This window comes from Triticum aestivum, chromosome 2A (assembly GCF_018294505.1).
Source record: "Triticum aestivum cultivar Chinese Spring chromosome 2A, IWGSC CS RefSeq v2.1, whole genome shotgun sequence".
In the NCBI taxonomy this organism is placed as follows: Eukaryota; Viridiplantae; Streptophyta; class Magnoliopsida; order Poales; family Poaceae; genus Triticum; species Triticum aestivum.
The window spans coordinates 13126890-13198978 of record NC_057797.1 but is presented as its reverse complement, the minus strand read 5'-3'; the positions used below and the strand labels follow the sequence as shown (position 1 = coordinate 13198978).

At 47.2% G+C, this 72089-nt stretch overlaps 1 protein-coding gene across 1 annotated transcript; it reads left to right on the top strand.

The window, feature by feature from the left end:
* Positions 1-22280: 22280 nt before the first annotated feature.
* On the top strand, positions 22281-24682 carry LOC123191322 (alpha-terpineol synthase, chloroplastic-like). Its single transcript, XM_044604109.1, has 7 exons — positions 22281-22457; positions 22571-22829; positions 23042-23393; positions 23494-23712; positions 23803-23941; positions 24026-24280; positions 24380-24682. The coding sequence occupies exons 1-7, from the start codon at positions 22281-22283 to the stop codon at positions 24680-24682; spliced, it is 1704 nt and encodes a 567-aa protein (XP_044460044.1).
* Positions 24683-72089: the final 47407 nt, after the last annotated feature.

Sequence of the window (72089 nt, the reverse complement as noted above, 5' to 3'; positions counted from 1 at the left end):
TGGCAGATGCGAGTATTGTTAATTAATGGTTAACTTAAAGTGGCAACTTCAATACACATCTGGGTGGATTGAGGCACCTGGGGATCCCAGTGTTGCCTGTATTTTTGAAAATCTTGGGGTACTGTGTGATTCTCCTATGGACTGCCACCCAGGCTCAAAGGGATCATAAGATTATTCATGCTAAAAACATCCGTGTGCAGCCACATGCCATTATGGGCTCTGGCATAGTTGAGTAGATTGTGGGAAAACTTTCCATGATGGGCTAGCAGATGTAGGAGATTGTAGGTGTACAGGCCTATCTATTGGTTAAGGGGACCTCTTCGGAAAGACTATGTCTCGGTCATCCACTTCTCAAACATTATGTAGTGCGAGAAATCCAACGGAGGAGATTGAGTCTTGTGGGGAAAAGTGCACAAACCTGTGCAGAGTGTACAAACTAATCATTGTTAGCCGTGTCCCCGGTTATGGACATCTTGAGTATCTAGTTCTTGGATTATCATGTGGATCTCATCACTCTTAATATAATTTGATTCGGTTTATAGATGATGTTTAATTGGGATTGAGTTGGGTGAACCTTCTCAATGTTTAACAACCACCATGATAGTTAAAAAAAATATTCCTTTGTTGCAGGGAGAAATTGGCTTTCCGCAAAACATATTAACCATACAGCCTCCACCAGCCATATATGCATGTAGTGATAGCATTATTCTGTTCATTACTCTCTTGTGTTACATTGCCAGCATATTCCATGTGCTGACCCATTTCGGGCTGCAACGTATCATGTTGCAGACTTTTCAGACGACGAGTAAGGAGCGATAGGTCGTTGTCTTTCACTCAGTGATGCCGTTGGAGTTGATGGACTCACTTTATCTTCCAAGCCTTCCGATGTTATCGCATTATATGGCCTTAAGCCATATTTATTTGTAATAAGTTCTCTTTTGAGACATTCGATGTAATAAGTGTGTGATTGCTACTCTGTTATAAATCTTCAAGTACTGTGCGTGTCAGCATTACCGATCTAGGGATGACACTGATGCACAGAGATCAGACTGTCTAAAGTCTGGTCGCTACAGCTAGCTCATTGTGCACATTCAGATAAGTAGAAGAATATATTTTTTAAATTATTTTTAAGTACATCATTGTGCACATTCAGTTAAGAGAAGAGCAGGCAATAAATTCAGTTAACTACAACAAAATGCATTAAAATTTAGTTAATTAGCTCATTGAGCACATTCAGTTAACTAGAACAACAGGCAAGTTTAGTTAAGTTAACTAGCTCATTGAGCACATTCAGGCATTAACTAGTTGGTTACACTCATAGTGCAAGTTTAGTTAAGTTACAAAAGGGCAATGAATGCCACTGTTTTGCCACCAAAAAAGGCAAATATTGCCACTTGATGCCACTGTTTGGCATATGATGACGCACAAGTATAGGGGATCTATCGTAGCCTTTTCGATAAGTAAGAGTGTCAAACCCAACGAGGAGCAGAAGGAAATGATAAGCAGTTTTCAGTAAGGTATTCTCTACAAGCACTGAAATTATCGGTAACAGATAGTTTTGTGATAAGGTAATTTGTAACGATTAGCAAGTAATAAAAGTAAATAAGGTGCAGCAAGATGGCCCAATCCTTTTTGTAGCAAAGGACAAGCCTGGACAAACTCTTATATGAAGGAAAGCGCTCCCGAGGACACATGAGAATTATCATCAAGCTAGTTTTCATCACGATCATATGATTCGCGTTCGGTACTTCGATAATCTGATATGTGGGTGGACCGGTGCTTGGATGTTGTCCTTACATGGACAAGCATACCACTTATGATTAACCCCTATTGCAAGCATCCGCAACTACAACATAAGTATTAAGGTAAACCTAACCATAGCATGAAACATATGGATCCAAATCAGCCCCTTACGAAGCAACGCATAAACTAGGGTTTAAGCTTCTGTCGCTCTAGCATCCCATCATCTACTTATTACTTCCCAATGCCTCCCTCTAGGCCCAAACAATGGTGAAGTGTCATGTAGTCGACGTTCACATGACACCACTAGAGGGATGACAACATACATCTCATCAAACTATAGAACGAATACCAAATTCACATGACTACCAACAGCAAGACTTCTCCCATGTCCTCAGGAACAAACATAACTACTCACAAAGCATATTCATGTTCATAATCAGAGGAGTATTAATATGCATAATGGATCTGAACATATGATCTTCCACCAAGTAAACCAACTAGCATCAACTACAAGGAGTAATCAACACTACTAGCAACCCACAGGTACCAATCTGAGGTTTGGATACAAAGATTGGATACAAGAGATGAACTAGGATTTGAGATGAGATGGTGCTAGTGAAGATGTTGATGGAGATTGACCCCCTCCCAACGAGAGGATCATTGGTGATGATGATGGTGATGATTTCCCCCTCCTGGAGGGAAGTTTCCCCGACAGAACAGCTCCGCCAGAACCCTAGATTGATTCCGCCAAGGTTCCACCTCGTGGCAGCGGAGTCTCATCCCGAAAGCTTGATTATGATTTTTTTTCTCGGATGAAAGACCTCATATAGTAGAAGATGGGCATCAGAGGGCCACTAGGGGGCCCACGAGGCAGGGGGCGTGCCCAAGGGGGTAGGGCGCGCCCCCACCCTCGTGGCCAGGGTGTGGGCCCCCTCTGCTATTTTCTTTGCTCAGTATTTTTTATTATTTCCAAAAATAACTTCCGTGGAGTTGCAGGATTTTTGGAGTTGTGCAGAATAGGTCTGTAATATTTGCTCCTTTTCCAGCCCAAAATTCCAGCTGCCGGCATTCTCTCTCTTTATGTAAACCGTGTAAAATAAGAGAGAATATGCATAAGTATTGTGACATAATGTGTAATAACAGCCCATAATGCAATAAATATCGATATAAAAGCATGATGCAAAATGGATCTATCAACTCCCCTAAGCTTAGACCTCTCTTGTCCTCAAGCGAAAGCCGAAATCGAAAAATATGTCCACATGTTTAGAGATATAGGTGTCGATAAAAAATATGGACATGAGGGCATCATGATCATTCTTAGAACAGCAACATATATATATTTTGTCATATGATCTCTTATGCTAAAGTAACAATTCAATCACAATTTCAAGTATGAATGATAAACTTCGTTGAGAACCAACAAACTCTAATCTCAGTCATTGAGGCAATTGCAATTTATCATAACATAGGAAAGAGTCAATATAAGAGAGCTTTTCAGCAAGTCCACATACTCAACTATCATTTAGTCTTTCGCAATTTCTAACACTCACGCGATATTTATGGGTATGGAGTTTAAATCGGACACGGAGAAAGATAGGGGCTTATAGTTTTGCCTCCCAACGTTTTACCTCAAGGGTAATGTCAACCATAATAGTTCTTGAAAACTCACATCCAATTAGCTATATATATCTGGATCTTCCCAACACATTGTGCTTGCCAAAGGATAAAATGTAAAAGGAAAGATGAAGATCACCATGACTCTTATATAACGTAGAAGATAAAAGTAAAAGATAGGCCCTTCGCAGAGGGAAGCAGAGGTTGTCATGCGCTTTTATGGTTGGATGCACAAAATCTTAATGCAAAAGAACGTCACTTTATATTGCCACTTGTGATATGGACCTTTATTATGCAGTCCGTCGCTTTTATTTCTTCCACATCACAAGATTGTATAAAGCTTATTTTCTCCACATTAATAAGTCATACATATTTAGAGAGCAATTTTTTTGCTTGCACCGATCACAACTTACTTGAAGGATCTTACTCAATCCATAGGTAGGTGTGGTGGACTCTCGTGGCAAAAACGGGTTTAGGGATATTTGGAAGCACAAGTAGTATCTCTACTTGGTGCAAAGAAATTGGCTAGCATGAGAGGGAAAGGCAAGCTCAACATGTTGGATGATCCATGACAATATAATTTCTCTCAGATGTAAGAAAACATAACCCATTACATTGTCTTCCTTGTCCAACGTCAACTCTTAGCATGTCATACTTTAATGAGTGCTCACAATCATAAAATATGTCTAAGATAGTATATTTATATGTGAACCTCTACTTCTTTATTACTTCCTATTAATTGCAACGATGAACAAAACTATGTTTGTCAACTCTCAACAACTTTTAATCATCATACTCTTTATATGTGAAGTCATTACTCTCCGTAAGATCAATATGATCTCTTTATTTCTTTTTATTTCTTGTCATTAAACTCACATAGTTAGGGGAGGTGTTTTTTAGGGTTCTTAGAGCAACAAGTAAATTCATAAATTTCACAACGATTCCAAGCATAACACAACAATCTGTTTATTTGATCCCATAAGAGTCTCCCTTTTTCAGACAAACGGTGATGCACAAAATGAGCATGTTCATCTAAAGATTTCCCATCAACCAGGCTAGTTGGGGTTTCAGCATGAGCGCAAAGGGATCGAAGATGATCCAAGTAGAACACTTTAAGTGGATCCATATCAATAGAATTTTAGCAAGCAAAGATGCAAGTAAATGGAAGGCACATGGAAACACAAACAAAGATACATACGGGAAGAAGGTAAAGAAAAGGCAAAGGCAAAGGTGAAGTGGGGGAGAGAAAAATGAGAGGCAAATGGCAAATAATGTAATGCGAGGGATAAGAGTTTGTGATAGGTACTTGGTATGTCTTGACTTGTGCACAGATCTCCCCGACAACGGCGCCAGAAATGGCTAGTTGTCGGGAGATCAAATCTCGACTTGACTTGGTGAAAATCTCCCCGGCAACGGCGCTAGAAATCCTTCTTGCTACCTCTTGAGCACTGCGTTGGTTGTCCCTTGAAGAGGAAAGGGTGATGTAGCAAAGTAGCGTAAGTATTTCCCTCAGTTTTTGAGAACCAAGGTATCAATCCAGTAGGAGACTACACGCAAGTCCCTCGTACCTACACAAACAAATAAGAACCTCGCAACCAACGCGATAAAGGGGTTCTCAATCCCTTCACGGTCACTTACGAGAGTGAGATCTGATAGATATAATAATAATAAGATAAATATTTTTGGTATTTTTATGATATAGATTGAAAGTAAAGATTGCAAAATAAAATAGATTGGATACTTATATGATAAAAGATAGACTCGGGGGCCATAGGTTTCACTAGTGGCTTCTCTCAAGATAGCACAAGTATTAAGGTGGGTGAACAAATTACTGTCGAACAATTGATAGAAAAGTGCATAATTATAAGAATATCTAGGCATGATCATGTATATATGCATCACGTCCGCGACAAGTAGACCGAAATGATTCTGCATCTACTACTATTACTCCACACATCGACCGCTATCCAGCATGCATCTAGAGTATTAAGTTCATAAGAACAGAGTAACGCATTAGGCAAGATGACATGATGTAGAGGGATAAACTCAAGCAATATGATATAAACCCCACCTTTTTATCCTCGATGGCAACAATACAATACGTGCCTTGCTGCCCCTGCTGTCACTGGGAAAGGACACCACAAGATTAAACCCAAAGCTAAGCACTTCTCCCATTGCAAGAAAGATCAATCTAGTAGGACAAACCAAACTGATAATTCAAAGAGACTTGCAAAGATAACCAATCATACATAAAAGATTTCAGAGAAGAATCAAATATTGTTCGTAGATAAACTTGATCATAAACCCACAATTCATCGGATCTCGACAAACACACCGCAAAAAGAGTTACATCAAATAGATCTCCAAGAAGATCGAGGAGAACATTGTATTGAGATCCAAATAGAGAGAAGAAGCCATCTAGCTAATAACTATGGACCCGAAGGTCTATGGTAAACTACTCACACATCATCGGAGAGGCTATGGTGTTGATGCAGAAGCCCTCCGTGATCGATTCCACCTCCGACGGAGCTCTGGAAAAGGCCCAAAGATGGGATCTCTTGGGTACAGAAGGTTGCGGTGGTGGAAATAGGGTTTCATGGTGCTCCTGGATGTTTTCGGGGTATATGGATATATATAGGAGGAAGAAGTAGGTCGGTAGAGCTGTGAGGGGCCCACGAGGGTGGGGGCCACGCCTAGGGGGCAGGCGCGCCCTCCTGCCTCGTGGCCACGTCATTTCTTTATTGGCATCTACTCCAAGTCCCCTGGATCACGTTTGTTCCAAAAATAACTCTCCCGAAGGTTTCATTCCGTTTGGATTCTGTTTGATATTCCTTTTCTGCAAACACTGAAATAGGCAAAAAAACAGCAAGTTGCACTGGGCCTTGGGTTAGTAGGTTAGTCCCAAAAATAATATAAAAGTGTATAAATAAGCCCATTAACATCCAAAACAGATAATATAATAGCATGGAACAATAAAAAATTATAGATACGTTGGAGACGTATCACATGCAATTTTTAAAAAAAAATTCTATGTTGGTTATGGAACCAATTCCTATAATTATGAAACCCATGTGAGATACAGAGGAATAAGCTATTCTTTTTTTTAAATTTCGTTGACCAAGAGAAGTTGAAGCTGCATAGATTATTTGGATCGCTCCTATTATTACTAACCAGGGCGAAAATAGATAATGAGCATGAGGTAACAATTCCATGTTCTCACGCAAGATCTATGTAGGAGATGCATAGCAACGAGAGGGGGAGAGTGTGTCCAGGTACCCTCTTAGACCGAAAGCGGAAGCGTTTGACAATGTGGTTGATGTAGTCGAACTTCTTCTCATTCCGGCCGATCAAGTACCAAACGTACGACACCTCCGAGTTCTGCACACGTTTAGCTCGATGATGTCCATCGAACTCTTGATCCAGCAAAGTGTCGAGGGAGAGTTCTGTCACTACAATGGCATGGTGACGATGATGGTGAAGTGATCTGCACAGGGCTTTGCCTAAGCACTACGTGAATATGACCGGAGGCGTAAACTGTGGAGGGGGGCGCCGCACACGGCTAACAAGTTTTGTTGTGTGTTCTAGCGGTGCCCCCCTCCCCAAATATATATAGGTTGGAGGGGAGGAGAGGCAGACAAGGGGGTGCCCCAAGTAGGAGGAATCCTACTTGGGGTCCTCCCAATTCGGCCTCCCCCCTTCCCTATTCCTATTCGGAGTACGAAGGGAAGAGGGGGAAGGGGCAATCCTAGTCCCTTTTTCCTTCCCTTCTTCCCCTTTCCTTCTCTAATTTGGCCAGCCCATATGTGGGGGCGCACCAGCCCCTTAGTGGCTGGTGTGTTTCCCCTCTTGGCCCATTAGGCCCATATAGCTTCGCCGGGGGTTGCCCGGAACCCCTTTCGGTGACCCGATACGTACCCGGTACACCCAGAACACTTCTGTTGTCCAAATACTATCGTCGTATATATGAATCTTTACCTCTCACCATTTTGAGACTCCTGTTCATGTTCATGATCTCATCCAGGTTCTCCGAACAACATTCGGTCAGCAAATCACATAACTCAGATAATACAAAATCGTCATCGAACGTTAAGCGTGCGGACCCTACGGGTTCGAGAGCTATGTAGACATGACCGAGACACCTCTCCGGTCAATAACCAATAGCGGAACCTGGATGCTCATATTGGTTCCTACATATTCTACGAAGATCTTTATCAGTCAAACCGTAATGACAACATACGTCATCCCCTTTGTCATCGGTATGTTACTTGCCTGAGATTCGATCGTCGGTATCTCCATACCTAGTTCAATCTCATTACCGAAAAGTCTCTTTACTCGTTCCGTAATGCATCATCCCGCAACTAACTCATTAGTCACATTGCTTGCAAGCCTTATCATGATGTGCATCACCGAGAGGGCCTAGAGATACCTCTCCAATACTCCCAGTGACAAATCCTAATCTCGATCTATGCCAACCCAACAAACACCATCGGAGATACTTGTAGAGCACCTTTATAATCACCCAATTACGTTGTGACATGTGATAGCACACAAGGTATTCCTCCGGTATCCGGGAGTTGCATAATCTCATAGTCAAAGGAATATGTATAAGTCATGAAGAAAGCAATAGCAATAAAACTTAACAATCATTATGCTAAGCTAACGGATGGGTCATGGAAATCACATCATTCTCCTCATGATGTGAACCCGTTCATCAAATGACAACACATGTCTATGGTTAGAAAACTTAACCATCTTTGATTAACGACCTAGTATAGTAGAGGCTTACTAGGGACACTCTGTTTTGTCTATGTATCCACACGTGTATCAAGCTTCCAGTAAATAAAATTCTAGCATGAATAATAAACATTTATCATGATATAAGGAAATATAAAATAACAACTTTACTACTGCCTCTAGGGCATATTTCCTTTAGTCTCCCACTTGTACTAGAGTCAATAATTTAGTTCACATCGCCAAGTGATTTAACACCAATAGTTCACATCACCACGTGATTAACACCCATAGTTCACATCGCCATGTGACCAACACCCAAAGGGTTTACTAGAGTCAATAATCTAGTTCACATCTCCATGTGATTACCACCCAAAGAGTACTAAGGTGTGATCATGTTTATCTTGTGAGAGAAGTTTAGTCAATAGGTCTGCCACATTCAGATCTGTATGTATTTTGCAAATTTCAATGTCTATAATGCTCTGCATGGAGCTACTCTAGCTAATTGCTCTCACTTTCAATATGTATCCAGATTGAGACGCAAAGTCATCTAGATCGGTGTTAAATCTTGCATCGACATAACTCTTTACGATGAACTCTTTATCACCTCCATAACCGGGAAATATTTCCTTAGTCCTCTAAGGATAATTTTGACCGTTGTCTAGTGATCTACTCCTGTATCACTATTGTACCCCTTTTGCCAAACTCATGGGAAGGTACACAATAGGTCTGGTATATATCATTGCATACTTCATAGAACCTATGGCTGAGGCATAGGCAATGACTTCCATTCTCTCTCTATGTTCTGCTGTGGTCGGCTTTTGAGTCTTACAAAACTTCATACCATACAACTCAGGTAAGAACTCCTTCTTTGACTGATCCATTTTGAACTGCTTTAAAATCTTATCAAGGTATGTACTCATCAAATGTCTTATCAAGCGTCTTGATCTTTCTTTATAGATCTTGATTCCCAATATGTAAGTAGCTTCACCGAGGTCTTTCTTTGGAAAACTCCTTTCAAATACTCCTTTATGCTTTCCGGAAAATTCTACATCATTTCTGATCAACAATATGTCATTCACATATACTTACCAAAAAGGATGTACTGCTCCCACTCACTTTCTTGTAAATACAGGCTTCACCGCAAGTATGTATAAAACTATATGCTTTGATCAACTCATCAAAGCATATATCCCAACTCCGAGATGCTTGCACCGGTCCATAGATGGATCGTTGGAGCTTGCACACTTTGTTAGCACCTTTAGGATTGAGAAAACCTTCTGGTTGCATCATATACAACTTTTCTTTAATAAATCCATTAAGGAATGCAGTTTTTGACATCCATTTGCCAGATTTCATAAAATGCGGTAATTGCTAACATGATTCGGACAGACTTTAAGCATCGATAGGAGTGAGAAAATCTCATTGTAGCCAACACCTTGAACTTGTCGAAAACCTTTTGCGACAATTCGAGCTTTGTAGATAGTAACACTACTATCAGCATCCGTCTTCCTCTTGAAGACACATCGCCGATCATCGGGCAAGTCAATCAAAGTCCACACTTTGTTCTCATACATGGATCATATCTCAGATTTCATGGCCTCAAGCCATTTATCAGAATCTGGGCTCATCATTGCTTCCTCATAGTTCGTAGGTTTGTCATGGTCTAGTAACATGACTTCCAGAACAAGATTACCATACCACTCTGGTGCGGAACGTACTCTGGTTGACCTACGTGGTTCGGTAGTAACTTGATCTGAAGTTTCATGATCATCATACTTAGCTTCCTCACTAGTTGGTGTAGGCATCACGGGAACGATTTTCTGTGATGAGATACTTTCCAATTTGAGAGAAGGTACAATTACCTCATCAAGTTCTACTTTCCTCCCACTCACCTCTTTCGAGAGAAACTCCTTCTCTAGAAAGGATCCATTCTTAGCAACAAAGATCTTGCCTTCGGATCTGTGATAGGAGGTGTACACAACAGTTTCTTTTGGGTATCCTATTAAGACAGATTTCTCCGATTTGGGTTCGAGCTTATCAGGCTGAAGCTTTTTCACATAAGCATCACAACCCCAAACTTTAAGAAACGACAGCTTGGGTTTCTTGCCAAACCACAGTCCGTACGGTGTTGTCTCAACGGATTTAGATGGCGCCCTATTTAATGTGAATGCAGCTGTCTCTAATGCATATCCCCAAAATGATACTGGCAAATCGGTAAGAGACATCATAGATCACATCATATCTAATAAAGTACGGTTACGACATTCGGACACACCATTACGCTGTGGTGTTCCAGGTGGCGTGAGTTGTGAAACTATTCCACATTGTTTTAGATGAAGGCCAAACTCATAACTCACTCACCTCCGCTATTAGATTGTCGAAACTTTATTTTCTTGTTATGATGATTCTCCACTTCACTCTGAAATTCTTTGAACTTTTCAAATGTTTCAAACTTGTGTTTCATTAAGTAGATATACTCATATCTGCTCAAATCATCTGTGAAGGTTAGAAAATAATGATACCCGCCGCAAGCCTCAACACTCATCGGACCACATACATCGGTATGTATTATTTCCACTAAGTCAATGGTTCGCTCCGTTGTTCCGGAGAACGGAGTCTTAGTCATCTTGCCCATGAGGCATTGTTCGCAAGCATCAAACGGTTCATAGTCAAGTGAGTCCAAAAGTCCATCCGCATGGAGTTTCTTCATGCACTTTTACACCAATATGACTTAAGTGGCACTGCAACAAATATGTTGCACTATCATTATCAACTTTGCATCTTTTGGCATCAATATTATGAATATGTGTATCACTATGATCGAGATTCAATAAACCATTTATATTGAGTGTATGACCATAGAAGGTTTTATTCATGTAAACAGAATAACAATTATTCTTTGAGTTAAATGAGTAAGTGTATTGCAATAAACACGATCCAATAATATTCATGCTCAATGCAAACACCAAATAACATTTATTTTAGGTTCAACACTAATCCCTAAGGTAAAGCGAGTGTGTGATGGTGATCTTATCAACATTGGAATCACTTCCAACACACGTCATCACCTCGCCCTTAACTAGTATTTGTTCATTTTGCAACTCCTGTTTCGAGTTACAAATCGTAGCAACTAAACCGGTATCAAATACCTAGGGGCTACTATGAACAGTAGTAAAGTGCACATCAATGACATGTATATCAAATACACCTTTGCTCACTTTGCCATCCTTCTTATCCGCCAAGTATTTGGCGTAGTTCCACTTCCAGTGACCATTCCCTTTGTAGTAGAAGCACTCAGTTTCAGGTTTGGGTCTAGCTTTTGGCTTCTTCACGGGAGTGGCAACTTGCTTGCCATTCTACTTGATGTTCTCTTTCTTTCCCATGCTCTTTTTCTTGAAACTAGTGTTCTTGTTTAACCATCAGCACTTGATGCTATTTCTTTATTTCTACCTTCGCCGATTTTAGCATCATGAAGAGCTTTGGGAATCGTTTTCATTAACCCTTGCATATTATAGTTCATAACGAAGTTCTAGTAACTTGGTGATAGTGACTAGAGAACTCTGTAAATCACTATCTTATCTAGAAGATTAACTCCCACTTGATTCAAGCGATTGTGGTACCCAAACATTCTGAGCACATGCTCACTAGCCGAGCTATTCCCCTCCATCTTGTAGGCAAAGTCTTTGTCAGTGTTCTCATACCTCTTAACACGGGCATGAGTCTAAAATACAAATTTCAACTCTTGGAACTTCTCATATGCTCCGTGGCATTCAAAATGTTTTTGAAGTACCGGTTCTAAGCAGCTATCAAGTAGTTATCATACCGAGCTTGTCAAACGTTCATAACGATGGCATCTCCTCTTGCAATAGGTCTGTCACCTAGCGGTGTATCAAGGACATACTTCTTTTGTGCAGCTATGAGGATAATCCTTAGATCACGAACACAGTCCGCATTATTACTACTATCATCTTTCAACTTAGTTTTATCTACGAACATATCAAAAATAAAATAGGGAGCTAAACGCGAGCTATTGATCTACGACATAGATATGCAAGTACTATCAGGACTAAGTTCCTGATAAACTAAGTTCAATTAATCATATTACTTAAGAACTCCCACTTAGATAGACATCCTCGAGCCATCTAAATGATCACGTGATCCATATCAACTAAACCATGTCCGATCATCACGTGATATGGAGTAGTTTTCAATGGTGAACATCTCTATGTTGATCATATCTACTATGTGATTCACATTCGACCTTTCGGTCTCTAGTGTTCTGAGGCCATGTCTGTACATGCGGCTTGTCAAGTTTAACTTGAGTATTCCGCATGTGCAAAACTGTCTTGCACCCGTTGTATGTGAACATAGAGATTGTCACACCCAATCATCACGTGGTGTCCCGGCACGATGAACTGTCGCAACGGTGCATACTCAGGGACAACACTTATACCTTAAAATTTTAGTGAGGGGTCATCTTATAATGCTACCACCGTACCAAGCAAAATAAGAAGCATAAAAGATAAACATCACATGCAATCAAAATATGTGACATGATATGGCCATCATCATCTTGTGCCTTTGATCTCCATCTCCAAATCACCCTCATGATTTCCATCGTCGCCGGCTTGACACCTTGATCTCCATCGTAGCATTGTTGTCGTCTCACCAACTATTGCTTCTACAACTATCGCTAACGCATAGTGATAAATTAAAGCAATTACATGGTGAATGCATTTCCTTCAATAAAGCGACAACCATAAGGCTCCTGCCAGTTGCCGATAACTTTCACAAAACATGATCATCTCATACAACAACGTATATCCCATCATGTCTTGACCATATCACATCACAACATGCCCTGCAAAAACAAGTTAGACGTCCTCTACTTTGTTGTTGCAAGTTTTGCGTGGCCGCTACGGGCTTCTAGTAAGAGTCGTTCTTACCTATGCATCAAAACAACAATGATGTTTTGTCAAGTTTGTTGTTTTAACCTTCAACAAGGACCGGCCGTAGTCAAACTCGATTCAACTAAAGTTGGAGACACAGACACCCACCAGCCACCTTTATGCAAAACAAGTTGCATGTCTGTCGGTGGAACCGGTCTCATGAACGTGGTCATGTAAGGTTGGTTCGGGCCGCTTCATCCAACAATACCGCCGAATCAAAATAAGACATTGGTGGTAAGCAGTATGACTATCACCACCCACAACTCTTTGTGTTCTACTCGTGCAAATCATCTACGCATAGACCTGGCTCAGATGCCACTGTTGGGGAACATAGCATGCAATTTCAAAAAAACTCCTATGATCACTCAAGATCTATCTAGTAGATACATAACAACGAGAGGGGGAGAGTGTGTCCACGTACCCTCATAGACCAAAAGCGAAAGCATTTGACAATGTGGTTGATGTAGTCGAACTTCTTCTCATTCCGACCGATCAAGTACTGAACGTACGGCACCTCCGAGTCCTGCACACGTTCAACTCAATGAATTCCCTCGAACTCTTGATCCATCAAAGTTCGAGGGAGAGTTCCGTCAGCATGATGGCATGGTGACAACGATGGTGAAGTGATCCGCGCAGGGCTTCGCCTAAGCACTACGTGAATATGACCGGAGGCATAAACTATGGAGGGGGGCGCCGCACACGGCTAACAATGTTTGTTGTGTGTTCTAGCGGTGCCCCCCTACATATATATAGGTTGGAGGGGAGGAGAGGCAGCCAAGGGGGTGCACCAAGTAGGAGGAATCCTACTTGGGGTCCTCCCAATCGGCCTCCCCCCTTTCCTATTCCTATTCGGAGTATGAAGGGAAGAGGGGGAAGGGGGGATCCTATTCCCATTTTCCTTTCCTTCTTCCTATTTCCTTATCCAATTTGGCCAGCCCATATGGGGGGGCGCACCAGCCCCTTAGTGGCTGGTGTGTTTCCCCTCTTGGCCCATTAGGCCCATATAGCTTGCCGGGGGTTGCCCGGAACCCCTTCCGGTGACCCTTGTACCCGGTACCCCCAGAACACTTTCGGTGTCCGAATACTATTGTCCTATATATGAATATTTATCTCTCAACCATTTCGAGACTCCTCGTCATGTCCATGATCTAATCCGAGACTCCTAAAAACATTCGGTCACCAAATCACATAACTCATATAATACAAAATCATCATCGAACGTTAAGCGTGCGGACCCTACGGGTTCAAGAACTATGTAGACATGACCGAGACACCTCTCCGGTCAATAACCAATAGGGGAACCTAGATGCTCATATTGGTTCCTACATATTCTACAAAGATCTTTATCGTTCAAACTGTAATGACAACATACGTCATTCCCTTTGTCATCAGTATGTTACTTGCCCGAGATTCGATCGTCGGTATCTTCATAACTAATTCAATCTCGTTACCTACAAGTCTCTTTACTTGTTCCGTAATGCATCATCCCGCAACTAACTCATTAGTCACATTTCTTACAAGGCTTATCATGATGTGCATTACCAAGAGGGCCTAGAGATACCTCTCTAATTATCAGAGTGACAAATCCTAATCTCAATCTATGTCAACCCAACAAACACCTTCGAAGAAACCTGTAGAGCATCTTTATAATCACCCAGTTACGTTGCGACGTTTGGTAGCATCCAAGGTATTCCTACGGTATCTAGGAGTTGCATAATCTGATAGTCAAAGGAATATGTATAAGTCATGAAGAAAGCAATAGCAATAAAACTTAACGAACATTATGCTAAGCTAACAGATGGGTCTCATATCATTCTCCTATTGATGTGATCCCATTCATCTAATAACAACACATGTCTATGGTTAGGAAACTTAACCATCTTGGATTAACGAGCTAGTCTAGTAGAGGCTTACTAGGGACACTGTGTTTTGTCTATGTATCCACACATGTATCAAGTTTCCGGTAAATACAATTCTAGCATGAATAACAAACATTTATCATGATATAAGGAAATATAAAATAAAAACTTTATTATTGCTTCTAGCTAGGGCATATTTCCTTCAATAAGAGACAAGCTGGCTTACAGGAAATATTTAACTTTGTGCAAATTGAAGAAGAGAGTCTCCCATAAGCTTGGGGGAGGCTTATACAATTGCTTAATGCTTTTCCTGATCATCCTCTTAAGAAAAATGAAATACTTGATTTCTTCTATAATGGACTATCCGATGCTTCTAGGGATTTCCTAGATAGTTGTGTCGGTTGTGTTTTCAGGGAACGAACTATTGGACAAGCTAAAGAATTATTGAATAACATGTTGAAAGATTATGATGATTGGACTCTTCCTGAACCACCGCTTAAACCTTCTTTGAAGAAGAGGCGTATCTTATATCTCAGTCCTCAAGATATGCAAGAGACAAAGAAATCTATGAGAGAAAAAGGTATTGAAGCTGAGGATGTCAAAAATTTACCTCCTATTGAAGAAATACATGGGCTTGATACACCACCACCACCTAAGGTGGTAGAGGTAAATTCTCTAATGAAATTCAATGATAATGACAATCCTCACAATATGCACCCTAGCCATTTCCTTTATGAGTTTGAAAATTACATTAGAAAGCAAGATCACTTCAATGCAAATGTTATGAAACAACTGAAATATAATTCTGATATGATTGCTCGCTTGAGTGACTTGTTATTTAGAATCTCAAATGGTGTTAGAGGTGTTGGAAAGCATGCTTATATGGTTCAAAATCAGTAAGAACAAGTTGCTAAATCTCAAAGAGAGTTGCTTGATGAAATGAATAATCATATCAATGATCATCCTATTAGAGTAATGACTAGAGGAGGTAGAATGACACAGGAACCACTTTATCCTGAGGGACATCCAAAAAGAATTGAACAAGACTCTCAAAGGGTTAACACTGATACACATAGTCCGTCTAAAAAGAAAAAGAAGAAGAAACATGATAGGACTTTGCATGCCTCCAGTGAACCTAAAGTAGAAAAAACCTCTTGATAATGATAATCAAGTTTCTATCTGTGATGCTGAAACTCAATCTGGTAGTGAACGCTCACCTTCTGATAATGAAAAAGATAATGATGAGGTTCATGAAGATACTCAAACAAATAATAAAGAACCAGACAATGATGTTGAGATAGAATCAGCAGTTGATCTTGATAACCCACAACCTAAGAATAAAAGATATGATAAAAGAGACTTTGTTCCTAGAAAACATGGTAAGGGAAGAGAACCATGGGTTCAAAAACCTATGCCATTTCCACCTAAGATCATCTCCAGCCATTGGCCACACCAGGAGGCATAAAAATCGCCGCCTGGGGGCGAGTCGGCGCCGCCGTCCGCCGCGGCTGATGTCCCGCTCCGCCAAGCTCTCCCCTGCGGGTGCCTCGTAGTTGGACGGGATTTCCTCGGCCCCCTGAGTCCAACGGTGGGTCAGGCGCCGCCATAGGTGGCCGGAGTCGCCGGCAGGCCTCGCCGGTGCCGAACCCAGTCTAATGCTCTGCGGGCGGGCTCGGGCAGGAGATGAAGACAACGGCCTCTCCCCGTCAGCTGGGCGGTGGGACCCGTGCCCCCACCCGTCAGCGTCCCAGTGTTGACCCCGCGCCTCCGCAGACATGGATAAGTGGAGGCGTATTCCCGTGAATAGGTCTTCTGCACACGAAGGCGTACTCTGGTATTCTCAGGAAAACGTCTTTTCGGAGAAGGCGCTTTCTGTTTTTCCGGCTGAGGGCTTGTTTGTAATGATTTCTTTACAGATAGGTCCCTAGCAGAAAACCCTTCACAACTTTTCAACCGTAACTCCAAATGACGTAATTCCAAAGCCCACTTCTTCGTCTCCTCGAGCCCGTTCTGTTGATATCACTTTCATCATGTGTTAATATTCTGGAAATGACCTTTTTGCCCTTGCACGTAAACAGCCCCTCCGAGAGAGAACTGTTTCCGGCAAATCTTTCCGCGAGCTTCTCGCACTTTCTCTCGGTGATTTATTCCACCCCAGGAAAGCCACAACCACCATTTGCATGATAACCATGCAGTAGCATTGGTTTTTCAACTTGAATCTTTAATAATTGTATGATTGTTTTGCTACTGCTGTCGTTATTTCAATTATGCTTATGGATCAGTGGTTACCGTCATGATATGCTTTCTTGCACTTTGTTATCATGAGCTACTTGCTAGTATTACTTTCATATTGGTCCTGCTTGATCGTAGTACATGTTGGGTTGGTCATGTTCCTCGAGGCATGACTGTCGTCTATTACCGAGTACCTGTAATATGCATTGTTCCTTTGCTGTTAGTTGGTTAAGTGTTTACTCGGTAATGTTATTGATGAGTTCCTGCATGGTATTTATGGTTGTTGATAGTGGTCATGTTATCCTATGAGGAGTGTTGCACTAGTGATATTCATGCTCGTCATTATGGTATGCTCAGTTGGATATAATTCATTGTTGATATGGTGGATAGTTATGTTGCACCCCCATGCTTATGTTGATATCATGCTCATGCTTTGTAATTGCATCATGTTAAGTTTATCATGGCTCAGCATATTGCATTCATGTTTAACCGGATTAAATTGAACTTGAACAACTGTTGGCTGAGTCATGGTGCCACCATATCGAACTGACCAGTGCAACCACGCTTACCTTTATGGGAAGGTCCTAACTGGGTCTATTGTCGTGCCTCTCGCCGGTGCCTCCAATGAGGGTAGGTTATGGGTGCGCGCTACCCTGATCAGGTAGGCGGACATAAGCCTTGTGTGCCCGTTGTTGTTGTTAGGGATCCAGATCGCCGTTTGGGACCGTTTATGTTTGGCCACGACGGTGGTCGTTGGTGTCTTTTGGTAGACACGGGGCCACCCAGGACTAGCCCAATGGGGAGTGAGTCGGAGTGGCCGGGAGAGTGTCACGGAAGTAGATCGACTTTGTCGGAACACCGTTGGTCCACCTGAATGGGAGTGTGAGGCCATGGGTTTCGTGGTGTGGGTACAGTGTGCTAACGTCTGCAGAGTGTATATTAAACCTATCGATAGCCCGCTCGCGGATAAGGGCCCAGTTCGTAGTTGGTCACACTGTGAGTCAACAGTAATTAATAATAATGTGCTTAATAACAACCACGGTTCGATGATGAGATAAGTTGGTTGTGATCGCCGGAAGGATCACCGTTTAGTTACGAGGTAACCCGTTGAACCAAGAGTGGTTCCATTCATGATAATGAGATGATCACCGTGGTATCAAGAATACCGAGTTGTTTGATATTCGTGATGTTATGCGAGAATCATGGGTAAAGATCAAGCTCCTTGTGGTCATTGAATGATTACTACAGTATTGTTTATACCAAGCTTGATTTTGATCCTGAGATGATCGTGTGATGTCCGAGGTTGGTAAGTGTTGCATGTGATGGTTATGAGATAACCCGAGCAGAATAAGTGGTGCATATAGTGTCATCATGCTACATGCTAGTATCGTCAGATTTATATGTTCATGCCATGCTCATATTGTTCCAGTTGTACCATGTTCATGTTGTTCATGCCATGTTATCCTGATGATCTCATGATAAATTCATGCTTAATCTGTAATTCCCATGCTGTTGTTTGTCTTGAATGCTTCTGGCTATTGTGTGCTTGCAAGTACATTCAATGTACTGACCTGGCGTGTCATGCCAGTTTGTAGGTCATCCCATGATTGCTTGATTTCTTGTCGTGGTTTCCGTTCGTGCGAGCTAGGATAAACGTTCCAGCCAGAGTCCCTGCGGATTGGAGTTCACCACCGCCGTCGTTGTTCCGCTGCTAGAAGTTTTTTCGCTGCTCGAGTTGTTCTGCTGCTTGCATAGAGCAACTGAGGATCGCGTGGTGTCGCCGTGCCGATGTTATTCATTGTAATATCGGAGACCTTGTAATCATATTCTTGTAATAATAGAAAGCTAGTTTGTTCTATGCTAAGGAGTGTCATATTCCAGAAGACTTCTCCTCGATCTTTGGGCTGGAATACGGGGCGTTCCGGTTTCCCTGAGCCGGGGTGCCACATTTACCTCTGTTTTAAAATTTTGAGCTCTGGCACCGCTGCAAAGCACTGCTTCCCTCTGCGAAGGGACTATCTATTTACTTTTATATTGTATTATCACCTTCTCAAATAAGCGTCAGATCCTAAGAGCATTATTGTTATCCTCATGCATCGTTTGTAGCTAATGTTGGGTGCATCATGATTGAATCTTTTCTATCATGAATTATAATGTTTAGTCGCTGCTTGAACTTTGGAGGTGCTTTGCATTTATGTTTTGCGGTCTCGGAAAGGGCTAGCGAGATACCACTATTGTCATATTATATCATGATTGTTTTGACAAAGTGTTGTCATTTGAGATATCTTATTATTGCTAGCTAGTTGATTATGCCATTGATATGAATTAATATAATTCTTAAGAGTTACCGTCGACATGCTTAGTCATGAGCTTGGCTAAAAACCTGGGTGCTATTTAAGCTTTTGGCACTGCTAGTTGCAGCTTATCCGTGTGCGGTCGTAGCGGCCGGCTTTCTGGTTCCAGCCTAAAAGGAACTTATCAAAGCATTTGTGTTGCTGGATGCCATCCCTGTTTTCTGTAGTTCCAACAAAAAAAGGCATCATTCGTGCAATTAGCGTCGCTGGTTGCAACTCCATCGCGTCCCAGTTGCAGCACCCCGTGTAGAAGGTTGAGCATCGTAGCTTCACCAGGTTGAGGGTCGCAGTTCCGATGCGCGCCACGCGACCGGCCGAGGCGGAGGCCGTTCGACCCAAGGGGATCATTTTCCTTTCCATCAAGCTAAATAATTGTGCTAAGCGATGTAAAAGGGCTGGAGTGGCCACGCCCAAGCGGTGATCGGTACCACTAACTGCCAGCCTTAGCTTGTCAGCTAGCTAGCTCCTACCTATGCTCGGCCATGGCGGAAGCTCGCGGGAGTGGTGGGCTGGCAGGATCTGCTCGTTCTCGGATGAGTTCGGTTGTTATTAGGCGCGTGAGGGTGCTCGGGCTTGCCGGATGTGCGAGATCTGTAGAGGCAGGGGCGAGCTTTGTTTCTGCAGTCTGCAGTGGGGGCCCTGTTGCATGTCGGTGCTGTGCAGGGGTGAGGTGTGGCGCTGTGCTGGCGCGTCATAGAGGTGGTAGGCCGGATGGGCTGACCGGTCATCGGTTTTGGCGAGTGATGTTGCCAGTGAAAGCCGTACTCCGACAGTACTCGGCGCCTATAGGCGTTGTTTTCTTATTGGAGGCATCGATGCTGAAATACTTACCCTCTTTTCCCATCTTGCTTCGGGGGAAACCCTAAATCTGGACTCCCGGATCAGACAAGTAATTCGCTTTTGCTTTGGCTTGGCGTCGTATTTCCTCTTGAAGCATCGTCTTGGAGTCGGACTCGGTCAAAGGGACTCGGGGCTTGTGGAGGTGGTTGGCGGCCGCTTGCGTTACATCTCCGTGAGAGCAGCAGAAGCACCCGTCACATGCAAGGTGGGCCAGGCGAGCTATGTCCGCCAATCTCATGGGATCGAAGTGGCATATGTTTGCTCTATCGGACAAATATAGCGTTTCTCTTCGATGTTGTTGAACTTCACATATATGCTTGTGGCAGCTCGAATTGATACAACGGTTCTTGGTGTGTACTCTGGTAGCAGCGTAGGCACTCGAGTGCCCGGCCAGATGTGTTGTGGAGTGTGGCCTTCTGGCATGTTGTATGTTTTGTGTGCTTTATGCCTAGTCTACCTAAGCGATATATAGGTTTTTGCTTGGTTTTTCTTCAATAAACCAAGCAGTTTGGGTCCTTATACCATCTTCTTTTTGACAATGAATATAACAGCTCTCCTGTTATCGTTCTAAAAAAAAGTTATCACAGTCATGTCCTTGAGACGAGTCAGGATCGAGGCTGCCGCCGGACAGTGAAGAGACAAGTCAAGGCAACGACCATCGCACGTGCATGTCGTGCAATCGCACTGAGTTGAATAGTGGCCGAGAGTACACGCGTACGTACGTCCGAGGTTGTCATGTCTGCAGAGATGCATACCTCTCCCGGTACTTGGAGTGAACAGAAAGGGAGTTAATTGTGTATCATCTGCTAGCTGTGGCTCGCGTGTGTGCAAGACAACGGACAACTTAACGAGTAAACGACGATCCATGCATAGTACACTAGTACTACAAGGCTAGCCGACAACGGAACGTTCGTTGTTTGGCTGACACGGATCCATGCATGCATGTGAGCCTGAAGTCTTGCATGAAACACTTGTTTATCAGATTCGCTAAATATCAAATAACTGAAATTTTTATGTTGGTTCAGCCGATTTTGCCACATACGTCCTCCGCTCCTTTTTACTCCGCATATTAGGTTTGTCCGAAGTCAATCTTATCCAACTTTAACTAAGTTTATATAAAAAATTATAGACATTCACATAACAACACCAATATCATTAGATTCATCTTGAAATATATTTCCATATTATATTTATTAGATATTATAGATACTAATAATTTTTAATATAAATTTGGTCAAACTTAGCAAAGTTTGACTTTCGGCAAAACCAATGTGCAGAGTAAAAAGGACCGGAGGGAGTACACAAGAGGCGGCGCTAAGGCCGAGACACGGATGCCGACCGTGTCGTCCTGAGTCCTGACCAGGCCTAGTCAGGAGCATGCCGGTGTGGGTGGGTGACTAGGCTTGCACGGCATCACCACAGATTGTAAGGGTAGGCGATTGGGCCAGTGGGTCGAGGGAGGGAGGAAGAATTGTTCGTGTTGAGAGATTGAAGAGGAACAATTAATCTGGAGGTTGAAGATGGAGCACGCCCGCCTGTTGGATTTTAATTTTTACCATGGCTTTTTTATGCGGTCCCTTTATGCATTTTCCACCGGATTTCACTTCCACCATGGTTTGAGAATATGAGCATTATTAAGTTTTCAAGTGTATCGGTTTGAGGGTGCCGGAACGGCAGCTCCGTGTCTGGTTGTTGGGTGTCGACTTTGGCTGGGCCAGGTATGCGTCATGTCCTACGATTTTCATGCGGGCTGAGCCAGGTATGCTGCTGGGTGCCTGGTAGCTCGCCTATAAATTGGCACGTATTGTGGCTACTCTCAAACGACAAACAGCACTAAGTTTATTGGCTACTGCAGCTTAGTTTACCTCGTGGCCTAGCTCTCGCTGCCAAGTGCCAAGTAGTACTCCACTACTGCGCACCGAGCAAAAGCTAGCTAGATTGCGTTGCGCAGCACCATGGCGTGGCAGTTACAGCAAACAATGGCCACCGCGAGCACAAGCTTCGGGACGTCGTTGCCGGCGACGGTGCGCTGCTCTGCGGCGGCTCGGCGGTCTGCCAATTACGCTCCCAGCTCCTGGGATTACGACTCCCTCCTCCAGCTCTCGCCCAACAATGGCGGACAGGCAGATCAAGTACATTTATCAGCTGAACAATCATATTTTCTACCGATAAGTAGTACATAAAGTAAATGATTTTTTTTGAAAAGGACATAATACTTATGGATATTACTCCGCGCATGGCACAGGTCGATAAGTTGAAGGCCGGCGTGAGGGAGCGGCTGGTGGCGGCAAACCGAGGTGACCACCTAGCTGCGAAGCTCGGGCTTGTCGACACGGTGCAACGGCTCGGCATCGCCTACCATTTCGAGGAGGAGATCGCCAGTATCCTCACTTCCGTCCACCGCAAGCCTCACTGTTGCAGCTGGGATGATGGTTATGTTGCTTCCACGGCCTTGAGGTTCAGGTTGCTCAGGGACAGTGGTTTCCCAGTCTATTTCCCTCAAGGTACCTCCTTAAATATGAAATATGAAAAGCAGACTCTTAGACGATGTAAGAAAGGGACCTACAACTAGGGCCAGAATTTTGGAAATTAAGCATATCTGCTGCTAATGCATGGTCTAGAATCAGTCACAGTTGAAACTTTGACTTGTGTCTATGGCACCGTTTCGTATGCTTAAGTACTTAACTGACACTGTTTCATGTAACAATATATATAGGATCTCTGAAAACTCTCAAGCGTGGATCCGACGATGTCAATGGACTCCTCTCACTCTATAAGGCTTCATACCTTGCGGTCGGAGGCGAGGAAACACTGGATGAGGCAAGAGCATTTTCTAAGAAAGCTCTCATAAAGCTCTTGCCATCCATGGATCACCACTTACGGCGCAGTGTAGTACGTTCTTTGGACCTTCCATTGCACCGGAGGTCTCCTAGACTAGAAGCAAGATGGTTCATAGATCATTATGCTAGAGATGATAGCAGTTCAGACCCATTGCTTATTAGATTAGCAACGACGGACTACAACAATGTGCAAAGTGTGCATCAGGAAGAACTCGCGAGGCTGGCAAGGTAATTGAGCGTGAAGAAACATACATTTAAATTAGCTCGCTAATTACTTCACAGAGTTGATGGGTATTTAAGATATGAAAATCGACCTAATTTATTGTAGGTGGTGGAAGGGGACCGGCCTTAGTGAAAAATTGGGCTTTGCCAGGGATCGTCTCATGGAGTGCTTCCATTATGCAACTGGAATTGTGTGGGAGCCAAACAATGGAGCATGTCGAGAAGTCCTTGCTAAAGTCGCCAATCTAATAGTTCACTTGGATGATGTTTATGATGTGTATGGAACTCTAGATGAACTTGTTCTCTTCACCGACGCCATTGGAAGGTAACTACATGCAACGGTGCACTTTACATACAGTTTGTTTCACATTAAATGAAGCTTTTTCCAATATCTAAAATTGATAAATAATTTCAGATGGGAAGAAAGTCCTAGCGAAAGACTCCCTGAATACATGCAAGCACTCTATTCCGTGATGTACAACACATCGGCTGAGGTGGCTGAAAATGTGTTGGAACAACATGGTTGCGACACTCGTCATGTTCTTCAAAAAGCGGTAAGTTCATATACACAATAACTTACTAATAGGATATAAATTGTTTTCACAAGGAACTGTAATAAATTCTACATCATTTTGCAGTGGCGAGACATGGTGGAGTCTTTCCTGGTGGAGGCAAAGTGGCACCATGGAAACCACAGACCAACACTGCATGAGTACCTGGACAATGGATCAATTTCATCATCTGCTCCACTGTTGCTGCAACATGCGTTTCCCCTGCTCCCCATGGATGAAAAGCTCATCCCAAAGTCTCTCGCTAAAGTTGGAAGCTACCCTAAATTAGTTCAGTCTGCGTCATTAGTTCTTCGCCTCTGCAATGACTCTGCAACCCACTCTGTAAGGACAATCTATGCTGTTTTTTCGTCCCTGGATGTTTCAATCATCAAGTTGAATCTTTATGCGAGGTGTCTTATGTTCTGAAAATATGTATAACAGGCCGAGCTGGAGCGAGGGGATGCACCGTCATCAATAGCTATTCACATGTCGGAGAACGGCTCCAGTGAGCAAGAGTCCCGCAAAGCGATGGAAGATCTTACCATGGAAGCCTGGAAGTCGATTAATGAAGATGCATTCAAACATTGCCAATCTTCTAGATTTTTCGCCAAGACTTGCGTGAATTTGGCTCGAATCTCACATTGTGTTTACCAAGGTGGGGATGGTTTTGGTGCGCCTAATGATCAGAAGAAAAAGCAAATTAGAGAGTTGTTCTTGTACTCTTTCACGAGAGAGAAACATTAAACGGTGGGAGAGCATATGTTAGAAAGAATGTTATATAGGCTTAATTATCTGTAGGTATTGATTCTGATTCTGTTTTGTACTACTAAAACTCTAGAACCACACTAGCTGGTTGACTAAGTATAACCATTTGGTGCTCTTGATTTACAGTGCTTAGTATCGAGTTTAATTTGCTCTGTAACGAGATGGGACAGGTTGTTAGGAATTTTCAGGAATCATAAATACTCCCTCCGTCCCATAATGTAAGACGTTTTTTGACACTAGACTAGTGTCAAAAAACGTCTTACATTATGGGACAGAGGGAGTAACTCATACTTATGTATCCTTGATTCAAAAAGAAAGTACTTCACATTTTTATGCTTGGTCTTAGAGAAGACAGAATGCTTCAAGAGCCAGAAATAAAATGTTTTTCAGAGTTGAGGCCCAGATCAAGAATAACAAACATCATTTCATCCAGAGACATCTCGGAGCATACACATTATGTAAGAAATTGGCAGCCCAACCTCATCAGCTGTTAGAATACTTCAGCTACACATGTCAATCACTGAGTCAAGGGTTGTTGCGTCTTGTCTGATCTTGAACAGAGGCGCTGATAACTGAATTTAAACTGGGCAGTGTCTGAACTTGAGCATCAACTTCGACAACTAAGCATCTTCCAGCATCTAGGCGCAACCTTGCACTGATACACCGCTACATTTCTAAACAAGGAGAAATAATTTTGTGCTCCTCCCTACTCGACACCAGACAACCTTCGTGGAACCTCAGACTGGCTCAGTGCGGTATTGACGCTGAAAATCAACATTAACACGAATTAGGACGTCTAAGAATGATGGGGTGTGATTTATGCATCAGATAAGAAATGTTTATCAGCAGAGAACATCTTCATTTCTTGCAGTCTTCTCAGAGATCCACCCTGGAACAAACTCTAGTAGCAGTCTCACTTGCTCTTTGATTTTACCTGCAGATTTAGTAGTTCAACGTCAGGATTCACATTGCAGTCAACAAGCTGAAGCGACACAAAGATAGAAAGCACAGATTACACTTACCCTTGTCCACAATCTTCGGGTTACTTTCGATTATCTTGTGGATGAGCTCCTGCTTTGTCAGTACAGTTCGCTGCCTCGACTGATAGATAAGAATGTTGAACCTATATTTCCTAGCCCGGTTCAGTAGCTAGCTTAGTTTTCTTTCAATTAGCAAATAAACGGCCAAGTCACGTGTGCATGTACACGATGAGGCCGATCCTAGTTTCAGTTAGTAGTTAGCTAGCTTGGCGCGGCCGTTAGTGTTGCATGGGATGGCATGCAGCGTAGCTCGCGGCACGCGCGCAACACTCGCACGTCGAGCTTCGTGGGATGGCACGGCCGGTCTGCTCGCGTGTGGAGTTGATCCTTTCTTCTGTAATCTCAGTACAAATAAGAGAAGAGAAAAAAGGGGAAAAGCTGCAACGCAGTACGCAGCACAAAACCACCTGAGTCATCGTCCTTCTCTCGCCATTGTTGCCGTGATCTAGAGCTTGTAGGTGTTCCTGGTTCCAACAAGTGGCATCAGAGCCGCGTCGTTCCTCGATGACCATGGCTGGTTCGACATCCCCGGGGGGCACTCCGGTGACCGTTGACGCCGCGGCAGCGGCCCGTGCAGCAGCTGGCAAGAGCGGCGACGCCGCCGCGCGCTCGCCGACGCCAGACCGCGGTCGCAGCCGTGGTCGGAGTCGAACCCGCAGGCACGGCAAGGAGATAGTCGTGCGCGAGCACACGATCCAGGAGCGCCTCGTCCCAGGCGGCAACACGGTGTGGCCAATGCTCACGCGGACGAACTACTTTGAGTGGTCCATGCTGATGCAAATCAACATGGAGGCCAACTTGATGTGGGACGCGGTTGAGGGAAACCCGACGAGCGTCGCCAATGACAAGGCGGCGTTGGCGGCTATCCTGCGATCCGTACCGCCGGAGATGGTGGGTGCGATCGTGGTGAAGAGGACGACGAAGGAGGCGTGGGACACGATCAAGACCATGCGCATGGGCATGGCACGTGTCCGTGAGGCCACGACGCAACGGCTGCGCTCCGAGTTTGAGGCGATCGCGTTCCGCGACGGCGAGACGCTCGACGCGTTCGGCATGCAGATCATCTCGCTCGTCAACAACTTGCGCTCGCTCGGCGACACCATGGATGAGGTGAGGGTGGTTCAGAAATTCCTCCGCGTTGTCCCGTCTCGGTACATGCAGATTGCTCTCGCCATCGAGACGATGCTCGATCTCAACACGCTCTCCGTTGAGGAGCTCGTCGGTCGCTTGCGCTCCGCGGAGGAGCGCTACCTCACCAACGATCAGGGTGGAGGCGGCGGGGCACAGCTGTTGATGACGGAGGCGCAGTGGCACGCACGCAAGAACCAGCGCGCCCAAGGCTAGAACAACAGCCAGGGCTAGGCGGGTCCGGCGGACAAGGCGAGTCTGGCGGACAGGGCGGCGGCTCCAACCGTCGCCGCGGCAAGCAGCAAAACTGTCGTGGCAGCGGCCAAGGCGGCAGTGGAAACGGCGGGCGCAACGGCACGCCAAACGGAGAGCGCGACATGTCCCAGATCAAGTGTTACAATTGTAACAAGCCTGGGCACTTCTCCAAGCACTGCACCGAGCCGCGGCGCGACTGCAAGGAGCAAGCAAACCTGGTGCGTGGCGAAGGGGAGGACACGGAGACGTCTCTCCTGCTAGCCACGGTGAGCGCGCTCTCGACGACCACAGAGCGCCCGGTCGAGCGCGTTCTCCTCAATGAGGAGCGATCCCAGGCGCGCGCCGCCCCCGTCGACGGCCGCCGCGACATGTCCTGGTACCTGGACACCGGGGCGAGCAACCACATGTCCGGGTGCCGGGAGATCTTCTCTGAGCTCGACGTCGGCGTGCGCGGCTCCGTGCGGCTCGGCAATGGCAACGACGTCCAGATCGAGGGAAGGGGCACCATTCTCTTTGAGTGCCGAAACGGTGAGCACCTGACCCTAGAGGTGTACTTCATACCTCCTCTTCGCAACAATATCATTAGCTTGGGTCAGATGGACGAGCTCGGTTGTGAGGCCCGCGTCCACCACGGGCTGCTGCGGCTTCGCGATCATGAAGGCTGCCTCATCGCACGCGTTCAGCGCAACGGCGGATGATTGTACGTGCTGCAACTGACGGCGGGACGCCCTGTCTGTCTGCTATCACGCGGCGCGGACGAGGCGTGGCTGTGGCATGGGCGCTACGGCCACCTGAACTTCCGCGCGCTACGTGATCTGGGTCGCCTGGGCATGGCCGACGGCGTCTCTATCATCGATCGCGTCGACCAGGTCTGCGATGGGTGCGCTCTGGGCAAGCAGCACCGGCTGTCGTTCCCCCAGGTCACGACATACCGTGTGGGGCGCGCTCTGGAGCTCGTCCACAGCGATCTTTGTGGCCCGATCAAGCCGGACACAGCGGGAGGTAACCGGTACTTTCTCCTGATCGTCGATGATTACTCACGATTCATGTGGCTTGAGTTGCTCCAATCGAAAGACGAGGTGTTTGATCGTTTCAAGAAAGTCAAGGCACGGGCCGGGGCCGAGTCGAACCGCAACCTCCTGGCATTCCGCTCGGATCGGGGCGGCGAGTTCAACTCGATCGCCTTCCGCAAGTACTGCGACGGCGGCGGCATCAAGCACTGCACCACCGCGCTGTACACGCCCCAACAGAACGCCGTGGTCAAGCGGCGCAACCAGACAGTGGTCGAGATGGCCTGCTGTTTGCTGAAGGCCATGGCGGTGCCGGTGACATTCTGGGGAGAGGCGGTGAAGACTGCGGTCTACCTCCTGAACCGTGCGCCCACGCGCATCTTTGCGTCTTTGGTTGCGTGGCGCACGTGAAGCGGCTCGGCCCCGGCATCGACAAGTTGGCCGACCGCTCCACGCCGGCGATCTTCATCGGGTACAAGGAGGGCGCCAAGGCCTCTAGGGCCTACGATCCGTCGAGCAAGCGGGTGATCATAACCCACGACGTCACCTTTGAGGAACAGAGGAAGTGGGACTGGACGACCACGACCAATGGAGACGCCGCGCCCGAGGTCGAACACCTTGTGGTCACCTACAGTGACGAAGAGCACAACGAGATGTCACCGCCGGCGTGCACTGGCTCTCCGGCAGCCTCTCCGGCGGCCTCCGCTACACCAATCAGCGCCAGCTCTTCGTCCTCTGGGGCGGCAGGGTCGCCTCCCATGGCGTCAGCAGGCAGCACGCCCATGTCCGTGGAGGACGGTTGGGCCACGCCGCCGGACGATGACAGCGAGCGCCACAACCTCGACCACACTCCAACACGCTACCGCAAGATGAAGCATGTACTCGCGGAGCTGGACGCGGCGGCGAGGGAGGAGCACATCGGGCTGTGTCTCGTGGCTGCGAAGGTGCCGGACAGCGTCGATGAGGCACTTGACGAGGCGTGCTGGAAGCGTGCCATGGATGCTGAGCTCGCAGCGATCCGCGACAATGGCATGTGGGAACTCGCCACGCTCCCGCCCGGCCACAGAGCTATAGGGCTCAAGTGGGTATACAATATCAAGAGGGACGCCGCCGGCAACACAGTGAAGCACAAGACGAGGCTGGTGGTGAAGGGGTATGCGCAGCGGCAAGGCGTTGTAAGGACATATTTATCCCTAAGTGTTTTGGTGATTGATGACAACGCAGACTAATCATGTGCCATGAGTTTTCCAGACTCTTCTCTGCTAGGCACAAGACGATTGGGTGCCCCTCGAAGACTGACGAAGACGACGTCTTTTCTACGTTTCTTTTTGGTGGATTTGAGTCGTAGGAAAGCCGTACTATTAAGAGGGGGTCCGCGTTGGAAAGGTTTGGGTGGAATCGTCACATACACGTCTCCTTTTATCCCCTCCTTCTTCCTTGGAGCTTCCTCCGTTTTTCCTGCCTCCTTTGACTGGCTACTGATGTGGTTGCAGTAGTACTGCTCCTGGATCAACGGTAGTACCGTGGGCATCCACGATAGTACCGCGCGGTGGCGCGGTAGTACCGCTGGTGCTCACGGTAGTACCGCTCCCCTGGAGCCGCACTACCGCTGCCCACCAGGCTAGTGCCGCCCCTTTGCGGTAGTAGGAGCGATGTAATTTTTTACATCCGCACCTGCCGCGGTAGTACCGCTTTCGCCGTGCGGTAGTACCGCGCTATGCGGTCAGGCAGTAGTACCGCCCCTCGGCAGTACTACTGTGTCGAGTTTTTGCTACTTCCGTTCTTTTACGGAAGTAGGCACGGAAGTTCCCCTTCCCCCTGGACGGGACTTTTGCCTTACGGTAGTACCGCATTGGGGGCGCGGTAGTACCGCGCGTGCGGAAGTACCGCCCCCAGCTTGCGTCTGTTTCCCTGGCTGGGGTCGCGGCAGTACCGTGGGACTTTACGGTAGTACCGCACTGCCGTGCGGTAGTACCGCTTGGTTGCAAGCAGTAGTATCGCGCGGCCTTGCGGTAGTACCGCTGGCCAGGCGCGGTAGTATCGCTGGCCACGGGCTGGTTGGTGGGTAACGGTTGGATCTTTTCCACACACTATATAAAGGGTCTCCTTCTTCCCCGTTGACTCACCTCTTCCACCATTAAAGCTCCATTATTGCTCCAAGCTCCATTTTCGCCCGATCTCACTCCCTAGCCAACCAAACTTGTTGATTTGCTCGGGAGTGGTTGAGAAGGCCCCGATCTACACTTCCACCAAGAGATATTTGATTCCCCCTACTAATCCCTTGCGGATCTTGTTACTCTCGGGTGTTTGAGCATCCTAGACGGTTGAGGTCACCGCGAAGCCATAGTCCATTGTGGTGAAGCTTCGTGGTGTTGTTGGGAGCCTCCAATTGAGTTATGGAGATTGCCCCAACCTCGTTTATAAAGGTTCGGTCGCCGCCTCCAAGGGCACCAATAGTGGAATCACGGCATCTTGCATTGTGTGAGAGCGTGAGGAGATTACGGTGGCCCTAGTGGCTTCTTGGGGAGCATTGTGCCTCCACACCGCTCCAACGGAGACGTACTTCCTCTCAAAGGGAAGGAATTTCGGCAACACATCCTCGTCTCCACCGTCTCCACTCTTGGTTATCTCGTGCCTTTACTTGTGTAGCTTATTTGTTTCATATATCTTGCTTGCTTGTGTTCCTACTTGTGTTGCATCATATAGGTTGCTCATCTAGTTTCATATCTAGACAACCTACTTTGATGCAAAGTTTAAATTGCTAAAAAAAGCTAAAAATTGTTAGTTGCCTATTCACCCCCCCTCTAGTCAACCATATCGATCCTTTCAGGTGTGGACTATGATGAGGTGTTCGCTCCGGTGGCGCGCATGGAGACTGTGCGGCTGCTGTTAGCACTCGCGGCGCATCGAGGCTGGCAAGTCCATCACATGGACGTGAAGTCCGCATTTCTGAATGGTGATCTCCGTGAAGAAGTGTACGTGCACCAGCCGCCAGGTTTCTTCATCGGCGGCGACGCGGGAAAGGTGCTGCGCCTCCGGAAGGCGTTGTACGGTCTGAAGCAGGCGCCACGGGCATGGAATGCCAAGCTCGATGCGTAGCTCGTGTCGCTCGGCTTCGAGCGCAGCCCCCTTGAGCACGCGGTGTACAGGAGGGGTATGGGCGCGTCGACTCTGCTTGTCGGCGTCTACGTCGACGACTTGATCATCACCGGCGCCGGCGACGGAGAAATTGCAGTGTTCAAGGAGCAGATGAAGAATCTGTTTGACATGAGCGATCTTGGGCTTCTGTGCTACTACCTTGGCATAGAAGTTCAACAGAAGGCCGGCGCGATCACCCTCTGCCAGGGCGCGTACGCGGCCAAAATCTTGGATGCAGCAGGGATGAGGGGGTGCAACCCCACAGACACGCCGATGCAGAATCGGCTGAAACTTGGCAAGACCGGCGCCGGCGAGCCTTTGGATGCCACACGGTATAGAAGCATCGTCGGAAGCCTGCGATACCTCTGCAACACGAGGCCAGACATCTCGTTCTCTGTTGGCATGGTGAGCAGGTACTTGGAGGCGCCAGTGGAGGCGCACTGGGCTGCTGTCAAGTAAATACTGCGCTACGTCAGTGGCACACTGAATCATGGCTGGTGTTACAAGCAAGGTGGTGCAGCAGCGCCGGAAGTGATCGGCTACAGCGACAGCGATCACGCCGGCGACGTTGACGATCGGCGGAGCACAACGGGAGTGGTCTTCTTCCTCAACTCCAGCCCGATCACATGGACTTCTCACAAGCAGAAGGTCGTCGCCGTCTCGTCTTTGCGAGGCTGAATACATGGCGGCGACACTCCGACGAGGGCGAAGATGCGCGTCGACAACAAGTCGGCGATTGCTCTGAGCAAGAACCCAGTGCACCACGACAGAAGTAAGCACATTGGCATTCGATATCATTTCATTCGTGAGTGCATCAAAGACGGCAAGGTGGATGTCGACCACGTCGGCACTGACGGACAGCTTGCTGATTTCCTCACCAAGGCGCTCGGCCAGATCAAGTTTGTTGAAATGAGGCAGAAGGTTGGCGTCGGAGTGGTGAGCACCGGGCGTCGGAATTAGCGGGTGAAATGTTGAACCTGTATTTCCTAGCCCGGTTCAGTAGCTAGCTTAGTTTTCTTTCAGTTAGCAAATAAACGGCCAAGTCACGTGTGCATGTACACGATGAGGCCGATCCTAGTTTCAGTTAGTAGTTAGCTAGCTTGGCGCGACCGTTAGTGTTGCATGGGATGGCATGCAGCGTAGCTCGCGGCACGCGCGCATCACTCGGACGTCGAGCGTCGTGGGATGGCACGGCCGGTCTGCTCGCGTGTGGAGTTGATCCTTTCTTCTGTAATCTCAGTACAAATAAGAGAAGAGAAAAAAGGGAAAAGCTGCAACGCAGTACGCAGCACAAAACCACCTGTGTCATCATCCTTCTCTCGCCATTGTTGCCGTGATCTAGAGCTTGTAGGTGTTCCTGGCTCCAACAAAGGAAGGTGATGTCAAAGGTGCTTGGCAGACATGATATGAGCTTCTGCCGCTGAACCTGATCTGCATAGCCTGTTTCCTTCTCCTCTAAAGTTCTCTTCTCCTTCTCCTTTACCTGTAAATAACAGTGTGTCATCCTTTGTTCACAGAGGGCAAAAACGAGTTGACCAATAATCAGTATGAGTAAGAATTTACCGATTGCAAGAGAGACTTTGGAAGGAAACCGAGCTCATCATCGCCATCGCTTGGAGATGTGCTCACAATCTGGTTCTCTTCTTCCATTCTGCTTGCAACCTTTGTAGGTATCATGAACAACTTGGCTCTAGCTGATCGCTTGACCGTTTTTAGAGGTGGCGTGTCACACACAGTAGCAGATATTGGCCTCTGTGGGGTCACAAGGTTCGGTGTGCCTGCCATTGATCTCACTGGTGTAGAGGCAAACTTGGCAGGAGTCCCTTCTGTAACACCAAACCTGAGTGCAACATCCTTGCTACTTTTCTCTTGCACTTGGGACTCGTGATCTCTGCCACCAGAAGTAGAACTGAGCATCAACTTCCTGCCCAGTCGAGATGGAGCAGCAGACTCAGCCTTTGGCGGCAGACCAGTTGTGCTGGCAGTTGCAGGGCAGGTTGAAGATCTCTGTGAGAACCTTCTCTTGAAAGACTGGGACATGTGCGACAGTGCAACAGCCGGCTGTTCAGCCAGGCTTGGTGATGACGCGGCAAATACAACTTCAGTAACAATTCTTGCTGTGCTCTGGGCCACACTTGATTTTGTTTGAGTAAATGGATGCGGCAGCTCATGCTCTGGGATGTCATCTCCCTGAAAGATAAATTACAGAGAGAACATGAATACTCCAGATCAACTAAGCATACACCAACTAGTACATTTCCTTGACTAGCACCAGTAATCATACAGTTACTGAACTGTTCTCATATGACAATAAATTTGCACAAGTAATGATGTTGAAACTGTGAAAGATACAAGATGATTATACCTCAGGATGTTTATTGAAGAAGTCTGCAGGCCGGCCTAAGAGCATCTCCAGCCGCGCCGCCAACACCCCCCTCCCCGCCCGCCGATTTTTCAGCACCGGTGCCCAAAAATTGGCTCAGTCGCACCCCCGGGAGCCTGTTTTTCGTCGGTTTGGGCCGAAACTGGCGTCGACGGATCCATGCCGAACCCGACGGGCTGGTGGGTGCGCAGGGGTTCCGGGACAAGCGTTTTTGGCGCGAAAGAACGGCGGGCCCGCCGAGTCAGCGACCCCCTGAGCCTCCTCGTACTCATCGCCTCGGTTTCCCGCCGGGAATCAATGCCAAGGCTGTCGCCGGTCAGCCTTCCATTGATTCCTCACGGGCGGCGCGGCGACGCCCCCCCTCCCACCATGCGTACACACTGCGCCCACCCCCCGGCCACTATAAAGCAACGGCTCTCCCTCGCTTGTGACCACACATCGCCCACAGCCACCGAGCTTTGCATCTCTCTCCCCGTCCGCAGCCGCCACCGACGTTCCTCCCCTCTCTCCCTGTCCCAACCGCGACGATGGGTGAGCGTTTCCCCGGCGATGGGGCGGCGGCCAATGGCTTCGGCAGCCGCTCGTTGCACGAGTGGGAAGCCCACTTGCTGTTCGAAGCGAACATCCCGGCGCCTCCCGACATGCGCGCGCCGGGGCGGTGGAATCTCACCACTGACGGCGTCCCCATCCCCCCGCTGCCCGACGTCGACGTCCACCCCGACTACTTCGCCGACGGAGGAGCAGCGGGCCCTCCCGCAGTACGCTGCCGGCAACCATGAAGCGTGGGCAGCGTACTTCCATCAGCGGCTGGCCTCCACCAACCGGGCGCCGGTGGTGCGGGGGACCAAGAACAGCGAGGACCGCCGCCTATGGTGGGGCGCCCCCGGCCGCACGCTCCACGCCGTTCTCAATGACCCGCCGTTAACGTACCCTGCCGCCCCGGTCCGGAGCGGCGGCCAATGTATGCCGAGGAGGACGGCGTCCTCTTCTTCCCCCTCCTCCCGCTCCTCCTCATGCTCCTCCGGGTCGCCGACACTATTCAGTGTCAAGGCCGAGCCTGCGGAGACGCCGCTCGGCCGGCGCACCCGCAGTGCCGGCATCGTTATCAATGAGGGCGGGGGCACCTCCTCCTCGGCTCCTCCCGACTTCATCAAGCCGAAGACGGAGCCGGCCGCCGTGAAGACGGAGCCCGGGCTCGCCTCCGTGAAGACAGAGTTAGGGCTCGCCGCCGTGAAGACGGAGCCGGGGCTCTCCGATGAGGCGGCCTTGAAGTGGGCGCTAAGACTGGGTGGAGACAAAGATGGAGCGCCAGGGCCGCGCCTTTGAGCAGTTCGCCGCTCGGCACCAGGGTCGCGACGAGGGAGGCGTCGTCTTCCTTAACGATGACAACGACGATGACGCGCCGCCACTGGTCCGCCAGGGCGACCCTGGGCAGGGTCCAGCAGGGGCGGCCGTGTGAAGGAGGAGAAGGACGATGATGACAACAGCGATGGCGGCGACGACGGCGACTTCACCGCGCTCAGCGCGTTCTTTGGCCCGTAGTTGCGGCATTTGTTTTTTTAAGTATTTTCAGTTCCCTATGTAAAAAACTATTTAAGTATGCCTAAGTAATGTCATGTTCGCTGAATTTTAGCCGAATCTTTGTCCCATTTGCCGAATTTTAGCCGAATTCCTTTTCAAAAAACATTAAAGACGCCTTCTAGGGGCGACTCTGGGGCCGGCGGCTGGGAACCCGAAAGCCCCTAGGCGGCAATTTTATGAGCCGCCAGGGGGGGCGAATGACTGGAGATGCTCTGAGCACTCGGCCGGTCAGGTCCCAGCCACTTATTTAAACCGTTCAGCACGAGGCCACTGTCGTCTCGCGCTCGCTGGTCACTCGTGCTATCTGCGCTCACCCTTGCTTGGCGGGGGTGGCCAACAACAAACAGGTCGTCATCATGGGCGTGAGCGTGGCCGTCATCATCACAACTATGGATGTCTTCACTAGTAGAAAAAGGGTCAAATATGAGACACATTAGTCCTGATTTGAATTTGAGCCGGCACTAATGTGTCCATTAGTGCCGGTTCCAACAGCTAGGCGGGAGGAGATCTTTAGTACCGGTTCGTAGTGAATCTTTAGTACCGGTTCGTGCCACGAATCGGTACTAAAGAGGCAGTGGCTGGCTGTTGTCGGGCTGGGGCCTGGCCAGCCCCTTTAGTACCGGTTCGTGGCATGAACCGGTAGTAAAGAGGTTGTGGCAGGCTGTTTTTAGTCCCACCTCGCTCCCCTAGCAGGATTTTTACCACCTTAAATATGTTACTTCTCAAACTATCACAAGCACTTGGTCTTCATTGAACTCTATGTGTAGAATTTGTGGTCGCAATATGAGTCTTCACCGGTTTCTAAACCGTTGAGGACTCATATTGACAATTCAGATTGTACACAAAAAGATCATTGATAATCAATGTATTTTTAATATATATTTTTACATGTTTACGCCCTCAATCTCTCGACTAACACTCACACTCACTCGGTCTCCCCCTCAATCCCCCCGCGCCGGTCCTCCCCCGCCGGTAGCCCCAGCTAAATGATCGTGAAATTGAAACTCACTACAAAATGAACTCTGAAAATGTTGAAACTTGGCATGATATCATCATTTCACCCACATAGCATGTGCAAAAGAGTAGAGAGGGTTACGACAAAAACTGGACGCACTTCATTTACAAACTAGACAATCTCTTTCGGAGTATCAGGGTTTCGGATGAAGACTCATCTGTTACACGCACTGGTATAAAAAGGGCCCGTTGTCCTGGTTCGTAAGGGCCTTTTGTCCCGGTTCTGGAACCGGGACTAAAGGGTCGGTACTAATGCTCTGTCCCTTTAGTCCCGGTTCAATCCAGAACCGGGACAGATGGGCCTCCACGTGGCCTGTGCGCGGAGCCCAGGCAGGAGACCCTTTGTTCCCGGTTGGTGGCACCAACCGGGACCAATAGGCATCCACGCGTCAGCATTTTTGTGGTTTGGGTTTTTGTTTTTTTTGAAGAGGGGGGGGGGGGGTTGGGGGTTTTGGAGGGTTAATTTAGGTGTTTCATATATTGTGTTAGCTAGATATAATTAATAGAGGGAAGTGTCCTCTCTTATGTCTATGCTTGGTCGACGCTACGTACTATACATACGTATAGAGAGGACTAGACACGCTAGCTAGCTAGTATGCAAACGAAGGAAACAGAAGATCGTCATGAACATATATGCATACAGAGAGAAGTGATATCGACCACCTCTCATTCTCCGAGAGATTGGTCGAACAACAAGTTCTCGTATATCTATCCGACACTACCGGCTACATATATACAATAATTATCTCTTACAAATATAATCATACGGACTCAGGGTCCACATAGTATTCTCCGTCTTCAGGGACCACGTGGTCAAGAAAGAATGCCGCCAATTCCTCTTGAATTGCTCGCATGCGAGCTGGTGCTAGGAGTTCATCCCGCTTCCGAAACATCTAATTTAAAGAAGGGGGTCAATACATATATATATATGAATGAATGAAACTCAACACAAATGATGGTAATAAAATAAAATTGTGAATGTTGTTATTTACGTACTTCTTATTGTTCGTCAGTGTAGCCCCGCTCACAGGTCGTGTGGCCGAGGGACTCGCAAACGTAGTATCCACAGAAATCATTCCCTTGTTCCTGCCACAACCACTTTACAAGAAATAGAGGTCAATCAAACTGATAAGCAAGAATGTCAAATGGTATTGATGAAACTAGCGCTTGAATGACTAGTAGATGCGCGGAACATGCTACTATAGTACTTACTTTCGGGTGTCTAAATTGCAGCTCCTTCGGCAGTCCCGGAGCTTTTCTGGTGAATTTTCTCCAAACCCTGCCGGACAAAGAAAACAATTACTTGATATATCAGGAAATGAACAAAGTTGTTGATATGGTGGATAATGATCGATTTAACTTACTTCTCGAGTATTTGAGTCATGTCTGCATAGTCCTGGGGATCTTTTCGTCTTGAGTCTAAGACGGTTACTAGTCCCTGCTCAAGCTTAATCTCTAGGAGAATATAGTGGAAACTGCACACGCATGCATAACTCATCAATTACATTACTATAACCTTGACTAATATATAAGGGAAACCGAATACGCACAAGACAGTAACACTCACTTGAAGTTGTAAGGAAAGAGTATTATATCTTTGTTTTCATTTATTACCAACGATCGTAGCAAGTTGGCCTCGGTAGCTGCGGCATGAAATTTAACCTGAGTTGCATCTATGAGATATGTGTTAATGAACCCAATATCACCGACTTGTCTTTTCTTCAATTCGGCGATCTTCAATCTGCATAATATAGTGAGGATGATTATAAATACATGCAATGAAAGAGCTGAGCTATATAGAGAGACTTAATGACAGAAGTAGTACTACTTACAGACAGTAGCAGGCGACCGTTGTTTTATCGAGGGCCAATTGATTGAAAAACTGATAGAACTCCTCAAATGGAACAGGCAACAGTTCAATTCCAACGAGGTCATGCTCCTTTTTAACTTTCACATACAAAGTACTCCTCCCCCAGAGTCTCTGCAGATTTTCAAGTACCAATCATGCAATCTTCGCATCATCGTTGATAGAGATCTTTCATCTTTGACGAGAGGCTTCCCGTACTCGTATCTTTGTATCTGCACCTCCATGGGTTCATAATGTACATCGTCGGGCAGGTAATCTGCAAGATTGCTATAACCGGGCACCATCCTCGGATCATTAGCGACGTTGTGGCTAGGCACCTTGAGCGGGGGGCACGATTGCTTCGCTTGTTCGCCGAGCTGGGCAATTTGTTTCCCAGCTCGTCGTTCTTTCAGCCTTTGATCACTGACAGTACTTCCCGACCGCTCCGCTTCGGCAAATTCCTTTCCAATAATGCGCTCATAGTTTCTTTTCGGCGGAGACTTGGGTGGTTTTGTCAGGGCAGCCAGAGTGCGCTTCGCTTTCACTGGATCTACCTTCTCCTCCGGAAGTGGATGTCTCTTTGCTTTCAACCATTGAAACCAGTCATCCACTTCGGTTCGTGCGATCTCGGCGTTCTCCTCCGGGGTCCTCTCGTATGGTAACTTCTCTGGAGTCTTCAGAGAAGGACCGAATCTGTATGTCCTCCCGTCTCTGGCTGTACTGCTAGACGCCGGCCGAGCAGACGGAGCGGTTGTCTTCTTTACTTGCTTACAACTCGGAGGAGAAGGACTACGATGCGCCGGAGCAGCTGGAGCGGCGGCAGGTCTCTTCCGCCCTTGCTGACGAGGCGAAGAAGGAGCAGGCTGGCTGCTCGGGCGCGTCGACGCAGGCGGAGAAGGAGGCGGAGTGCCGCCACGCGCTGGAGAAGGAGCCGGTCGAGTGCCTTGATCATCACTCGCCGGAGGAGGCGGTGGAGGAGGCGAAGTGCCTTGACTCGCCGGAGGAGGAGGCGGTGGAGGAGGCGGAGTGCCCTGACTTGCCGGAGGAGGAGGAGGAGGCGGAGGCGTCCAGTTCGGAAGGTTGATGAGCTCCTTCCGCCATAGGCATGGAGTCTTCAGAGCAGACCCCAGCCTAGTCTCCCCTTCACCGGTAGGGTGGTCAAGCTGGAGGTCCTCAAATCCCTCCGTTATTTCATCCACCATCACCCTAGCATATCCTTCTGGAATCGGCCGGCAGTGAAAAGTTGCGCTCGGTTCAGTAGGATAAACAGAGCCAACAGCTGCCTTGACCTTCAAATTCATCCATTGCCTCATAAGGTGGCAATTTTGAGACTCCGTGATAGCATCCACGGGATAGCTGGCAGGAGCCGTCAAGGCATGCTCCGGCTGAAGCAGCTCGGTGGAAGCCACGCTGCTTCTCCGCTGAGATGGCGGGGTAGCTTCGGGGGAAGCTTCGGCAGTACGTTTGCTGCGATTTGCTTCTCGTTCCTCTATCGCTTGTACCCTTGCTTGCAGCGCCTGCATTTGGGTCTGCTGCACTTTTTTCCTCCTCTCATGGGATTTGTAACCGCCTGCGTCCGGAAACCCAACCTTCCACGGAATGGAGCCTGGCGTGCCTCGTGTCCGTCCAGGGTGCTCAGGATTCCCGAGGGCCATTGTGAGCTCGTCGTTCTCTCTGTCTGGAAAGAACGTCCCTTGCTGCGCTGCTTCGATATAGTGCTGAAGCTTCCTGACTGGTATGTCCATTTGATCGTTCGTCCAAATGCACTTCCCTGTTACAGGGTCCAAGGTTCCGCCAGCCCCGAAGAACCAAGTCCGGCAACGGTCTGGCCAGTTAATTGTCTCTGGTTCGATCCCTTTATCAACCAGATCATTCTCAGTCTTGGCCCACTTAGGCCGGGCTACGAGGTAGCCACCTGACCCCGTGCGATGGTGATGCTTCTTCTTCGCAGCATTTTGCTTGTTTGTCGCCGACATCTTCTTACTCTTTTCCGATGTCTTGTGGGCCACAAATGCGGGCCAGTGATCTCTGATCTTCTCATATCTGCCCTTGAATTCTGGTGTCTCATTATTTTCGACAAACTTATTCAGCTCTTTCTTCCACCTCCTGAATAGTTCTGCCATCCTCTTAAGAGCAAAAGACTTGATTAATTGCTCTTTAACTGGCTTCTCTGGATTATCCTCTGGCGGTAGGGTGAAATTTGACTTCAGCTCAGTCCAAAGATCATTTTTCTGCATATCATTGACATAAGACACCTCAGGGTCTTCTGTAGCCGGCTTAAACCATTGCTGGATGCTGATCGGGATCTTGTCCCTAACCAAAACCCCGCACTGAGCAACAAATGCGCTCTTTGTCCGGAGGGGTTCAATCGGTTGGCCGTCGGGCGCGATTGCTATGATCTCAAACTTTTCATCCGAGCTCAACTTTTTCTTCGGGCCTCGTCTCTTTACCAAAGTTGTGCTTGATCCGGAGGGCTAGAAAAAAGAACAAAGACTTAATTAATATGTGTACATACCAAAACAATGAATGCATCAATTAGCTAGTCAGCAGAAGCTTAACTAATATATATACCTGGCCGGACTCGGTTCGGTCACCGGAGACGTCATCACGGTCTCCTTGTTGCACCGGCATTGGGTCACCGGAGCCGTCCTCACGGTCTCCTTCTTGTACCGGCATTAGGTCACCGGAGCCATCATAATCAGCTGCTTCCAGACCATCGGTCTCGTTGAAAAACAATGAGCAGATGGCATCACTTCCTCGTGCGATTATGTCCCCCAACAACTCTTCTTGTACTTCGTCTCGGGCGGTGTCCATAGTTTCTACAAATATTGACAACATGGCAATTATTATTCAAACATGACAGATGGATATATTAGTGGCGAAAATGTAGAACTAATATTAATTAGTGGCCTCGACGCTGCTTCTCTAGGGTTTGGGGTGGCCTCGACGCTGCTTCTCTAGGGTTTGGGGTGGCCTCGACAATGCTTCAAGGATAGAAAAAGAAGAGGAAGAAGAAAAAAAGAGGAGAAGAAAGAATAGAGGAGTTCGGAGTAGGAGGAGAACTCCTCTATTCTTTCTTCTCCTCTTTTTTTCTTCTTTTTCCTCTTTCTTTTATTGGGAACGAGGGTCGTCGAGGGTCGCCGAACGGTAGAGGAAACCCTAAATAGCAAGTATCGTGGGTGTGAGATACATGTGGCCGTCGGTGTCGGACACTACATCCACGTCCCACAAGTGATGTGGGCGTCGAAGCCCACGCCACTTGTGGGACGTGGATGTAGTGTCCGACACCGACGGTACATGTATCTCACACCGACGATACTTTCTATTTAGGGTTTCTCCTCTACCGCTCGGCGACCCTCGACGACCCTCGTTCCCGATAAAATAAAGAGGAAGAAGAAGAAAAAAAAGAGGAGAAGAAAGAATAGAGGAGAAGAACTCCTCTATTCTTTCTTCTCCTCTTTTTTTCTTCTTCCTCTTCTTTTTTTATCCTCTTCTTCCTCTCATGTTTGAGAGGATCGCCGAGGGGTCGGGAGGTTGCCTAGTGTCAAAGAATTCAACAAAACCATGTCTTCATCATTAGGCGAAAGTAACAGGTGCATGATGGTACGAAGCTCTCCAAAGTTATTTTGGAACAGAGTCTCAGATAAGATAATTCGCTTTTTGGTACAAAGTTCAGCAAGAACCTTCCAAGTATCGTTATTCGGAAGGCCTTTGCTGAAATTCATACAAAAAGGCAAATTATCCTATCTGGGACACCATTCCAAAATAACTTTGGAGGACTTCATCATGCCCTGGTTACTTCCGGCTAATGATGAAGCCATGGATTTCTTCAATAGTTTGACACTAGGAAACCTCTCTCGACCCCTCGGCGATCCTCGACCCCTTGAACCCTCGACGACCCTGGACCCCTCGACCCCTCGAACCTTCGACGACCCTAGACCCCCTCTCGACCCCCTCATGTCGAAGTTATCGGGTAGGGGGTATATCGACAACGACATACCCAATACATGCATGCATACATACATATCACATGCATCCATACATATATGAACAAAATTAATATCTTCTAATTAACAACCTAAATAAAAAAACTAATACATATAGGAAGAAGAAGAAAAAAGAAGAGAAGAAAGAATAGAGGAGAAGACTTCCTTTCTTCCTCTCCTCTTCTTCTCCCTCTTCTTCCCCTTCTTCCCTCGACCGCCTAAACTAGTTCTCAACCCTTGACCCCTAAACTAGTTCTCAACCCTCGACCCCCTAAACTAGTTCTCGACCCCCCCCCCTCATGTCGAAGTTATCAGGGAGGGGGTATATCGACCCCCCCCTCATGTCGAAGTTATCGGGGAGGGTTATATCGACCCCCCCCCTCATGTCGAAGTTATCGGGGAGGGTTATATCGACCCCCCTCCTGTCGAAGTTAACGGGGAGGGGGTATATCGAAAATGACATGCATACATGGAAAAAAATGCTATCCATCTATACATACATAGCCACATACATATATACATGGAAATAATGCTATGAAAAAATATGAAGAAAAAAATGCTATGAACAAAAAAAATAATACACATAAACAAAAAAATACATATATGAACAAAAAATGCTCTGAACAAAAAAATAATACACATATATGAACATCTATACATACATATAGCCACATACATATATACATTATATATACGTACAAAAAATGAAAAAAAATGATAAACAGGTAGCGGCGGCTCACAGCAGCGAGGTTGACTGGCAAGGGCGACGGCGGGGGCGGTGAGGGCGGCGGATGGCTCAGGAAGGAGGGCGGCGAGGGCGGCACGGGCTCTGGGAGGAGGGCTCGGGGACGACGGCGAGATCGGGGGCGGCGCGGGCTTGGGGACGACGGTGAGCTCGAGGGGCGGCATGAGCTCGGGGAGGAGGGCTCGGGGACGATGGCGAGCTCTAGGGCGGCGCGGGCTCGAGGGCGGCGCGGGCTCAAGGGCGGCAAGGGCTCAGGGGCGGCGCGGGCTCGAGGAGCGGACGTCGGCGACGACGAGGAGCGGGCGGTGACGGTGACGGCGACCTCGGGGCGGCGACGGCGAGCATGGGCAGCCTGGCAGCGTCGTCGGGGTGGGATCGAAGAAACTAAACCAAAATTTTCACAAGTGTGGCTTATATAGACGGAGCATTGGTCACGGTTCGTGGCACAAACCGTGACCAATGCCCCCCATTAGTCCCGGTTGGTGCCACCAACCGAGACCAAAGGGCGGGAAGCGGCGGCCTTTGGTCTCGGTTGGTGGCACCAACCGGGACTAAAGGGGGGCATTGGTCACGGTTTGTGCCACCAACCGGGACCAAAGGCCTCGTGCGGCTGCTGCGTCAAAAGTTTAGTCCCACCTCGCTAGTTGAGAGGGGTGCGCGGTGGTTTATAAGCCCCACTGCCGCACTCCTCTCGAGCTCCTCTCCATTGCGGGCTTACGGGCCTAATTGTCACTGGTATGCCTGTGGGCCTACTGGGCCTCCTGCGGGCCTGAATCATGGCCCTTGGATGGGTTTGTAGTTGCATTCAGGCCGTGGGGGCCCAGTAAGTGGCATTTTTTTTGTTTTTTTGTTGCTTTATTTATTTTCTTCTTTTTTTGCTTTATTTTTTAATCCGTTATGCTTTTAGTTTTAGAAAAATTATAAACTTTTTGTTAATGCGATTAGTTTTCAAATTTGAAAACATTTTTTTGTTTTTTTTTGTTTTCTTTGTTGCTTTATTTATTTTATTTTGTTTCTACTTACAACAAAATACTTATTGTTGCTATTTTTTCCAGTTTCTTTGTTTTGTTTTCTGCATTATTTATTTTCTTTTGTTTTTTGCTTTATTTTTTTATTCTTTTTGCTTTTAGTTTTAGAAAAATTATGAACTTTCTGTTAGTGCCATTAGTTTTCAAATTGAATAGTTAAAATTTGAATTCTTTGAAAAATTTTTGAATCACAAGTTTGTGATTAACTTACTAAAAAAATGAGAATAGATGCGCTTATAGAGAAAATTCAACCTAAATTCCTAGTAAATTTCTATGAATTTCACAGAAATTCACTATGAATTTAGGTTAAACTTTTCTCTATTAGGGCATCTATTTTCACTTTGAGAGGAGCTCAACAAGGCAGAGAGGGAAGGGCTTATAAACCGGTGTGAGCCCCCTTCGGTTGGCGAGGTGGGACTAAACTCTGCCCGCAACGAGGACCAACCCTTTAGTCCCGGTTTGTGGCACAAACCGGAACTAATGGTCATGGGCCAGGGGTGAGGAGCAAAATTATAAACTTTCTGTTAGTGCCATTAGTTTTAGAAAGTTGAAAGTTGAAAGTTGGCATGGGCCAAGGACTAATGGTCATGGTATTACGAGGGCCGAACCATAAGACATGAAAGCATTTCAAATGAACTCTGAAAAAGTTGAAAGTTGGCATGGTGTCATAATTTCACCCATATAGCATGAGCATGTACAAAATGGGCAATGGTAGCATGTTCGTGTGTTACAAAGTTGGCATGGTATCATCATAATAGTGGCGGGAGAAAGTCTTCACTTTTTCTTCGCTTGAGTCATTTGCTTATTGCGCCGTAACCATGGATAATCTTCATTGTTTATCAGGATGCTTGGGTCAGCCTTGACATTGAAGGGAGGAATTTCATGAAACTTTTCATAATCTTCAGACATGTCTGTCTTGCCGTCCACTCCCAGGATGTCCCTTTTTCCTGAAAGAACTATGTGGCGCTTTGGCGCTTTGGCTTCCTTATCTTTTCTTTTTCTCGGTTTGGTAGACATGTCCTTCACATAGATAACATGTGCCACATCATTGGCTAGGACGAACGGTTCGTCGGTGTACCCAAGATTTTTCAGATCCACTGTTGTCATTCCGTACTGTGGGTCTACCTGTACCCCACCGCCTAATAGATTGACCCATTTGCACTTAAACAAAGGGACCTTAAAATCAGGTCCGTAGTCAAGTTCCCATATGTCCACTATGTAACCATAATATGTGTCCTTTCCGCTCTCGGTTGCTGCATCAAAGCGGACACCGCTGTTTTGGTTGGTGCTCTTTTGATCTTGGGCGATCGTGTAAAATGTATTCCCATTTATCTCGTATCCTTTGTATGTCAATACAGTCAAAGATGGTCCCCTGGACAACAAGTACAACTCATCACAAACAGTGTTGTCACCTCTGAGACGTGTTTCCAACCAACTGCCGAAAGTCCTGATGTGTTCACATGTAATCCAGTCGTCGCGCTGCCCGGGTGTTTGGAGCATAGACTGTTCTTGCATTCATCGACATACAGGGTCACCAAGGTAGAGTTCTGTAGAACTGTGTAGTTTGCTTGAGACCAAGAATATCCGTCCCTGCATATTATTGAGTCTCTTCCAAGAGTGCATTTTCCAGTCAGTGTCCCCTCATACCGCGATTTAGGGAGACCTATCTTCTTAAGGCCAGGAATGAAGTCAACACAAAACCCGATAACATCCTCTATTTGATGGCCCATGGAGATGCTTCCTTCTGGCCTAGCGCGGTTACGGACATATTTCTTTAGGACTCCCATGAACCTCTCAAAGGGGAACATATTGTGTAGAAATACGGGCCCCAGGATGACAATCTCGTTGACTAGATGAACTAGGACGTGCGTCATGATATTGAAGAAGGATGGAGGGAACACCAGCTCGAAACTGACAAGACATTGCGCCACATCACTCCTTAGCCTTGGTACGATTTCTGGATCGATCACCTTCTGAGAGATTGCATTGAGGAATGCACATAGCTTCACAATGGCTAATCGGACGTTTTCCGGTAGAAGCCCCCTCAATGCAACCGGAAGCAGTTGCGTCATAATCATGTGGCAGCCATGAGACTTCATGTTCTGAAACTTTTTCTCTGGCATATTTATTATTCCCTTTATATTCGACGAGAAGCCAGCCGTGACCTTCATACTGAGCAGGCATTCAAAGAAGATTTCTTTCTCTTCAGAGCGTAGCTGGCAGGACCTTTATACTGCTTCAGAGGCATGCCGACTTTTTCGTGCAAAGGTTGCAGGTCCTCCCGTGCCTCAGGTGTATCTTTTGTTTTCCCATACACGCCCAAGAAGCCTAGCAGGTTCATGCAAAGGTTCTTCGTCACGTGCATCACATCGATTGAGGAGCGGACCTCTAGGTCTTTCCAGTAGGGTAGGTCCCAAAATATAGATTTCTTCTTCCACATGGGTGCGTGTCCCTCAACGTCATTCGGAACAGCTAGTCCACCGGGACCCTTTCCAAAGATTATGTAGTGTAAATCATTGACCATAGCAAGCACGTGATCACCGGTGCGCATGGCGGGCTTCTTCCGGTGATCTGCCTCGCCTTTGAAATGCTTGCCTTTCTTTCGACATTGATGGTTGGTCGGAAGAAATCGACGATCGCCCAGGTACACATTCTTCCTGCATTTGTCCAGGCATATACTTTCAGTGTCATCTAAACAGTGCGTGCATGCGTGGTATCCTTTGTTTGTCTGTCCTGAATGGTTACTGAGAGTGGGCCAATCGCTGATGATCACGAACAACAACGCCTTAAGGTTAAATTCCTCCTATCTGTGCTCATCCCACGTACGTACACCGTTTCCATTCCACAGCTGTAAAAGTTCTTCAACTAGTGGCCTTAGGTACACATCAATTTCGTTGCCGGGTTTCTTAAGGCCTTGGATGAGAACTGGCGTCATAATGAACTTCCGCTTCATGCACATCCAAGGAGGAAGGTTATACATACATAGAGTCACGGCCAGGTGTTGTGATTGCTGCGCTGCTCCACGAAAGGATTAATGGCATCCGCGCTTAAAGCAAACCATACATTCCTTGGGTCCTTTGCAAACTCATCCCAGTACTTTCTCTCGATTTTTCTCCACTGCGACCCATCAGCGGGTGCTCTCAACTTCCCATCTTTCTTTCGATTCTCACTGTGCCATCGCATCAACTTGGCATGCTCTTCGTTTCTGAACAGACGTTTCAACCGTGGTATTATAGGAGCATACCACATCACCTTCGCAGGAACCCTCTTCCTGGGGGGCTCGCCGTCAACATCACCAGGGTCATCTCGTCTGATCTTATACCGCAATGCATTGCATACCGGGCATGCGTTCAGATCCTTGTATGCACCGCGATAGAGGATGCAGTCATTAGGGCATGCATGTATCTTCTCCACCTCCAATCCTAGAGGGCATACGACCTTCTTTGCTGCGTATGTACTGTCGGGCAATTCGTTATCCTTTGGAAGCTTCTTCTTCAATATTTTCAGTAGCTTCTCAAATCCTTGTCAGCCACAGCATTCTCTGCCTTCCACTGCAGCAATTCCAGTACGGTACCGAGCTTTGTGTTTCCATCTTCGCAATTGGGGTATAACCCTTTTTTGTGATCCTCTAACATGCGATCGAACTTCAGCTTCTCCTTTTGACTTTCGCATTGCGTCCTTGCATCGACAATGACCTGGCGGAGATCATCATCATCGGGCACATCGTCTGGTTCCTCTTGATCTTCAGCAGCTTCACCCGTTGCAGCATCATTGGGCACATCGTCTGGTTCCTCTTGATCTTCACCAGCTCCCCCCGTTGCAGCATCACCGTATTCAGGGGGCACATAGTTGTCATCGTACTCTTCTTCTTCGCCGTCTTCCATCATAACCCCTATTTCTCCGTGCCTCGTCCAAACATTATAGTGTGGCATGAAACCCTTGTAAAGCAGGTGGGAGTGAAGGATTTTCCGGTTAGAGTAAGACCTCGTATTCCCACATTCAGTGCATGGACAACACATAAAACCATTCTGCTTGTTTGCCTCAGCCGCATCGAGAAACTCATGCACGCCCTTAATGTACTCGCGGGTGTGTCTGTCATTGTACATCCATTGCCGGTTCATCTGCGTGCATTATATATAATTAAGTGTCCAAATTAATAGAAGTTCATCATCACATTAAAACCAAAGTGCATACATAGTTCTCATCTAACAACATATAGCTCTCCAGAGCATCTAATTAATTAAACCATACATTGAAACTATGTAAAACATTTCAATGCGAAAACAAATGCGATCATAATCGCAACCAAGGTAACAATTGATCCAATGGCATAATGATACCAAGCCTCGGTATGAATGGCATATTTTCTAATCTTTCTAATCTTCAAGCGCATTGCATCCATCTTGATCTTGTGATCATCGACGACATCCGCAACATGCAACTCCAATATCATCTTCTCCTCCTCAATTTTTTTATTTTTTCCTTCAACAAATTGTTTTCTTCTTCAACTAAATTTAACCTCTCGACAATAGGGTCGGTTGGCATTTCCGATTCACATACATCCTACATAAATAAAATCTATGTCACGTTGGTCGGCATAATTTTCATAAACAATAAATGAACCAATAGTTATAAAGATAATATATATACCACATCCGAATCATAGACAGGACGAGGGCCGACGGGGCGGATACCAAAACCATCGCACTATATAAGATGCAATAATAAAAGTAAGAAAATAATACAAGTATCTATGTAAACATACAAGTAAGAATATTTTTCCTTTCAGAAAGAAGATAAAACAAGAGGCTCACCACGGTGGTGCCGGCGATGAGCTCGGCGCGGGTGATCGATGGCGGTGAAGACGGGGACGGGGCGTGACGGACCGCTAAACCTAGACAAATATTATGGAAAATGGAGCTTGGAGGTTGAGCTTGGAGAGGAGAAAGCTTAAGTAGTGTGGCTCGGGCATTCCATCGAACACCTTTTGTGCATAGGAGGTGAGCTAGAGCACCACCAAGCCCTCTCCCCCTCGGCCAGAGAAAAACAGAGCACTGGGGTGCTCTGCTCGCGAGCGAGGGGTATATATAGGCACCTCATTGGTCCCGGTTGGTGACATGAGCCAGGACTAAAGGGGAGCCTTTGGTCCCGGTTCAAGCCACCAACGGGGACCAATGGTGGTGGGCCAGGAGCGAGGCCCATTGGTCCCGGTTCATCCCACCAACCGGGACCAAAAGGTCCATATGAACCGGGACCAATGGCCCATGTGGCCCGGCCGGCCCCCTGGGCTCACGAACCGGGACCAATGCCCACATTGGTCCCGGTTCTGGACTGAACTGGGACTAATGTGCTGACCCGGCCTGGACCAAAGCCCTGTTTTCTACTACGGGCACTTCACTTTTTTTAAAATTATTTGAACTTCAGACTTTTTTGCATTCCGTATGCACCATTCAAAGCGAAGTCATCAATTTTCAACACGTTCTGACATCATTTGCTATTTTTTAGTCATTTACCGATTTGTTTAGAGAGCTAAATGACCGTGAAATTGAAAATCACTATAAAATGAACTCTGAATATGTTGAAACTTGGCATGGTATCATCACTTCACCCACATAGGATGTGCAAAAGAGTAGAGAGGGTTACGATAAAAACTGGACACACTTCGTGTACAAACTGGACAATCTCTTTCAAAGTATCACGGTTTCGGACGAGAACTCATCTGTTACATGGGCACTTCATTTTTTTAAACTTATTTGAACTCCAGACTTTTTTGCATTCCGTATGCATCATTCAAAGCGAAGTCATCAATTTTCAACACGTTCTGACATCAATTGCAACTTTTCAGTCAGTTGCCAATTTGTTTAGAGAGCTAAATGACCGTGAAATTGAAAATCACTACAAAATGAACTCTGAAAATGTTGAAATTTGACATGGTATCATCATTTCACCCACATAGAATGTGGAAAAGAGTAGAGAGGGTTACGGCAGAAACTTAACGCACTTCGTATATGTCACATCCCTAGCTTATGGTACTGCCTGGTGTTTCGCATCTTGTTGCATCATGTTTAAATTCTGTTTAAGTTGAAATGGGGATGTTCAAACCCTAGCACCAAATGGAACACAACTAGGTTCAATCCAAAATCTTTTTCAAAGAACCCAAAATGCCCTTTGAAAATGTTCATGATTTCTCATAAAGGTGAAAACCTCTGCAAAAAATGATGAATATATTTCCAGGACATTCTGGATCTTTGAATTAACTAATATCGTATTTGAATTGGAGCATTTAAATCCTATAAATATTTTTAAATGCTCTAATAATTTTGAAACTAGTTTTGGGTTGTTGGAAATAATCCAAACACTGCCCACCATTATTTTCAGGATTTTACAAAATCGATTAGTATTTTTACTAATTCAAAATAGAATAAAAGAAAATAGAAAACAAAAAGAGAAGATGGAGAGGGAACTAACCTGGGCCACCTACCTGTGTTACCTGCAGGCCCAGCCCACCTGGCAGCCCAGCCACCTGGCCGGCCCACCGAGGGCAAGGGTGTCTTCTTCCTCCTGCCAGAAGACACAGGAGAAAACAGCCACGTCGCCGCAGCGTCCTATGCCGGCAGCTGCCTGCCTGGCTGCCCCCTCGTCGCCCTGGACTCCCTCTGTGATGCCACGCACTCCCTCTCGACCCCCTCGCTCTCTCCCTGGACCCCCTCCCCCTCCTCTGCTCTCGCCCTCAGTACCACCGAGCGGAGCTCGCCGCCGCGCTTGCTGCCACCGCGGCCACAGCCATCCCCGAACCTCTCTGACACAACCCCGAGCTCCGAAATGATGTCGTAGTCCTCCCCGACGAGCCACACGACGCCGGACGCCCTGGAGCGCCCTCACCGATGCCATCTTCGTCCTCTGCACCGACGGCCGCCGTCGACCGATTAGTCGTCACCAAGCCGTCCCCGAGCACGCTGGGATCATCGACGACCTCGCCGTGAGCTCCTATACCGAACCCCCTTCCCCGTGCTCGATAACCTAGCGTAGCCCCCATCTCTGTCGATGCTGACACCTCGCCGGCGCTGGTCATGTCGCCGCCGTCGTTTTAGCTCGCCTCCGTCCAAGATGAGCACGTCACCACGCTCAGGAAGCGACCAGGAGCCTAACGCACACGCTAACTTGCCCTCCCGTGCCCCACAGCGCCAATCCCGCACTCACCCGAACTCCGGCGCCGCCGCGAGCTCACGTCCGGCGAGCTCCGACCACCCCGCGACCTCCCACCTGCTCCGTTGGATGCGCGGGCGCACGGGCTACCTCCTGGTGCCTTTCTCCGCCGCTCCTGTGGCCTCCCGGTGTGTTTCCGCCGTGGCCAGAGGTCACCGGCGACTAACTCCGGCGGGCTGACATGTCCGCCTTAATTAGCCACTAACCACCCTGTTCAGTTTAACACTAGACACTGACATGTGGGCCCTGCAACTGACGGAATTAGTTTAGGATTAATCTAATATCAAATAACCCTGTTTAACCTCCTGTGTCACTGACGTGCGGGTCCAAGCCGTCAGGTTTGACCTCGCTGGCGCTGTTGACCTGTTAACGTCACTTTGACGTCAGGCTGACACAATAAACCAGTTCTGGATTATTTCTATTTCAGAAATGATTTAGAAATTCCAGAAAATAGTATAAACTTCAAAAAATCATAGAAATTAATCTATAACTCAGAATGAAATAATTTATATATGAAAAATGATCAGAAAAATCCAATCTATCCATCTGTACTGGTTTCATGCATGTTTAAGCAACTTAACATTGCTGTTTAGCTCAAAACATGTTAATGCACTTTATAAACCCATAACTTGAGTTTGCATTTGAATCTTTGATTCAAATGAGCTCAAACCACCCTGGTTGTAGATGCATTAGCCCAACACAACATATTGACATGTCATGATCATGCATCATATTGTGCATTGCATTGATTGTGTTTTCCTACTCTGTTGCTGGTATTTGTCCCCTCTCGATAGACGTGCTCCTGACGATGAGTTCGATGACACTGATGAAGAGCTATAATATCTTCAGAAGTGCCAGGCAAGCAAAAACCCCTTGTTCATTTCGATACAATCCCGCTCTCTCGCTCCTGCTCTCTTTTACTGCATTAGGACAACAACTATTCAAGTGTTACATGCAGTGGTAATTGAAACCCTTTCCTCTGCATGACCTGTCATTGCCACAGTAAATAGGTGAAACCCACTAGCATGAGTAGGAGTTGTTTGAGCCCTAATGTGCCTACTCATTCATGCTTGTTTGTCATGCCAGCTATTGCATAGAGTTGTGTCGGGTCTGATTCATTGGGAATGAATTGGAATGGTGTGTGAACATGTCCTATTGTGTGTGAGCTAAGTGTGTGAACACGATTTGGTAAAGGTAGCGGTGAGAGGCCATGTAGGAGTACATGGTGGGTTGTCTCATTGAAACCGTCCTTAGGAAATGAGTTCTGTGTTTGTGATCCATGAACAGCTACTACCACACATTGGGCCCGAAACCAATGGACCCTCTCGACTTATTAACTGCCCTTGTCCTCTGTCCAGGAGTTGCAACTAGTTTCTGGTGTTTGTAGGATATGTGTTAGCGGCCGTACGTAGCGCTGACCCTAGGGGTGGGCTATGATGCGGTAGATACACCATGGCACGGTGTACCGGGCGCCCGTTTGGTGTCTCGGGAACCCTGCACACATCGTTTGGGGTTTTGAGCGAAACTCCGGCCGGATCTCCTCATGGATGGAACCCGAATAGGCGATAAACCTGGACTAGAGACTTGTGTGGTTAGTCAGGTCGTGGACGACTCCCTCGCCAGGCTTCCGCTTGAAGGTTGCCGAGATACACGACGTGTACATGGTGGTAAGTTTCGAGAGCATTCGTGAAGAAGTACACCCCTGCAGGGTTATAAATGATCTATTCGAATAGTCGTGTCCGCGGTAAAGGACTTCTTGGTTGCCTATAACACTTCATAGACAAGTGAAAGTGGATACTCTAAAACTCGCAAGATGAGTGTGAGTGCTATGGATGGCCTTCTCGTAGGGAGACGGGAGCGGATCCATAGTGGTGTATTGAATGGTGAATATGTGGACTCATGTGCACCACCTCAGAAGAGTTGCTTGCAGTCGTAGTTCAGGTTAGCCACTGAGTCAAAGCTGGCTTGCGGCAGTTAAACTCCACCACCCCCTTTATTGATACCGATGCATATGTAGATAGTTCTGATGTAAGTCTTGCTGGGTACATTTGAACTCACGTTTGTCTATTTTATGTTTTGCAGAGAGACATCAGTCTCGCTAGTAGTTCCGTATGGACTTCGACGTTTAGCTTGATACCTCAGCTACGATCTTGTGTCCTCAGCAGGATCTAGTAGATAGTCAGGCTTCTTAGCCTTTTTCATTTGTAGATGTCTGTACTCAGACATGTTAAGCTTCCGCATGTGCTTTGATTTGTATGCTATGATTGTTGGGTCATGAGACCCATGTTTGTAATATCTCGCTCCTCGGAGCCTAATGAATAAATACTTGAGTTGTAGAGTTATGTTGTGATGCCATGTTGTATTTACACATATCGAGCATATTGTGTGTGTCAGGACCCCGATTCCAAGTCACATCGATCTAGCCGGTAACACCTCATATCACTTTGCGGCCTCACGCACGGTATCCCACGGGTGTCGCCTTACCATGGTTCGGGACCGTTTGCGCCTTTTGGCTCACGTATATGATAGTGTCGCTAGCATCCATATGATAGAGAACCCGGGCCGACATGGCTAGTCGTGAATCCAAAGCGGCACAGACCTATGGAGACAGGCATACATGAATCACATCAAACATGTCGGTCATCAACGAGTGATACCGGGCTGTAGCACTGGGCTGACAGGACTCCGGGAACCCCGGGATGTAGCAGGCTAGGCAGGACTCCGGGAATCACCATGTGACATTTCCCCGAAGGGACAGACATAGGGACGAAGTGAAACCCATGCCGGCCAGTCAAGTGTCCTGAACAGTAGTGCTGGGCTAGCAGGACTCCGGTGAACCGGGCTGTAGCGGACTACTATGGCTCGAGGAGCACTAGACTACATTTCCCCATATGAAAGGCTGCCAAGGATAAACAACTAGATTGTCGGATCCTACTCATACCAAGCATTTCAAACATACACACAATATGCCCGATATGAGTATATACAACATGGCATCACAACAAAACTCTACAACTCAAGTACTTTATTTAAAGGCTCCAGAGAGCCATACATAACATGTTTATACAGATAGGGGTCACACGACCCGACACTCAAGTCATACAATCATTCAAGCACATGCGGAAGCAACTAGTCTGAGTACAGACTCTAGAAAGAAAGAAGGCTTCTCGAAGCATGTCTATCTACATAGGGCCCTCCATGGTCAGGATCACCACCTGGGTGGCTAGTCACTCGTCGACGTCAAGATCTACATAAAACCCATCGGAGGGGGCAATGTTGTCGTCTGAAAACAATAAATAAGCAAACATGAGTACAAAGGTACACAGCAAGTCTTACATCAGAACCTACTATACGTGCTTATTCTCAAGAAGGCGGTGGGGTTGATGCAGCAAGCCAGCTTTGACTCTTGGCTAAGCTATCCTACGGAACTTCACTAGTGAAATAGTTTTCGCACACGAGTCCACTACCCACCAACACAATACACCACCGTGGATCCTCCCTCGTCATCCTACGAGAGGGCCATCCTCGATACTCACACTTATCTTGAGTCTTTTAGTAGTATTCATTAACTTGTCTATGAACTGTATAGGCAACCAAGTAGTCCTTTACCACGGACGCGGCTATTCGAATAGTTTTATACCCTGTAGGGGTGTACTTCGTCATACACGCTTTCACCACTTACCGACGCTTACACGACATGTACTCGGCAACCTTCAAGCGGAAGCCCAACGAGAGTGTCGGCCACGGCCTACCTAAACACTTAAGTCTCTAGTCCAGGTTTATCGCCTATCCAGGTTCCATCCGCAGGGAGTCCGGCCAAGGTTTCCACATACGGCCCCGAACGATGTGAACAGGGTTCCCGAGACACCAAATGGGTGACTCGGTACACCGTGCCATGGTGTATCTACCGTAACATAGCCCACCCCGAGGGTGAGCGCTACGCACGGCCGCCAACACATAACCTACAAGCACCAGAAACTATTTGCAACTCCTGGACAGAGTACTAGGGTGGTTAAGAAGCCGAGAGGGTCAATTAAGGATCCCAATGCATGGTAGTAGCTGAATCTTAAATCACACATACAGATCTCAGTTCTTAGGGACGACCTCAATGAAACAACCCACCATGTACTCCTACATGGCCTCTCATCGATACCTTTACCAAAACATGTTCCACGCATCCCTCACATTACCGACATAAGCATTTCACTCTAGCCCATCACCCAGATGAACCAGACCTGACACAACTCTAAGCATAGCAGGCATAGCAAGGTAGGAATCACATACATGGCTCAATCAACTCCTACACATGCTAGTGGGTTTCATCTAGTTACTGTGGCAATGACAGGTCATGCAGAGGATAAGGGTTCGACTACCGTAGCACACATCAGTTTGAATCGCATTGTCTTAATGCAGTACACAAGAGCAGAAGCGAGAACATGGGTTTGTATCGGAATGATCAATGGTTGCTTGCCTGATGGAGTGGTAGCGGGATACTGCCCTTCAGTTGGATACTTGTGAATATCCTCGGAGGCAGAACCTACCACGGAGAACACATCGGAACACAATCAACACATGACGATATGCAACAATATGATGCATGCTATGACATGGCAATATGATTGTGTCTTGGCCTAATGCAAGTTATATTAGAAAGGAATGAACTCATTTGAATCAAAGATTCAAATATTAGCTCATTAAACATGGCCTTAATAGTGCTTTTCCTTATTCTGCTTAAACAGCAAGGTAAACTTGTTTTGTCATGCATGAAACCATTACATATGGATAGATTGAATTTTTCTGATAATTTTTCATATATAATTTATCTCATTTGGAGCTATGGTTGAATTTCTATGATTTTTTGAAGTTTGAACTATTTTCTAGAATTTCCTGAATAAGAATAAATCTAGAAAATCAATTACTGCGTCAGCATTGCGTCAGGGTGACGTCAGCAGGTCAAAGGCGCCAGCCCAGGTCAAACCTGACTGGTGGGCCCCTTCTGTCAGCCTCTCAGCTAATTAGCAAAATTAGATTAACACTAATTAGTTGTCGGTGGGGCCTGGGCCCACATGTCAGTGACTGATTTAATTAAAATTAATTAAGACTAATCCTAATTTAGTTAGCCGACCAGCCCCACCTGTCATAGACTCAGGGGGGTCTTCCTGGGCCCACCCAGGGGTCAAACTGGGTCAACTCGCCGGCGGCTCGACACCGGCGAGGCCCGAGACTGCGGAGGGCTTCGGATTTGGTCCTCCGGTGACCAAATCGACGGCGGAGACATGCTACGCGTAGCTGGGGCTCGTGCACATCTAGTGGGGCAGGTGGGAGGAGCTGGGGTGGAGCGAGCTCGCCAGAATCGAGCTCGTGGCGGCGGCCGGAGTTCGGGCGAGGTCGGAATCGACGCTATGGTGCATGGGAGGGAGAAACTGGGGGTGGCTACGGGTTCCTGGTGCTGTACTGAGCACGGTGAGGCACTCGGACGCGTGCTTACACGGCCGTAGCCACGACGGCGACATCGCCGGCGGCGAGGAGCGCTCGGGCTCGGAGGGAGCGGTGGCTACGAGGCGTAATCGAGCACGGGAACTAGGGGAAGGAAGAGGAGCTCACAGCGGAGTCGGAGAGGGGGTCAGCAGGCTCGGGGAGGTCCTGGCGGCGGCGAATTCGACCGGAGATGGCTCGGGTGCCCGAGGTTGAAGACGAGGGCGAAGGCGGCGATGTAGGGCCTCCGGCGATGCGTGGCTCAGTGGGGAGGACGAGGGGGTCAAGGCGGGGCTAATGGGCTCGTCGGAGAGGCGAGGGGGTGCTTGTGGTGGCAACTACGGCGATCGGCAGCGAGGTACGCGCTCGGCCGTCGCGGGAGAGAGAGAGGGAGACGAGGGGGAGAGTGAGCGAGTGCGAGAGGGAGACGTGGGGGTCGCGTGGCACTTCAGGGCGTCTCCCGGGCGTCGGCGGAAGCAGGAGGTGGCCGGCGTGTGGCCGCGGGCGCCGGCCACGCGCTCCGCGTCCTTCTCGCGCGAGGAGGACGACGACTGGCAGCGCCAGCAGGCTGGGCCGAGCTAGGTGGCTGGGCCAGCACAGGTAAGGCCCAGGTGGGCTTTCTTCTCTCTCTTTTTTTTTGATTTTTGTTTCTGTTTTCTATTAAACTGCAACTGTTTAGCTTTAGATAAAATACTAAAACGTTTCCAAAAATCCTGAAAATAAATGTGGCCTCTGTTTAGATTATTTCCAACAGGAAACATTTATTCCCAGAATTATTTGAGCATTTGGATTATTTTATAGCATTTAAATGCCCAAATTCAAATACTTATGATTTAATTCAATGACCTTCTGTTGACCTAGAAAATTGTGCACCAATTTTGCCAGAGGTTCTAACCTAAGACAAAGAGGGTGAACTTTTTAGAAGGGCATTTCAGGTTCGTTGAAAATAATTTTAGTAAACCCTAGTTGTTTCCAGGGGGTGTTGGGGGTTGTGTCTTCCCCAATTCAAATTTAAGAAGAATTTAGACATGATGCACATTCTAATGCTTGAACTAGCTAGGGTGTGACAACTCACCCCCACTCAAAAGAATCTCGTCCCAAGATTTAGGATCCTCTGGAAGAAGGTGGGGTACTCGAGTCGAAGACGATCCTCTCTTTCCCAAGTGGCTTCTTTCTCGGAATGGTGTGACCATTAAACCTTGAGAAACTTGATATTATGACGTCGAGTGGTACGCTCGGCCTGATCAAGGATACGAACGGGATATTCCCGATAGGAGAGGTTATCTTGTAGATCAAGCGTTTCGTGGTCCACTCCACGGATAGGATCTGTGAAGCAACGCCTGAGTTGTGAAACGTGGAAGACATCATGAACTCTGGAAAGATGCGGAGGTAGTTCCAATTGGTAGGCAACTTCTCCTCGTTTGGCAAGAATGCGAAAGGGTCCAATGTAACAAGGGGCCAATTTGCCTTTGATACCGAAACGATGGGTTCCCTTTAACGAAGTAACCCGAAGGTAAGCCTTCTCGTCAACTTCATAAGTCATAGGCTTATGTTTACGATCATATTGACTCTTTTGACGAGATTGGGCTGTTTTCTATTTCTCATGAATAACGCGAACCTGCTCTTCTGCTTCCTGAATCATATCCGGGCCAAAGAGTTGTCTTTCCCCGGTTTCTGACCAGTTAAGAGGCGTTCGACATTTTCGTCCATAGAGAACTTCGAAAGGAGCCTTGCCTAAGCTGGCTTGATAACTATTGTTATAGGCAAACTCCGCGAATGGAAGGCATTTCTCCCAACTCATTCCGAGCGAGATGACAGAAGCTCGGAGCATATCTTCCAGAATTTGATTGACTCGTTCTACTTGACCGCTTGATTGAGGATGGAAGGCGGTGCTAAAAGAGAGACGAGTTCCCATAGCATTTTGGAAACTTTCCCAAAATCGAGAGGTGAAGAGACTCCCATGGTCTGAGTTAATTTCCAATGGAACACCATGAAGAGACACTATTCAGGAGATGTATAACTCGGCTAGCTGGCTAGCGGTGATACTCTCACGAACAGGTAGGAAATGGGCTACTTTGGAAAGTCGGTCGATGATGACGAAGATGGCATTATTCCCTCTCTTGGTCCTGGGAAACCCAGTGAGGAAATCCATACTGATTTTATCCCATTTCCATTCAGGAATAGCCAAAGGTTGAAGGGTGCCAGCAGGCCATTGATGCTCTGCTTTAACACGACGACAAACGTCTCAATTAGCAATGTATTGAGCGATTTCTCTCTTCATCCTAGTCCACCAAAACCTCTGGCGTAGCTCTTGATACATTTTAGTACTACCGGGATGAATGGTGAGAGGGGATTCATGAGCTTCCTTAAGGATCAACTGACGCAGATGTTGTTTCTTGGGAACCACCAAACGGTTCTCGAAGAAAACAACACCTCGCTCATCCATGGAGAAACATTTAGCAACTCCGCTAGCAATGTTTTCCTTAATCCGGGATATGCCCTTATCATACCGCTGGGCGGTTATGATTTGATCCGTAAGGGTAGGTTTCGCCACTAGGGTGGATAGGAATCCTTGAGGAACAATGTGAAGATTTAGCTTACGAAATTCCTCATGGAGAAGTGGTTGACTTTGTTGTAACATCAGGTTGTTACAATAGGACTTACGGCTTAGCGCATCAGCCATGACATTGGCTTTGCCCAGGGTGTAAGTTATTGCTAAGTCGTAGTCCGAGATCAACTCGACCCAACGTCTTTGCCTGAGATTCAAATCTGGTCGGGTGAAGATATATTTCAAACTTTGGTGATCGGTGAAGATCTCGCAACGATTACCGAGAAGGTAATATCGCCAAGTTTTAAGTGCATGGACTACAGCTGCAAGCTCTAGATCATGTGTAGGATAATTTTCCGCATGTGGGTGTAATTGCCGTGAAGCATAGGCAATTACCTGACGATCTTGCATGAGTATGCAACCTAGTCCTTGTCGCAAGGCATCACAATAGATAATAAAGTCCTTGGAGAAGTCTGGTGGTACCAGTACGGGGGCAGATGTCAGGCGTCTTTTCAGTTCTCGGAAACTGACCTCGCACTGTGGAGTCCACTCGAACTTTTTATCTTTCTTCAGGAGTTCAGTTAGAGGTTTAGCAACCTTGGAGAAATTTTCGACGAAGCGGCGGCAATAGCTCGCTAAGCCAAGGAAGCTCCGAACTTGCTTAACTGTCTCAGGTGGAGTCCAATCAAGAACGGCTTGAACTCACTCGGGATTGACAGCAATACCCTTGCCAGAGATTACATGGCCTAGATAGGTCACTTCTGGCAACCAAAATTCACACTTGGAGAATTTGGCATAAAGGCGATGCTCTCGAAGTTTCATCAATACCAGCCTTAGATGTTCGGCATGTTCCTCTTCATTCTTGGAGTAGATGAGTATGTCATCGAGGTATACTACGACGAATTTATCCAAGTACTCCATGAAGACCGAGTTCATTAACCGAGAGAAGGTAGCCGGGGCATTGGTTATACCGAAGGACATGACGGTGTACTCGTATTGGCCATAACGAGTAACAAAGGCCGTTTTGGGTATGTCCCCGTTTCTGATTTTGATTTGATGGTAGCCCAACCTCAAATCCATCTTGGAGAAGACTAAGGATCCAGCGAGCTGATCATACAGATCGTTAATCCTGGGAAGCGGGTATTTGCTCTTGATGGTGACCAAATTGACAGGTCGGTAATCCACAACCATTCGATCCGTTCCATCCTTCTTCTTGATGAAGAGGACGGGGCAAGCCCAAGGAGAGGAACTAGGACGGATGAAACCCTTTTTCAAGGACTCATCGAGTTTATTCTTAAGCTCGGCTAGTTCTAAGGGTGCCATCTTGTAGGGTCTTCTAGAAATTGGAACGGTTCCTGGAACAAGGTCTATCACGAACTCAACATCCTTGTCAGGTGGAACACCTTGCAGTTCTTCTGGAAAGACATCCGGAAAATCTCGGACTACCGGAACATCTTCAAGGTCTGGAAGGGGGTTGGCATTTAGGGAGTAAAGTTGGCGCTTGGCCACTCGAGTTAAGACATTAACTGTCTTGCCCGAGGGGTGAGTAAGTTGAACGGTTCTAGTGGCACAATCAATCTTAGCGTAATGAGCTGACATCCAGTCCATACCCAAGATGATGTTTATGTCCGTGGACTTGAGAGCTATTAAGGATGCAAGGAATACAAGTCTATCGACAAGAATTTCGTTCCCATGGCTTACTCTAGAAGTTTGCCATTTGGACCCCGGAGTTTGAATTACCATGGAAGTGGGCATGTCGCAGAATGCCGTGTTATGCAATCGAGCATAGTTCTCGGATATGAATGAATGAGATGCTCCAGTATCGAAAAGAACAGATGCCGGATGGTAGTTAACAAGGAGCGTACCAAGGACGACGTTGGGATCCTCATGAGCCTCCTCGGCTGAAACATAGTTGACATGGCCACATGCAGTGGTGGCCGGCTTGGCGTAGAAAGTCTTCCCCGCTGGCTTACCACGGCCAACGGACTTTCCAGTTTGATTGGGGTTGTTGTTCTGGGGACAATCTCGGCTATAGTGACCCGACTCTCCACACTTGAAGCATGTCACCACATTGGGGCGTGGAGCAGCATTAGCAGCGGGGCCACCGTAGGGCTTGGGCGGTGCAAATTGTTGGTTGGGACGAGGCGCCTCAAAGGATGGCGTCGGAATGAACCTGGGTGGTAGTGCCGTGCTTGGAATCCACACCCGGCGCTTCTGAGTTCCAGAGCCGGATGAAGAGCCAAAATCACGGGAGTGCTTGCGTGAAGCATCATAATCAGTCTGGCCCGTCTCAACACTGATGGCTTTATTAACCAACTTCTGAAAAGGTGTGCACTCGTGCAGACGGAGATCGCGGTGAAGCTCAGGGCTAAGTCCCTTGCGGAACCTTGCTTGCTTCTTAGCGTCAGTAGATACCTCTTCGGGAGCATAGCATGCCAGATTTCCAAATTCACGACTGTAAGCATCCACGGTCAGTCTTCCTTGGGTGAAGTTACAGAACTCCTCCCTCTTGCGATCCATGAGACCTTCTGGAATGTGATGCTCACAGAAAGCCTCACTAAATTCAGCCCAAGTAGTGATTTGGCTGACCGGGCGCATAGCTTTGAAGTTTTCCCACCAAAGGCTAGCAGGGCCTTCGAGGTGATAGGCAGCATAAGTAACCTTGTCAGCTTCGGCCACGTTGGCAGAACGTAGCTTGTGGGTGATTCTGCGAAGCCAGTCATCCGCGTCGAGGGGCTCGACGAAATGGTTGAACTTTGGTGGGTACAGCTTGACAAAGTCATTGATTGACACCAAGTCATTTCACGGGTGGCCTGCGGTGTTCTGCTCAATCCGCTCCAGCAGGCGGTTAGTCTCACGCTTGTTTCTTTCCGCCTCTAGCATCACTTGGGCCAGAGAAGGCGGGTGAGGTAGATTTTCACCCCTAGCTGCACTGGCTTCCCCCTGCTCCGGGGCAGCAGGGTTGCTGCGAGTGTTGACCATCCTAGGAGAAAACAAGACAACGGTTTAGACAAGGATGGCTCAAACTTAGCAAGGAAGTGCAGAATGTAATGGATAACACGGAATGCAGAGATGTTCATCCGTATGACATGGTAATATAAAACTGCCATATATATACCAACGGTCATACACATCATACATAGTTCAGTACATGCCCAGGCTACAGTACAACTATGATGAAAGACATTACATCTCATCGGAGGCATTCCAAGCTCCTATACATTATTTGTCTACACCTCCGGAATTGACTACTCACTAAGTCGTATTCCACAAGTCACGCAGGACAGTGGAAATACAACTACTACAATACTAGTGGTACTACTACTAACTCAGACAGCTCCGTAGTAGTTCTCATAGAAGTCACCTCCGTAGCCTGGAAGTTCAACATGACCATCCGGGAACAGACAGTCCTGAGGAGCCTGTGGACCAAGGGGCTAGGATGAGGTCTTGGACCAACGAACGGTGGCCTGGGGGGACCACGGGGTGGGGTGATGCCTCCCACATCGCGCCAATCCACCATGTCTGGCAGAGCTGATCTCACAGGATACAGATCCCTTGTATCCATACATCCAGCTTGCACTGCAGGTGCAAACCGAGTCAATGTGGCCCAATGATCAGCACGGGTATTGAAAAGCTCCAGCCTCAAGGCCCGATTCTCTCGGTCCTTATCTTCGAGCAACTCGGCAGTGGTACGAGTTAGTGAGTCCTCCTGAGTGGAGTCAGCATAGATAGCCTGAAGATACCCTTGCGCTCCCGGAAGTGAAGCTAGCATGTAACGGAAATCGGTGTTCCGAAGCAGGCCAGTCTGGACTCGCAAAATGGTCATCATGGAATAGGCAGCATCCTGCACAGCCATCTCAACAGTAACCCCGAGTCCATAGGAACAGTGAAGGGGCTCGGTAGATCCAGGATAAGAAGGAAATATCCTGACAGTGCAGAGATATTGGCTTTGATTAAAATCGCGGAACTGCTCTTCGACGGTGTATTCGGGGTACCAACGGTAGCCCGTCTCGATCATGACCCGGACTAACATAGCAGTATGACCGGGCACGTCGAGGCACCTGGTCAGGCGAACCACTTGGTTTTGAGCATGGTTGGCCATCTGAAAGCACAACCACAGTGCAAAGACATCAGACTTCCTAGGGAAAATCGGACAGCATAACAACTGTAAATGCCCAGAAAAGGATTTGAGACATCCACAACAGTTCAGAATACCACTCAACAACATCATATCAAGGTTCTGATTCAATTAGCAACATACTAAGAATAGTAGAAACTGAACTTGGACTTGTAACAACAATCCTATAAGCTACTACGGGTTAGTAACACGTGAACCTGATAGAGGAAGAGAGCCTAGTCCTTAACCCATGTTGAATGAGGAGAGAATGACTCAGATCAGAGGCATAGGTAAAGGAGTAAAAGAACCTTACGTTCCCTCCCACAATCAATTCCCCTACATATAACTAAGCATTTCTAGACTCGACATCGACCAGTTTGGCTCAACGAACCTGCAGGCAGTCCGGCTCTGATACCAATGCTGTCAGGACCCCGATTCCAAGTCACATCGATCTAGCCGGTAACACCTCATATCACTTTGCGGCCTCACGCACGGTATCCCACGGGTGTCGCCTTACCATGGCCCGGGACCGTTTGCGCCTTTTGGCTCACGTATATGATAGTGTCGCTAGCATCCATAGGACAGAGAACCCGGGCCGACATGGCTAGTCGTGAACCCAAAGCGGCACAGACCTATGGAGACAGGCATACATGAATCACATCAAACATGTCGGTCATCAATGAGTGATTCCGGGCTGTAGCACTGGGCTGACAGGACTCCGGGAACCCCGGGCTGTAGCAGGCTAGGCAGGACTCCGGGAATCACCGTGTGACATTTCCCCGAAGGGACAGACATAGGGACGAAGTGAAACACATGCCGGCCAGTCAAGTGTCCTGAACAGTAGTGCTGGGCTAGCAGGACTCCGGTGAACCGGGCTGTAGCGGACTACTATGGCTCGAGGAGCACTAGACTACATTTCCCCATATGAAAGGCTACCAAGGATAAACAACTAGATTGTCGGATCCCACTCATACCAAGAATTTCAAACATACACACAATATGCCCGATATGAGTATATACAACATGGCATCACAACAAAACTCTACAACTCAAGTACTTTATTTAAAGGCTCCAGAGAGCCATACATAACATGTTCATACAGATAGGGGTCACACGAGCCGACACTCAAGTCATACAATCATTCAAGCACATGCGGAAGCAACTAGTCTGAGTACAGACTCTAGAAAGAAAGAAGGCTTCTCGAAGCCTGTCTATCTACATAGGGCCCTCCATGGTCAGGATCACCACCTGGGTGGCTAGTCACTCGTCGACCTCAAGATCTAAAACCCATCGGAGGGGGCAATGTTGTCATCTGAAAACAATAAATAAGCAAACATGAGTACAAAGGTACTCAGCAAGTCTTACATCAGAACCTACTATACATGCTTATTCTCAAGAAGGCGGTGGGGTTGATGCAGCAAGCCAGCTTTGACTCTTGGCTAAGCTATCCTACGGAACTTCATCAGTGAAATAGTTTTCGCACACAAGTCCACTACCCACCAACACAATACACCACCGTGGATCCTCCCTCGTCATCCTACGAAAGGGCCATCCTCGATACTCACACTTATCTTGAGTCTTTTCGTAGTATTCATTAACTTGTCTATGAACTGTATAGGCAACCAAGTAGTCCTTTACTGCTGACGCGGCTATTCGAATAGTTTTATACCCTGCAGGGGTGTACTTCGTCATACACGCTTTCACCACTTACCGACGCTTACACGACATGTACTCGGCAACCTTCAAGCGGAAGCCCAACGAGGGTGTCGGCCACGGCCTACCTAAACACTTAAGTCTCTAGTCCAGGTTTATCGCCTATCCAGGTTCCATCCGCAGGGAGTCCGGCCGAGGTTTCCACATACGGCCCCGAATGATGTGAACAGGGTTCCCGAGACACCAAACGGGTGACTCGGTACACCGTGCCATGGTGTATCTACCGTAACATAGCCCACCCCGAGGGTCAGTGCTACGCACGGCCGCCAACACATAACCTACAAGCACCAGAAACTATTTGCAACTCCTGGACAGAGTACTAGGGTGGTTAAGAAGCCGAGAGGGTCAATTAAGGATCCCAATGCATGGTAGTAGCTGAATCTTAAATCACACATACAGATCTCAGTTCTTAGGGACGGCCTCAATGAAACAACCCACCATGTACTCCTACATGGCCTCTCACCGATACCTTTACCAAACATGTTCCACGCAAACCTCACATTACCGACATAAGCATTTCACTCTAGCCCATCACCCAGATGAACCAGACCTGACATAACTCTAAGCATAGCAGGCATAGCAAGGTAGGAATCACATACATGGCTCAATCAACTCCTACACATGCTAGTGGGTTTCATCTAGTTACTGTGGCAATGACAGGTCATGCAGAGGATAAGGGTTCAACTACCGTAGCACACAGCAGTTTGAATCGCGTTGTCTTAATGCAGTACCCAAGAGCAGAAGCGAGAACATGGGTTTGTATCGGAATGATCAATGGTTGCTTGCCTGATGGAGTGGTAGCGGGATACTGCCCTTCAGTTGGATACTCGTGAATATCCTCGGAGGCAGAACCTACCACGGAGAACACATCGGAACACAATCAACACATGATGATATGCAACAATATGATGCATGCTATGACATGGCAATATGATTGTGTCTTGGCCTAATGCAAGTTATATTAGAAAGGAATGAACTCATTTGAATCAAAGATTCAAATATTAGCTCATTAAACATGGCCTTAATAGTGCTTTTCCTTATTCTGCTTAAAAAGCAAAGTAAACTTGTTTTGTCATGCATCAAACCATTACAGATGGATAGATTGAATTTTTCTGATAATTTTTCATATATAATTTATCTCATTTGGAGCTATGGTTGAATTTCTATGATTTTTTGAAGTTTGAACTATTTTCTGGAATTTCCTGAATAAGAATAAATCCAGAAAATCAATTACTGCGTCAGCATTGCGTCAGGGTGACGTCAGCAGGTCAAAGGCGCCGGCCCAGGTCAAACCTGACTGGTGGGCCCCTTCTGTCAGCCTCTCAGCTAATTAGCAAAATTAGATTAACACTAATTAGTTGTCAGTGGGGCCTGGGCCCACATGTCAGTGACTGATTTAATTAAAATTAATCAAGACTAATCCTAATTTAGTTAGCCGACCAGCCCCACCTGTCATAGACTTAGGGGGGTCTTCCTGGGCCCACCCAGGGGTCAAACTGGGTCAACTCGCCGGCGGCTCGACGCCGGCGAGGCCCGAGACGGCGAAGGGCTTCGGATTTGGTCCTCCGGTGACCAAATCGACGGCGGAGACGTTCTACACATAGCTGGGGCTCGTGCGCATCTAGTGGGGAAGGCGGGAGGAGCTGGGGTGGAGCGAGCTCGCCGGAATCGAGCTCGTGGCGGCGGCTGGAGTTCGGGCAAGGTCGGAATCGACACTACGGTGCACGGGAGGGAGAAACTGGGGGTGGCTACGGGTTCCTGGTGCTGTACTGAGCATGGTGAGGCGCTCGGACGCGTGCTTACATGGCCGTAGCCACGACAGCGACATGGCCGGCGGCGAGGAGCGCTCGGGCTCTGAGGGAGCGGTGGCTACGAGGCGTAATCGAGCACGGGAACTAGGGGGAAAGGAAGAGGAGCTCACAGCGTAGTCGGAGAGGGGGTCAGCGGGCTCGGGGAGGTCCTGGCGGCGGCGAATTCGACCGGAGATGGCTCGGGTGCCCGAGGTTGAAGACGAGGGCGAAGGCGGCGATGCAGGGCCTCCGGCGATGCATGGCTCGGTGGGGAGGACGAGGGAGTCGAGGCGGAGCTAATGGGCTCGTCGGAGAGGCGAGGGGGTGCCTGTGGTGGCAACTACGGCGATCGGCGGCGAGGTACGCGCTCGGCCGTCACGGGAGAGAGAGAGGGAGACGAGGGGGAGAGTGAGCGAGTGCGAGAGGGAGACGTGGGGGTCGCGTGGCACTTCAGGGCGTCTCCCGGGCGTCGGCGGAAGCAGGAGGTGGCCGACGTGTCCCGCGGGCGCCGGCCACGCGCTCCGCGTCCTTCTGGCGCGAGGAGGACGACGACTGGCAGCGCCAGCAGGCTGGGCCGAGCCAGGTGGCTGGGCCAGCACAGGTAAGGCCCAGGTGGGCTTTCTTCTCTCTCTTTTTTTTTGATTTTTGTTTCTGTTTTCTATTAAACTGCAACTGTTTAGCTTTAGATAAAATACTAAAACGTTTCCAAAAATCCTGAAAATAAATGTGGCCTCTGTTTAGATTATTTCCAACAGGAAACATTTATTCCCAGAATTATTTGAGCATTTGCATTATTTTATAGCATTTAAATGCCCAAATTCAAATACTTATGATTTAATTCAATGACCTTCTGTTGACCTAGAAAATTGTGCACCAATTTTGCCAGAGGTTCTAACCTAAGACAAAGAGGGTGAACTTTTTAGAAGGGCATTTCAGGTTAATTGAAAATAATTTTAGTAAACCCTAGTTGTTTCCAGGGGGGTGTTGGGGGTTCTGTCTTCCTCAATTCAAATTTAAGAAGAATTTAGACATGATGCACATTCTAATGCTTGAACTAGCTAGGGTGTGACAGTGTGTATGATTGAAATGCTTGGCATGTGTGGGATCCGACAATCTAGTTGTTTATCCTTGGCAGCCTCTCTTATGGGGAAATGTAGTCTAGTGCTTCCATGAGCCATAGTAGTCTGCTACAGCCCGGTTCACCGGAGTCCTGTTAGCCCAGCACTACTGCTCACGACACTTGACTGGCCAGCATGTGTTTCACTTCGTTCCTGTGTATGTCTCTTCGGGGAAATGTCACGCGGTGACATCCGGAGTCCTGCCTAGCCTGCTACAGCCCGGGTTCCTGGAGTCGTGTTAGCCTAGTGCTACAGCCCGGATTCACACGCTGCTGACTGATATGCTCGATGTGATTCATGTATGTCTGTCCCCATAGGTTAGTGCCGCTTTGGGTTCATGACTAGCCATGTCGGCCCGGGTTCTCTGTCATATGGATGCTAGCGACACTATCAGATACGTGAGCCAAAAGGCGCAAACGGTCCCGGGCCATGGTAAGGCGACACTCGTGGGAATACCGTGCGTGAGGCCGCAAAGTGAAATGAGGTGTTACCAGCTAGATCGATGTGACTTGGGATCGGGGTTCTGACAGCTTTGGTATCAGAGCCTGACTGCCTGTAGGATTACCAAGCCAAGCTGGTCGAAGTCGTGTCTGGAAATGCTTTAGTTTTATAAGGAAATTGATTGTGGATGGGAACGTAAGGCTCTTTTTACTTTGTTACCTTATGCCCTTCTGATCTGAGTCAACCTTTTTTCTGCAGGGATTAAGAACTAGGCTTCTCATCTTTCTATCAGGATCACGTGTTACTAATCTGTAGACTCTTAGGATTGTTGGTTTCAAGCCTCAGTTCAGTTCCTACTACTTAAATATGTTCATAGCTGGCCTCAAAACCTTGACATTGTGATGTTGAGTGGTTATGCCACCATTTTTGCGGGATGTCTCAAATCATTTTGAGCATTTACAGTCGTTATGTTGTCCGAGTCATCCCAGGTTTCTAAATAGTCTGATGCACTTGCAAATCTTTCCTCCATGTTCTCGTTGTATTTTTGGGCTAGATTAAGCACACTAATCGGTGTGTTGAGGTACTCCGTTGCCTTGACGTGTATGTTGGAGCTATTATTATGACCCTAGGTGCCCTAGAGAACCACCCAGTAATCTAGAAATGCTTTGTGTCCCAAGTGTGATGATTCTGGCCATCATTCTCGAAAGCATCCCGCGATGCTACTTAGTAGTAGGTATTCTACTCCTGGGTTTCTGAACCCGAGATTCACCCTACTTACTTCATGTTGATAGTGTTGCTAGTTCCTTTAAGATATTAGTAAACTTCCGATAGTCCTCGAGGTACGTGGTATTTCCTTCTTCCAAATACCATGAACCATTAAGGCAGAAGTTCTTTGAACCATCACCATTAGAGTACTCATGAGGAGTTCTCCATTCATAATTGTGATTCCGCCAGTTCTACCTTTCTGCATGGGTTATCAGGAAGAAATATGTTGAACTCGTTCTACATACTAATCCATGCATCCACAACTCAGAAAGTTATATGTTCCTTTGAGTTGTCCCCCTTCACTTATATTCCGATCTTCATCTATCAATTGATAGTGAAGAGTGCGTGAGCATTCGATCATCGGTGCCTATCATTCTTGTGGTCCGTTAAACCATTCTAGTTCAGAATGACTAGGAGAAACAAACTCCAGTACCTCATCCATTTCTAGGATTGGGACAAAATAGTTGTATTTCGCAGATCAAATGCAATCAAGCTATTGGTCTGTTCTACCCTGTAGTATTATCCACTTTATGTTAGGAATGTCATGAGAATTGCACCTTACCTTATGAATTCTTGACGTAGTGATACTTCTCGCCATCATCATTCCTTCCTCGGTGTCGTGTTGTCGCAACCGGAATACCGACAAGTGAATCGTGATGTGTGAAATCAATACTCCTAGCAACCCTTTGCTTGGTAGTTAATGGACATTAATATCATTCTTAGTGTGCTGGTTATTGAATCATCACCCTAAGGTTGATCGTGCTACCTAGTCCTTATTTCCTGGTGCACTCTCCGATCAATGGGTTAGGATTTTGCCAAACCCTTGCTCTTTTGATCATATCGTCTTGCCTTGAAAAACAAGCTTGCTCTCGAGCTTAGCAACATATCAGTGGTTCGTGATTCTCCGAATATCTTCTCGGAAGTATTACCAGGTTGTCACCTGACCGCTATGTGGAGTTCGTGATCAAGTTGGTTTCTTGCAAACCAGCCATTCTCCAAGAATCTATGTCGGTTACCCCCTGAGCTAGTTGGTTAAGCTAAACAATAACTTGGAGAGTTGGAAGATAAAAGCTTGCCAGCTTAGTTCGTCTCAAGGGATATATTTGCGTGTGTTGAAGATAGATGATATCTTCATCGATTGGCCCCCGTGATTAGTTGTTGGACCTATTGTCGTATCAAAACTTTGATTTGAGTATGGGCTATCATCAAATCAAATCAGAACCAACGATGTTCATAATGTTGTATTACTCGTGGTTGATCCCTCGAGCATACACCATTATATCTTTCGGGTCTGACCAATGCTATCACTTGTTCACATAATTATGGAATTCCATCTCCATGGAAACCTGGATGAATTGTTGTTGAGCCCATCAGCAACACTGCTACCTTCTCCATGATTTGTGTTGAACATCCAGCTAGCGTTGGAAACTTTATAAGCATTATCTTCATGTTTTGTTCATGAAGCATATGTTTGGATGGAAAAAGTGATTACCTCTGATTCACGTGCATTTGGTGAAAGTTGCCGCCGTGAATTCGAGAAAGTTAGTTTTGCTTCCTCTGGAATCATCCCAAGTCAGTCATGCACATGTGCAAAGTATTCTATGGTTTGGAGACTTGGAACCTTCATTCTATATGTATCCCTAGCACACGAAGCCATTGATTGATTTGTTCAAGGATAAGAAGTTTAAATGCTATTCCCGAAGGGCCCAGACGGACATGCACAAGACTTCTTTATTCCAATGATGGTTCCAATCTGAACCCAGTAGTGTTTTATTGTAAGACTACTATGTGATCATGCTTGTCTTGGACAGCGTGTTCATAGGTTTGTAGCAGAACCAGCTCATGTTTTGGAGCTTGCTATCATAGTCCATTTCCCGAGAATCTTGCAATGCCATCTCGTCGACTTGTGTTGCAAACTTTCTTTTCAGACATGCCGAGTCTGAAGTATCCTATCACCAATCGGATCTGAATCTCAGTCAGATATGATGGTTGGAACATTCCCAACGGTTGCATTTTGTTCCCAGCTTGCACCGCCATTGTGCCAATTCCCCATGGGCTGCCCTTCTCGGTAGTTGTTGTCCAATATCATCTTCAAAAGTGGACTTGCCATGAGTCCCATCCATTTCCGATGATAAGCAAAAATCATCCATTGCATTGTCTTTAACAAGGTAGTCCACATCATCCATTCTAGTCCGGGTATGCCATTCCCCTGAACTTCACCAAATGATTGTTGATGAATTGCCTTAGGCTGGTATAGAGAGTTTCAATGATTTCCGTATCAAAAGTAATTCTTTTTGCCACTTAAGGGAATAACTCTATGAGTCATATCCCCTAAGATGTCTCGTTATGGTATCATGGGCAACTTAACTCCTCGCTACCTTGAAACCCCCTCGCCAACTATTTAAGCGTGGAATGGTTTCCTACCAAATCAAGCCACCACCTTCTTTTTCCTATCACCCCGATGAGTGTCTCGTGTCTTATCTCAAGAGATATTCCTACGTCTCATTCCGTGAGTTGATCCTGAGTTGTTCGATCTTCGAGAAGATCGATCCTTCTAGAGTTTCCCTTTCTCCTTCGTGTCATGTTGGACAAATATCTCGAAGGCCAAGACGTCAAGATCATGTGGTAGAACGAATCAACATCTTCGATGAGGGCACTTGGATCATGAAGATCGTGCTAGCCTCGTATCCCCTCTGTCTTCTTACCTCACGTCTTGAATCTCGGGACGAGATTCTTGTTTAGTGGGGGTGAGCTGTCACATCCCTAGCTTATGGTACTGCCTGGTGTTTTGCATCTTGTTGCATCATGTTTAAATTCTGTTTAAGTTGAAATGGGGATGTTCAAACCCTAGCACCAAATGGAACTCAACTAGGTTCAATCCAAAATCTTTTTCAAAGAACCCAGAATGCCCTTTGAAAATGTTCATGATTTCTGGTAAAGGTGAAAACCTCTGCCAAAAATGACGAATATATTTCCAGGACATTCTGGATCTTTGAATTAACTCATATCGTATTTGAATTGGAGCATTTAATCCTACAAATATTTTTAATGCTCTAATA

Coding starts and splice junctions, on each gene's coding strand:
- LOC123191322 (XM_044604109.1), top strand. CDS start 22,281: ATGGCGTGGCAGTTACAGCAAACAATGGCCACCGCGAGCACAAGCTTC. Junction 22,458..22,570: donor ATGGCGGACAGGCAGATCAA/GTACATTTATCA, acceptor CGCATGGCACAG/GTCGATAAGTTGAAGGCCGG. Junction 23,394..23,493: donor GAACTCGCGAGGCTGGCAAG/GTAATTGAGCGT, acceptor AATTTATTGTAG/GTGGTGGAAGGGGACCGGCC.